The sequence below is a fragment of the Pipra filicauda genome, unplaced genomic scaffold, assembly GCF_003945595.2.
Source record: "Pipra filicauda isolate LSUMZ 115617 unplaced genomic scaffold, ASM394559v2 scaffold190_size1978887_pilon, whole genome shotgun sequence".
NCBI lineage: Eukaryota > Metazoa > Chordata > Aves > Passeriformes > Pipridae > Pipra > Pipra filicauda.
This window is the reverse complement of record NW_024104299.1, coordinates 1,449,190-1,521,278: the sequence shown is the minus strand read 5'-3', so window position 1 is coordinate 1,521,278 and position 72,089 is coordinate 1,449,190. Positions and strand designations below refer to the sequence as shown.

Sequence of the window (72,089 nt, the reverse complement as noted above, 5' to 3'; positions counted from 1 at the left end):
TCAGAGAGATAAGTAATTGCATGCTTCTCACACACACAGCCACCCCACAGAGAGTTCACTCTGCCTCCATGTAAGCTACACCTGTACCCCAGCAAAAAATCCCATTCCAGAGGGATGGGAAAAACCACAGAGGGGTGATGGGCATTTGAAATCCATTCCAAAGGCATGTAGTGGACATATATTAACTTTTTCCCATGGCCACCATCACCCTTTACTGTCATAGTCAGTAGACATCTCCCATGCATTTGTTCATCCCCAGTTTCCAATCAAACTTGAGATATTTATTAAGAATAGTGAGATAATTAGATCAAAGTGAAAATGTCTCATAATACTCTACATTCTAGGTGATCATATGCACATGAATTCAGATGTTAAAGATTCAGTGAATTTGTAAAACAAGATCATACCTCAACTGTGTGTATGTGTGTATTTATCATACCTCAATTTTTTTCTTATTCCTCTGATACTTAGCTGGTTACCTTAACACTTCAGTGAAGCTTTCACTGAAAAACAGGTGACCTAGGTAGCAAAAAGAGAAACCTGTTACACAACTTGGTTGTCAGAAGCATCTGTTGGTTTGCTTTTGCCAAAATCATGCCTCTTGTGTTGGATTTCAGATGATTCACCTACAAACACCATATTAAGCATATTTCAAGCAGTTGAATATCAGTAAAAATTCTTTTGTGAAAAATTCTCTATTCTTCATAAACTATTTTTTCCCCTTAGCTTGGGAGGTTAAAGTGGCTTTCTGGATGTTAAGCACTGTCAGTCCAGTCCTGCTGGACTCTGATGTACTAAAGTGGTTTCATCACCATGGTTACGGACTCCCACCACTTAACTATATCTTCTTGTAATAATTTAATTCACTTTCCTAAAACCTCTTGCCCTTCCTATTGTAAAGAGACATGCAGCAGGATGCACTTCCTGGATATGAGCTATTCCTCAGATTTCTAATTTTCTTAAGAACAAATGTGCATTTACACCAAAGACAGGCACACAAAGATGTTAAAGTAATGATTTTATTTTCTAACATATTTGGCTTGAAAAAACTTTTGGTAGTCCTGATCTGGGCTTGTTACATTCCTCCCCAGTGCCTGCCTGTGTCTAATCATTCAAGACATTTTAGAAAACCCAGGGCTTATGAATGCATTTCACATTTTACTAAGTTAACAAGCTACATGAAACTGCCTATCAGTGGAACTACTGACAATAAACAATAAGCAACAAACAATGTGTGGACATGTACCCAGGGTTTTTTACATGTGCATAGCATAAAATGAATGAAAATGCTAGGGGAAATGTAGGTGTATCTTCATCAACCAGAGAAACAGAATTTCATCTTGAGATAGTTTTAGTTTAGTTTCGGTAGTGAGAAGTCATTTCCATCTGTAAAATTTGCAGAAACCGTTGCTAGGTTCCCCTTTTTCTTTAAAGACCATTTTCATACAGCTTTCTGCAGTTCAACATTTTAATACATTTTTAACTAATTAAATTCATCTTTGCACCCACCCTCTGACAACACATGATTTCATTTTACTATTTTCATTTTTAAATCTGAACTGGCTGGATGGAGTTTATGCACACTATTCCATGGGTTCAAATCCCGTGATGCCTTTGCATGAAACATGTGAGCAAGTTGTCTGAGCTTCTATTACAATCAGGGGAAAATCTAGGCCAAACAGTCAAACATGTCTAGAGAGATTTACTGGATCAAGTGAAGATATCCACTCTAGGAGGAGAGGAAAAGCTCACTAGACTGACTAGCTGACAGGGGAAAAAAAGCCAGTAATGCAGGACAGCAACAGACAGGGTATAAATGAGCCAGTTTGCAAACTAGTTCCAATTTTTTGCTGTTGGTAATAAAGCTATAACAATCGGTTGGTAACAATTAGAGATCGTACTAAAAGCCTGACAAGAGGTAATGATCTTTACTATGTATGCAGAGCTGGATTTGCTCTTCTGTTGGATGGTCAGTCTGAAAAGTTTCTCCAGCCTTACCATTTAGATTTCAGGAAATAAAAAAAATATAATCAAAGTAATAAGAACTATCGATTTTTCACAGTAATTTAAATAAATGAATGCGTAAAATAACACAGAGCATGGAGTATTTGCTAACATCTAAGCCAATAATATAGTCAGAGACAACATCACGACAAATGTTCCTGGTGCGCATTTGTTAACAGAAGACGAGAAATACATAAAGCAGCTGAGCTTCAAGAGATCAGACTGGTAATTAGATATTGCCTCTTATGTTTTGGACCATAGCATTATATTAGTGCTACCAAAATACATTGTGACAATAAATTAATTGATAGGGGTAATTAATGCTGTAGTACCAATGCATCCAAGCTGTGAATTACAGTAGTACCAGATCGATACCTCCTTGGTGTGCTGCCAGACTTAGTTTAAAGCTCCTCAAGAGCTTAAAAACCCTCAAACATCTGTTACCATCACAAGTAACATAGAGCAGCTATTACTGGGAACAATAAGGCTTTGGGGGCACTGCAGTTCACTGCAGACTTCTTTCAAAAAGAGAGTAGATTTTCACTGTGCTGCTAACAGCTTATGTTACTGAAGAAGTACAAAGTAACTTTAAAGATGTTTGTAGAGGAAGCCATTTCCTTGAAGTGTGGTAAAATGTTGCTATGATGATCCTCAGAGGCACCACCTCTGAGGATGTGGCTGGGTCTAGTCCAAGGACAAGGGAACAGAGAAAAAACACAATGCCTTTTGTGCTGTGCTGATATCTGAGAATTCAGACTGATTTTGTTCGCAGCACAGGTCACTGCACTCATTACTACCATCACTTTTGCTTCCAGATAATGCACAATAGTTACTTATCTGAATATGCACTCTATTTATTTATTTTTTTTTTTGTAGAAACAACATTTTATTTCCCTTCTGAACAATTCCCTTTGTGAATTTAAGCCTAACTTTCAGTGACAGGAAAGCTAGACAGGCACAAAATTTGAATTGTAAATGCTTCAACTGTTGTTTAGTATGTCTTACTTTATAAAGCTGAAATGTGTAATTTTGGGGTGGCTCAAGTTGAGCTCAAACAATGCCTCAAGTCATATGCTTCCAAAAATATACTTTCTCCCTAAGTGTTGCTACAACATGCCTGCTCCCCTGCAGTCCAGTCACGAGAATCATTCCAAAGCCAAACCTAACCAAACCAACCAAACAAAACCCCCACCAAACAACTGAACAAAATCCAAACTAAACAAAACCCCCAGGGAAACAAAAGAAATAACCCTTGGGGTAGAACAGCATGCTGTAGAGGGGAAAATGTTCACATCATTTAATACCACTGAGTATTGACACTACTGTTTCTGTATTACTTAGAAAAGTCATGATTTCCTTTCAAGAAATGTTCATTGCTGTCTCTCAGCCTCGACTGTAGTGTGTTTTCAATGACACAGGCAGTTTTCCTCATTAGCATGATATTCTGATTTATGCTGTAGGATTTTAGAGGCAGAAGACCCATCACTCTTGGCAAGGGTATCATGTATGGAAAGAAAGGAGAAAAGCCCTTCATGGCATATTGCTCCAGAAGCAAAGACTCTATAAGTTCAGTCTACTGATACAGCTTACCATGGAAAATACAAAGAATTTCAGCAGCCCCAAGGGGTTAACTGGGAAGAACTGGATGTTTCGAGCAGATGGAGTCACTGTGATTTTGATAGCCTTTAGGCTGAGCAGCTAGCATCATGCAATCTAGGATCCACAAAATAGATTTTCTGTAGATTTCAGTCTGCCTGCATACAATCCCACTGCTCTATATTGCCTCGTACCATGCTAGCATGCATTCTCCAAACACTACAAGCAGCTCCTTCCCTGCCTGATACTGTGGCATTTTCTATGATTCTTTTACTGCCTGACTGGATAATTCTAAAAGTCTCATCACTGTGCTCCTCTAAACAGGGTGTGAAAAAACTGTTTTCCATTTCTAATGGAGCTTTTTAGGCCCGGAGAGACCAGGATGCAGAAAGAGGAAAGCTACTGTAATCTGCTAACAAGACAAGACACAAACCTGACCATGTTGGACATGGAGCAATTGTACAAAAGGGCAAAGTGCACTCAGGAGGATAGAACTAATGCCCTGCACACCTCATCTCTTGTCTTCAACAAGAAGCTTTCTTCTGGATGCATTCAGTCCATGATGGTAAGACTTCTTTTGGATACATCTAGTCTTTTGAAAGATCAAAATATACATTCCAAAGAATGATTCTTTCTGGGCTTTACACATCCCAGGTCTTGCTTGGAGGCTTGTTGGTCACCAAACGTTGTAGCCATCACACAGCAGAGGGAATGGTGGGCTGCAGCACAGGGACAGCAGCGAAGTGTCAGGGCAGAACTTCACCTACATGATTTTCTCCCTTTGAACCTCACCAAAATACAGCCAGAGCCAGCCCACATCTCCAGTGGAACAGGATCTGCCTCTCAGGTTTCCTAGGTTTTTGACATTTCTGACTTAGGGATGGGAACATGTTCAACCTATATTTCAGTTTTGATGTATGTACCACAGAAATAACACCTATTTCCTTTCTTGCAGAGTAAAGGGGGATGAATTAACTAGTTTTTCCACAACTCTGACGCTCTGACACTAAAACTGGTTTCTATGTTTTGTGATTAATTTTTCTTTCCAAATTGAGGGGAAAAAAAACCCTTTTTGGTCTTAAGAAATAAGAGAAGGAATTTTGATTTGTTATTTGTCCATTTATGTCCTACTTTTCTAATCCCTTTGTACATATTGAGAGCAGCAAGGCCACAGGGAAAGTAATTAAATTCTTTGGGGAGAGTAGCAGCTATGTTGTGAGAAGAAAAAATTATGTTTTGTGTATAAATTCTCTTATCACTTCCAAACTTTCCAGAATTGTCTACATGAAGTTTTCCACATACCAGAAGCCTTTCACAGATGTGTGCACCTGGGCTTTGAGGGTGCTGGCATAGAGCTGGCAATTGCAAACTACAACAAGAAAACAGATGGGTAAAAATGTGCAAGTGCAGTTTTTACTCTTGTACAGTCAGATTATTCCATACCTTCCACCACAAGAATAAAATACCATGTTTTCTAACACACAAAAGAAAATGCCAGAACTGTTCAAAAAACTGCTTGCAGCAAATGTTTGGTAACAGGATCCACATTTGTGTCAAACCAGAAAACATCCTTTTTGGGAACTTGGTGGCCTGTTTAGTGACAATGCAAAATACACAAGCAAGAATATGAGACTCAGCTGCTTTAAGAAATATTAGGTTCTTAGTTCCTCTTTTATTCAGGTGTTTTTCTTTCATGCTTCATTGTTATGATGTGGTGGATTTTTTTAATTTATTTGATATTTATGTATAGTATAGTTCTACTTTAAAAACACAGTATCAAACTCACTTTAATTTTGTAATACAAGAGTCATGAAGGATGTGTTGGCAGAGTATACAAGGGCTTGGATAGCCTGTGTATTTCTGCCCCATAAAAATCACTTTAATTTATAGGACAAGGCCAACTTAATTGTTTGCTTGTGTGCAATACACCCACTTTCTTTCCACTACATCAGATCTTTAGATAAAACCACCATGTAAAAATAAACATAACCCATAAGAAAACTCCTTAGAAAAACATCCACCTTTCAGGTACAGGACATCTTTCACAATTATCTCTTTTGACATTTACTTTTCCTTGTAACAGTCTACATATCAGCTCACACCATGGGAAACCAATCTCCAGCCTTCGGTCTGTGAGCAGGTGGTAAAAGAATTCAGCCTGAATAAACCGAATGTCTGAATTTGCTCCAGTTTCAAGTGAGGTATTTTACTGTGGTGATATATAGCAGTCATTATCAATGTTACATTTTTCTCAATTAAAAATGGACTATTTCTATTATTTTTTATGAAATAAAATTAAACATACCTGGACAGTTTATTGTATATTTTATAGATTTGCCATTTAGGTTTTCTAGGATTTTAACTGGAATCTGGTAGATCAGATCTTTGGTTCTAGAAATTTATTTTTTTCTTAAATTTGTATTCCACCATATAGCCTTGAAGTTTTTTACTCAATCCGCAAGACATATTTTAAAGAACTCGGTCTTCTGTTTACAATTTGTTTGTTAAATAATCACAATTTGTTTCCTCTTTGAAACGCTCTGCAATTACACTTTGTTAATGAAACCCTCACAACTTACATTTTCAGAATGTGAAGTTCTGAAGGAGAAAAATGAGAGGCAATCCCACCCCTCTGAGTTTTCTCAGTGATCTGTAACGTGCTTCGTCCCATACGTGGTGAATGGGGAGCTCATGCTACAGTACCAGGGTTTACATTACCAGCCGTCTGCTCTCCTCATGTTCCTGCTGCCTCTCCAATAAAAGTGCTCTCTCACACCATCTGATGTGAGCACGCTCTGGTAACATTTGAATAGCTGATCTCCCTCATCCTTTTAGCTCCCCACACCCTTCTGCTGTTCAGCTACTCTTATCACTTAAATTATAAAATAAACCTTTCCTGGCATGTTGGTCATCTCCACCACACTGCAGCCAAGAAATAGTGTCAAGATGCATTTGTTGAGCTAATTTTAACACTTTGTGTTTCTAGCAGTGTTCAGATTAAATGGGTCCCCCTCACCCCTTCTGTCTGTGTCTAAAATAATGGGCCAAGAGCAATTTAAAAGGGAGCTCATCTTCACTCTACAACACTTGCAAGGATTTTTAATTCTATGTAGGTCTGTATGCACGTTGCTACAACAACAAGGAATGTATTTTCAGCTTCTTTAAATTGACTGTAGGATGACCAACCATAAGTTCTATGAAAGGAAAAGGTCTTTTTGGCATCCTAATGAAGTCCTCTGTTTAGTACATGCTGAAAAAAATTCTTTCTCTGATTTCCTTCACTGTTATTTTGAACGAGATTAAAGAATGGAAAAGACAAAGCTGAAGTTCAGCCTTTCACAAGACTTGCCATTTTGATCAGCTGATAGAAAAACCTGGAGTGGTAGGGGTGTTCTAGCAGCTCCCATACCCAGCTCAGCAAGAGGCCTTGTCTGAGGTCAGTCCATTAATTACACAAGGAAGAACGAAGGTAGCAAATAGTGGTCAGTCACGTGGGTTCTCTGTGAACAGAGACTACAATGACTCTTTGAGAAACATTTGAGAAACAAAAATTAAAAACTTCCTAAGTTTTTTTGGTAAGGTAAAAAAGTTTGTTTGATGAATGTAAAGAGGAAGCATGGTAGCCTTTACATGACCGATAAAGCAACATCCTCACAGTGGAAGGCAGATTACAGAAGAAAACACTTAAGAGGTGGCATTTTAAATATGAAAAATTACATATTCAGAAAAATTAGCATGCAAATATGCATCTCTAATCAGAAATCTGAGTTGAGAATATATAAGTCAATTAAAGAAAGGAATATATACATGATGCAAGGAACAAAGTAGTTCCTATGGAGCAAAAGAACTAAAAACTTAATTCACTATATCCTGAACTCCAGTGGGAAAACACAGCCTTGGAGAGTACAAGGCAAATGACTCAGACCAGCTTGTCAAAAAATCTGCAGGGAATGTGAGACGGTAAAGATGGTGGAAACATATGTGGAACATTTTTTGTTAAAGCAAATGTATTGAGGAGAAACTGTATTCTGGGATGATTCTGAAGCACTCTGCTATGTACTGCTTCCCAGAGCGCATTCAGTCAATGATCTGTTGACTGAAGGATGGGCTCATGGATAATTTCAAACTGATTCTGCAGCATAAGAAATTGATTTATAAATCCCCTGATCAATCCTATGCAGTTTCTTTAAGTTTTCTATTATTTTTCAAATGAAAGGTTGGGTTGAACTTCAGTAGCCGTTTATTGGCAAGGAAAGAAAGAATCAACACAAAAACGTGTCAAAAACTGGACAAAAGCATCGGTCTGACCATAGAAGAGTGCTTAAACCGTACCTAGGAGAGACTTCAGAATGGGAAAATTTGAGCAAGGAAATTCTTTTTTCACTTTGTTCCTTCTGTACAATTTGGGACAGGGCACAGACCCTAGAATTTCAGCTATCTGCAAGTTAAAGTTGTAATAGTAAATGAACCTGTACTTAATCTTACAAAACTCTTCAGTAGTCATGCTTATTTGCCGGCTTGTGATGGAAGGAGAATAAAAAATGCCTCACAACTTTGCCTTGTAGTGCTCTAGCTCAGAGCAAGGGACCTCACAGCTGTCTGCACACAGAGGATCCTTCAACATAACTAGACAGGAAGCACTAGACACCTCTACCAGTAAAGCCAGTAAAAACATGATACCCTTAGGGATTGAATTTCTGAGGTGGCCAGCAGAGATGAATGGGACTGTTGGGCACCTTCCCAGGGTAAGATAATATTTCATTTTGCTTCATGACCAAATTGAGATAAATGTTACTGCATAGCTCTTCAGCCACCAGTTTTTGTCTTTTATACCATGCAGAACTTGACTTGCTCTGACCAAAACCAGGTAATTGAGAAGGTCAATCTGTAGACACGTTAAATATGATGTTATTCTCTTGAACCAGTAACAAGAAATTGGAAGATTGATAACTCAAACAAGTAGGTTAAACATAGCCATGGTCTTGTATATTTTAAACAATTTAAGTTTATGAACCATCAACATTGTTTACCCTACACACTTCTCTGAAAAGGAGTTTATAACGACAGGCTGGAGACTGACTACTTTCCACTTGTAAAGCAACACTGTTCTTGCAATCATTCACAGCTGTTGCTGCAATCCTAGGGACTGAAGTAAGAGGAATAAATATTATTTTTCATAATGACTGGAGTTTTTATAAAACGCAAACAGTTAATTCAACTGAACTTTTAAAGATCAAACCCTGAAGTCAAAGCCCTAACACCATTTCCTGGGCAATATCTTCAATGTGAGCGAAGTGGCCTACAAACAGAATATAAGTTTTTCAGTTCAGAGTTAAAAATTAACAGGATAATTTATTCACTGACTAATGAAAAGTGTGATTAAGGGTATGATCTGAGCTTCTAAAATTAAAAGATGCGTAAATAGATTTAATTAAATAATAGATTCAATTTTTACTATTGTCGTATTTGTCTACTTAGTTCTTTTCTTTGTTAGGTTAACAAGCCCATTGTTTAAATCACTTCATTATAAATCGAGTTTTCTAGGTCTGTGATGCTCTCAGTGTTCTTTCACAGACTCAATTCAGTTGATCTTTTTTTGAAGAGTAATGCTTAAACTGGATACAATGCCCCACTCAAAGCCTGGTTTTAGCCAATGCCTTACTTCCTGTGTCTTATAGGTGACATCCTTATTTATGTGTTTGCTTTTTTTGCAGTTGCAGCTCAACCGTTGTCTCACATTCAGCTACAGTGAATCACATACAGTGCATGCTTTTCTGTGACACATTACTTAGCATCCATCATGTATTTGTGCAGGTGTTTTAGATCTGTATCTTGCACTTCTCTCTATTGAACTGAATCCCATGTTTTAAACTGGTCCTATGAGTGTTTACTTTAACTTGGAATTTGTTTTAGAATCTTTAGAGTCCAAATTGCATCCAACATGGTATATCTGTAATTCTTTCCAGTTTAGTCTTCTTGTAGAATTCACATAGCAACCACACTCTTAATGTCATTTGCTTAGATGGACAGGCCCATTAACTCCTCAGGGATTTGTTTCAGGCTCTCTGCAGAGACAAGGCAACTATGTTTGCCACAGTGCACACTGATCACATTTTCAAAAATAACTTCCTAACCAGCTGACTTTTAGAGCTATAAAGGTTATTCTAAGGTGAGGGGTACAGTAGGGAAAGAGCAGTCAAAATCCAGCTACAGCAGCAACACAGACTAACTAGATTTAAACTGCAAACACAGAACAAAAGGATACAGTGATTTGAGTAATGTAAAAATGATCCTTCTCTCCCTCCTGCCCCCCCCACTATATCCCCATCAAATCCAGGAGATAAAATTGTAGTTTTTGCAAGAAAATTAATATGGAAACAATGAGTATCAAAGACTAACATCTGTTTTACTGCAAAAGATGAGTCACAATCATGGAGGAAAATATGTGTGTAAATATAGGTACTAGGAGAATATAGCAAAGATTAAGGAAGATTAATCACTGTATGAGGAGGTTAGACAAGTTTCAGTCTGTTTCATTTTCTTTCCTTAGTTCCTGAGGAGTAATAACTTGTATGAGATTTAATGTAATCTGTCTAAAAAGTATAATAGCAACATGTTCATTAAAACACACAGTAATGTTTTCCTCCAAGGTAATAAACTGCTATAAAAGTGATCTCAAACGTATTAGACTCAAACGTATTTCGCACTGCATAAATGATAGCAGTGGAATGTGGAAAATGGACGAAGATCTCAGTGTAATAATATATAGCAATTACAGGTGGTCAGAACTTAATTTGAAAGCAACTCCAATGTTTGGCAGACTCATAAGCTAAGGTACATGACATGCCACGTGCTCATTGGAGCCATAGAGGGGTTTAAAGACACAATGCAGTTCTTTATGCCTCGTGGTACCCACAGCCCTCAGTTAGATGCCAAGATTTCTCCTACAGCCCATGGGGGGTCCTCAGCACCCATGAAAGTAATATACACAATCCAGCATGCTGAGAAAGCAGCCACACACAGCTAACAGTCAGCTAAGCCTTGTCCTTCAGAGATGGTTCTTTATGTAATTGCAGGCCAAAAGGAGATATCAGCTTCCACTCGAAATTCTTGGTTGCAAATCCTCTCCTATGGTTTGTTGCCTAAGCCATTTTATTTCCTTCTCATGATCCTCTCTCTCTTGCCATTTCCTCCCCACTCCAAACTACCAACTAGGGAGAGCTCTAAATACGAAATGCAACTAGGAAACAAGAGATCTATCTGAAAATGCTCCTCCTTTCCCTGAACTGGGGAAAGAACTCTACATCCCACCTCACCTCCAGCAGTCATTCTCTCAGTCTCTGCAGAAGTCTTTCCTTTTTAGGACTTATTGCACAGAAAGATAAATTAACCTCTTTCCTCCATTGAGTCACATCATAGAATGGTTTGGGTTGTGAGGGACCTTTAAAGGTCTCCTAGTACCCCCTCCTGCAATAAGCAGGGACATGTTCAGCCAGATCAGGTTGCTCAGGGACCCATCCACCTGGCCTTGAATGTTACCAGGGATGTGGCATCTACAACCTCCTTGGGCAACCTGTTCCACTGCTTCACACCCTCATTGTAAAAGATTCCTTCTTTGTATCTAGTCTAAATCTGCTCTCTTTTAGTTTAAATATTACCCCTTGTCCTATCACAGCAGGCCCTGCTAAAAGTTCGTCCCCATCTTTCTTATGGGCCTCCTTTAAGTAACAAAAGTGCTGCAATAAGGTTTCCCCGGAGCCTTCTCTTCTCAGGTTGAACAACCCCCACTGTCTCAGCCTTTTCTCACAGGAGAGGTGTTCCAGCCCTTTGATGATTTTTGTGGCCCTCCTCTGGACCCATTCCAACAGGTCCATGTCTGTCCTCCTGTGCTGAGGATGCCAGAGATGCATGCAGTAGTCCAAGTGGGACCTCACTAGAGTAGAGGGGCAGAATCCTCTCCCTTGACCTGCTGGCCACACTGCTTTTGATGCAGCCCAGGATACAATTGGCTTTCTAGGCTGCAGGTGCACATTGCTGGCTCATGTCCAGCCTCTCATCCACTAGCAGCCCCAGTCCTTCTTGGCAGGGCTGCTCTCAACCTGTCCATCTCCCAGCCTGTATTGACACCAGGGGTTACCCAAATCAAGGGCAGCACCTTGTACTTGATCTTGTTAAACCACGAGATTCCCATGGGCCCATTTCTCAGACTTGTCAAGGTCACTCTGAATGGCATCCTGTCCTTCAGGTGTGTCACCCAGACCACTCAGTTTGGTGTCATCTGCAAATTTGTTGAGGGTGCACTTAATCCCATTGTCTGTATCATTGATGAAGATATTAAATAATATTTGTCCCTATATGGACCCCTAAAGGACACCACTTGTCACCAGTGTTCATCTGTGCATTAAGCCATTGAGTACTATCCTCTGGATGAGACCATCCTACCAACCCCTCATCTGTTAAGCAGTTGACCCATCAAATCCATGCCTCTCCCATTTAGAGAGAAGGATGTTGTGGGACATTGTGGGAAATACTATTTGTTCAGCCCCCCAAATACCCATGTGTAACTGAGGCATTCTTTGGGGATCCTTTGCCAGATTTTAGCCTACTATAAGCATGGGGGATCTTTGAAGAAGTCACTGTAAAGGAGAGATGACACAAGAAGAAAGCCTAGAGCACATGACACTGTCCAAGTCAGTCTTCATTACAGCAACATTTGTCTTGTTGTGTAAAGAAGGCTACATTTTAAATTTGCTCTATCAACGGCTTGGTCACTGTGCAGGGCCAGGGTGGCAGCTGACATTGGGTGTCCTCTGCACAGCGGGGAGGGTGCTGACACCAGCTGTCAAGAGATGAGTATCAGGGTTCACCATGGTCTGCACTGAGCCCACCATCCTGCCTGCCTTAGGACAGCTGTGGTCCAGCTACCACATTACACTGACAGTATTATGGGCTGGGTAAGATCTCCACATCAATGTAAATGTGGAGTATAAATACAAGAAGTATATGAGTGTGACTATATATATATACATATATATATACCCACATATATATATGCGCATGTCTACCAATAATAGTTTTTCCAAAAGCTTGTGACAGCTCAGGGACAGCTTACACCTCACCTTCAAGTGCCCTGAGCGAGGAGTATCTCTGCAGTACAGGGCTGGGCTCAGTGTGCCACATGCTCTTCTGGTGATCCAATACTGAGGAGACAACAGGAATTTGCTGGTAACTCGAGGACCTTCATCTTTGAGTAACAGAGTCAGAACAATAAGGACTTTGGAACAGATGTACAAAGTTCATCACCCATGAAACTGAAGCATATGTGGATTTTGAGGGCCTAATTCTGACAAGAGATTTTGAAACGGGGGTCTGATCTCCCATCCCCAAACGTGCAGTAACATAAAGCTTATGTCTACGTTCTTATGAAACTTCTGGCATTTTTTAAAAACACATCCTATAGAGAAGACTGTCACCACATTAACAAAAAGTAACCATCCTAAATAATCCACATTGATATTTTACTTCCAAAATGAGAATCCCTTTTAACTCCATCAATTCCAAAGAAAAATAAATAAATCGATTCTAGTCCATCAGGCACACAACCATTCCCCCCTCAGCTCCCGCAGGGAGATTCCCGCACAGCCGAGCTGCCGCTGCCCGGCTCGGCCCCCGGACCCCATTTCCTCGCCACTTCCCAAGGGAGCCGCAGTCCCGGGATGGCTTTGAGATACCGGCGTGCGGTTTCCTCGGACAAAGCGTGCGTGTGTTTGCGTGTCGGGGAAAATCCCGCCAGCCGGTGCCGTCGGGGCACAGCGCTGCCGGCGTGTCCCCGCGCTGTCCCCCGCGGGCGGTGGCCGGGGAGGGGCGTTGGCGGGGGCAGTCCCCGACCATTGATAACCCCCGTGCCGGGCCCGCCACGGGCAGCCCGGGAGCGCGGAGCAGCCGCGCACGCCTGTCCCGCACCATCACCCAGCCCACATCGCACCGTGAGTGCCTCGGGACAGCGCGGAGAACACCGGGGTGCGTGGGGGGAAACCGGGTGCAGGGGAAAAGGACGGGGCTTTAGGGGAGCGGGTTGCCCGTGGGCGGGTCTGGCAGCCGAGCGGCAGCAGCGATGCCGCAGCCGGCGGGTGCGGGCTCCCTGCTGGCGCTGTCCCGTCGAGGCTTCCTGGCCGGGATGATCCTGGGACCTCGCCGCCATCGGCGGGCCGTCAGCGGAGCATGAGGGTGGACGGACACAAGCTAAAAAACCCAGGGCTAAAAGCCCCACCCTGGAGGGACAAGCCCGCTCCGCGCCCCTCTGCTGAGACGAGCCCCGCCCGGCTCGGGCTGGCGAGACCCCGGGGACTGCGCTCCCGCGGGGAGGGCAGAGGGTGGAAGCCGCGGGGGCATCGCCCGGCACGGTCCTTGTGTCCACAGGGCGCGGAGAATGCGGCGGGACGGCGGGGCCCGCGCCTGGACGCCCCGTCTCTGAGGCACCGAGGAGGCTCCCGCGGCGCCGAGGATGAGGATGCCGCTGGCGCTGCTGGCCCTGGCCGTCCTGGGGGCCGCCGCTGGCGGCGGGGCGGGCCGAGAGGAGGCGCGGGAGGGCCGGTTCTCCACGCCGGAGCAGCAGCGGTGCCGCTGGGAGCTGCGCTCGGCCGCGGGGGCCAGCGAGCTGCGGCTGAGCTGCCGGGCGGCGGGCGGCGGGGCGGCGCGGAGCTGCGCCTACCGCGGGGAGCCGCGGCGCTGCCCGGCCTACGGCGCCCGCAGCCACCAGTACTGGAGGCAGATCCTGTCCCGGCTGCGACGGCGGCTCCATCCCTGCGCCCCGGGAGCGCCGCTCAGCGCCCGCCTGTGCGGGCCGGGCCGGGCGCCGCCCGAGGCGCAGCTCCGCCTGCTGCCCGACCCCGGCCCGGCCACGCCGGCCCCCGCCCCGGAGCCCACCGAGGACCCCGCGGAGACCTACTGCACCGAGCGGTGGCACTCGCTGTGCAGCTTCTTCGTCGGCTTCTGGGAGGGCTGAGCCGCCCCGGCCCGCGGGAGGGAGCGCGGCCGCCCGTCCCCCGCACCAGGACGCTCCCGGCATCGCCTGCCCTCACCCACCGCTGCCACTGCCCCCCGACTCTGTCAGCTTTCCTCTTTTATCCCCAATAAAGCGGTAACTATTTTATGACAAGAAGTTCACGTAATTCTTTGTCTCATCAAAGCCCTGTAACAGCTGCAGCACCGTCACGCTGCTGAACAGTGTGTGTGGCACCCACCAGCTAACCTGGTGAGAGCATCTAGGCACAACTCGTGCACTCAAGTACATTAAAGGTTTTCAAAGGACATAAGGACGAAGGGACAGCTATTCCTTCCCCAAAAATCAATTCCTGTAAGCCTACAGTTACAATGAAATCACGCAAGTAGAAAAACAAGCATTTATACCAGAATGAGAAACAACTGAGACTTCACTAGACAGTAAGTCCTAAAAGACCTTTCTTGCTGACAAAGATTTCATAAGCTACACAAGTCAGTCCAGTCCTTTCTCCACAAAACAGTTGGTCAACTGACTGTCTTCAAACAGGAACATGAACAGAATTTGGTGAAAAACCAGCTGTGAAAAGAAAGGTTGAGAAACTCAGAAGCACCTAGGTACACAAACTGGATTTGGGAGATGAATGATATTTCACCTGGCTAATGGCATAATGTTGAAGCAGGCAACTTGTTTTACCAAGGGAGAAAAGGGGTTTGAGATGTTAAATACCTTATCCACACAAAACGTGGTACATTTTGTTAAGGAGAGCTCAAGTTTTCCTTGGTTGTGATTTTTCTTCTTTAGACACATCCCACTCAGATGCTAAAAAAAAGGATTGTGATTTCTACAGTGCATACCTGACTGCACATCAACAACTTCTCTACCCTGCTGTCCAATACAGCAGTGCAGAAAGCAGGGCAACACTCCAGGTAAATGTGGGAAGGACTCAGCCCCTTCACTCACAAAATAAGCTGTTGGGAGTCACTTTTGCAGAAACTGGAACTATACCTGTCTGCAGAGAGGTGTTTGGTTAAACACTTACTTTAGTTTAATTGTTCCACAGAGATGTCTCAAAATTACCTCTGCAGTCACTCAGAGGGCTGCTGCTCATACATTTTTCCTGAACCAGAACACTTGGGCGCATTGACAGACTGAGAACAGAGGAGCAGTATCCCAATACAGCAGAGCATCCATCATGGTCCTCTCACACAAGACCAGTGAATAAATCAAATCTCTGATGGGTGAAGTAAAATAACCACATAAACCATGGGTAAAGCAGACAGGTAAACGTCAAAAATAAAACCCAGTCTCCCTCAAACAAGAGCATTTGAAGGAGCAGTCACATCAGAAGGTACCAAATAGGTTTATTTTTTAACCTGAAGAATTATTTGGGAAAGCAGCTGGGTTAGAAGAGGCAGCTAGCACTATTTTCCCAAGGCTAGCACTCACCAGCTCTCCCACAGAAAAAGACACCTCTGTCAAAGTTCTAACATTACAGATGAGTGTTTAGTCACATCATATGTATTCTTATGGCAGCATTATTTACTTTGCTGAATCACAGAATTTCACCTTTTCCTACATTGTGTTGCAAAAGTTTGAACCTCACAGCTGAACTGTTGGTGAGCTTATTAGGGCAAAGTGTTATTCAGCCTCACAGTAAGCACTGTGGCTTATAAACATGATGCAACAGAGCTAAACCAGAATTTTAACAATTTTAAATTGAACCTAACCCAGAGAAGTACTAAACCAAAACTGTTGCTTATGTAGCTTTGTAAGTGTGTGTCCCTTTGCGATTTCTCCTTTAGCCATTCTTTTGTACTGTTAGTCCCCATGTTTAATTAAAAAGCAATATTTGGCCTGAACCCCCTGTCCCGGCCCTCATTCATGTATCAAGTGCCATAGATAGACTGAGTAGTCACAGTGCAGGTGAGGGGTGGTAGGAGGGCAGCCACAAGAATGGCCCACTCTGCAAACCAGCTCTCCTCATCTGCCTGTGGTCCTACACAGTCCCAGACACCTGCCCATGACCGGGAACACTTGCAGAGTCTTTCTATAAGGTTTTAAGGATGTCTGTGACAAGGCCACCAAGAAGTAATAAGGATCTGCCCAGTGGATCTCACGAGGCTATGGATTGTTGCACACAGCTCTCAATGCCAAAGGATTTTCATTTAAAGAAGTAGCTGGATGATCCCCAGCAGCACTATGCAAGAACTTGATCATCAATGTATGTGACTTACATGATTATTTTTTTAATGACAGCTCACTTTCACTTCATGTGTATGTCACACAAGCAGCCATAGAGCAGGTTGCTGGCCATAGCATTGCACAGTATCTTGCAATAAAACAAAGCTTTGTTTTACTTCCATGGCACTGTTAGAGCTTGCATTTCTCACCATCAGATGCAAAGGTGGAACACCATGGCAACCAAGCTGATTATCCACATAGCTCTGCATTTAAAAACCCAACTAGGAACTCTGAACAAATTCATTGTTTACCCAAGAGGGAGAAGAAAGAAGAGGGTCTCTAGCTCTCTGTTTAACCACATTATTCCCCTGATTCTCCAAAAGAGCTCAAAGTCTTCCTTTTAGCACCACCAACTAATGAAATACAACAACCCAAAAGACTGTATTAATTGCATTTACTGTGGTTAATAACACCAATGCCTAGAGCTGAATAGCAACAAATATTCAGTTTTTCTACTGAAAAACTGAACTGCAGACCCTAAAGGCTGGAAAACTATAGTGAGATCCTCAGGTTTGTTTTTTAAGGTGGAAGACCATCGCTTTTTGCTTCCTATCTCAACATTTTTATCCTCCCCCATGGTTAGGTAACAGTTGACACCACCAGCTAAGCCAGCCAAAACTAGGAACGCTTTGCAGCCAAGATCTTCACTTCCAACAAAAACTGTTTCTTTCCAGTCCTATGGCAGCTCCACAACATGTATTTGTCACACTCCACACACAGCCACTCCCACTCCCCACCATCCTGCTTTCATTCAGGCTCCCAAATGTGTCTACACATCCGCTCTGCAGCCAACCTTACCTCTGCTCTCCTATTGCAGCTGTGGTGGCCCCTCATCATCTCTCTGGTTCCTCTCCTGTCACCTCGTCTGTCCCTCCTCAGCTCCTCCTGACCACCCGATGTCCTTAGCAAGAAGAGCCAGTGTAGCCAACCTGCCAGGGCAAACCCTGCCTGCTTGCCCCACAGGCCTGATAAGCTCTTTCCTCCCAGAGGAAGGTGGTCCTGGGCATAATTAATGAGAAGGCACAACACCTACATGCAGCTGCTGCTTGAGTTGTCATCACAAGGGTGCTGCCAGTTTGACATATCGGGACACTAGGTCTGTTTTTCAAGGATAAATGAGCTACCTTAAAACAAAAACAATTGATTGACATTTTAGCTTCTGGATATTGAATTCTGGGAGCTCTAACTCTGGAAATTTTAAGAGGTAAAAAAATATAGAATCAGGTATATTGCCATATTGCACATGCAACATTGTTTTCTTTCCTTTGGCTACTGAACTTATTTCAGTGTCTGCAGGTTCCAACAGAAGCTCAAAAGCCATCAGTACCATTGCTTGATTTTCTTTTGGAGAGAAATCAGTGATGATGAATCTGGGTATGCATTTAGTGCAGCTGGCTCTAATTACTCTCCTTATACATAGAAAACTCTTGATCTTATTAAATAGCAAACTACTGATCTCTCTTTCATCACTTTCTGATTTTGAAGGAACAATTACAAGATATTACTTATTTGCAAGGTTAGAGCAGGCAATAATATGTCTTGCTGTGTGTAACAATCCCTTCCTATAAAATGACATCAGAAAATTAATAAATGAAATAAATCTTTGTTGATTTTTCATCTCAGCCATGCCTTCACAATTCCTCTGAATTCACAGGTTCAACAAGTGAAAGCTGGTCAGGCAGTCATAATTCCACCCTTATCTCTACCAGCTGTACTTGCCTGTGTTTGTATATTTACTGTTTCCACATCTGATCATAAGAATAAGGCAGAGGCCCAAAAAGCCAAGCAACTTTTCAAAAGGGAGCTGTTTGGATAACGGAACCTGAAGTCTTTGGGCATTTCTCTTTCATTGCCTCTGACATATTTCAGGCTCTCCCTTGTGCTGTGAGCCCTGTCTGAGACTCACTGTAAAGCTGAGCAGCACATGAGGTGAGTGAATGGCAGGCTTTGTCAATTTGCCAAACACCAAATCCCTTCCTTTGTAATAATCTGGATTTTTAAGAATTCCAAGCTCAGTTCATGAACACAGTTACATGAAAGAGGCTTTTAACTGTACAGTATTACAGAGTTTAGATTAACTCTCCCAGCCTTCACACTCCTTCTTATGTAGAAGGGATCTGTTAAGTACAAGCATGTATAAAATATCTACAGCTTTAGAAATAATTCAGCGTTTTAGGGCTTAACCTCATTTGGTATGTGCTGTGCTTTCCGAAGTGTGTACAGGCATTGCTGGGCTCTCGGAAAGCAGATATTTTGTCCAATTTATTTCAAGCCCTGAGATGGTTAATGATGCATATTTCTTCAAGGGGGGAGAGGGTATGAGAGGGGCAAGAGGCACAGCCCGAGCCCAGCCCACATTCCCGATGGCTGAATAGCAGCATGGCCTGAGCACAGGGCTCTGATTTTAACTGTCCACTCCAGCCTTCCCACAAGCAGCTTCCATCTCCCCCAGGCTCCCACGCAGCCCCAGCCAACATGGACAAACACTGAGGGCTGGCCCCTGGGGTCTCAGCACACCAGGGAAACACACAGCTGCTTCACTGACAGAAAATAAAAAATTACATGTATAAAAATATATATAAATTCTATCTATTTCTGTGTATATTTCAGAGCTCTGTCCTTGCTGCTGGCCCGTGTACCCTGGACAGGTACATGCATTTAACAACAGCTCAGTGCTGGTGTGTGCCCCGGGCACAGGGCCCTGCTGCCTGCTGGGGCACTGCCCGAGTCACTGCACCATCACCACGACAGCACCTGTGCCCTGCAATTCACTCACCCATTTTACATCCACTGTAGACCCGCTGGATCAGCTGGAGAAGTTTTGTGTTAATCTGTAGAGGAAACCTAGGAATAATCGCTCCACGTAAAACAAGACTTCTTAGGATTTAGTTGTAATAAATTTTAGACTCTAACATGATGTTATTTTCTATTTAGACTGCCATAAAATGAGAAAATGTTTGATGAAAGTGTCATGGTAAAGCACAGAATTAACTAATTTCTTATTACGTGTTCACAAAGTACTGAAGTTAAAGTATCTATTTAACAAAGGACACCATAGGACAAAATCTGGTCCAATTAAAGAGATCCAAATCCTGAAACGTAAAATTGTATATAATATCTACTTCAGCACACATTCTTAATTGAATAAAAAACATCTTAAAGCATTTTATTATGCAAATAATAAGAACCCCTTTTAATCTGAGTACTGGATTCAGCAGATTTTCTCACATGAATAAATGGAAGTCCTAGATCCCAAAATGTCTATAAGGTTTGAATTCTTGGTTGAAAAGGAGCATAAATTCCTACAGTAAAAAAATCCTTCAGTAATTTCTTTTTTTGTCAGACTGCACTAGAAAATACATGAGATGTATCATCCTCAGACTTAGTTTAGTGAAAAGCAGGAGAAGAAAGTCTAGTGGCTAACTTTTTAAAGCTATGTTCCTTTTCAATTAAAAAAAGTACTGTGCACCTCTCAAAGTCACCATGCTTAGCAACAGCACGATTTGCCCTAACAGGAATAAATATAGCCTCAACTCCATGTGTTTGCTGCTTCTTTTTTAATTTTAAGAGCAAAACCTTTCAAAATTATGAATAAATTTATCACTAGTATTCTTTTGATGGGAAAAGAGTAACAAGACAGCCACACAAGGGAGTGTTATTTCACATTAGTCGAGACAAGATGTTGAGGATTTAGAGCTGATCTTTTGTTTCTGCTCAAAGACAAATGGTATAAAATTTATATGCATGCTTCTGTCCTGACAGCAAAGGGCTTCAGCACGACTCTCCCTGAGAGTTAATGGCTCTTGGGGATGCTGCTCTCTAAAGTCCCTTGGCATGAAATGGTCTCTTGCAATTCATCTCCTGTTAATAGCAGCTCCAAGACTACAGTCTCTCTCTCTCTTTTTTTTTTTTTAAGTTCTTTTATCCCTGACTGAGCTGCCTGTGTTCCCATTGGATCCTAGAGGATGTAGTGTGAAGGTTTTCTCCCCTCAGCTCTATTCTCTTGCAGCCCTCAGCAGACGTCGGGGGCAAGCTGGAGGCCCTATGGAAAGTGGGGCCTGATGTCATCCCACCCAGCACGGGGCCAATGAACGTCCTCCAGCGCCCGGCCCCGCCACACACGTACACATCACCAGCATCTTAATCGCTTCTGGGGGCTTTTTAAAGCTTTGTTAGCCCATGGCAAATAGCAGCTGTAACGTGACCCTTTTTTTCAGTGGATGTCTCTGAGCCAGGAACATTATGGTGCCATAGTCATGTAGGAAAACAGCACCAGGAAACAAAAAGTAGTTTGGTTTAAGAAGTTATTATAGATCTAAGGGAGATAAAGCTCCTATTTTCATTTCTGGGAGATGAGATAGCCCTGGGGTGGGGGTCAGCCACGTGCAGGGGGCACCTATGGGGACAACACATGGCTGGGCCACCAAGAGACTCCAGCTGGCCCTTTCTGCCAGCATCAGCATGGTGGAGAGAGCCCAAATCACCTGGCAACGGCTGCCTTCTTCCTTTTAATGTGCCCCTGTGGTAAACATGGCTTAGTAAAGAAATAACATCACAAAACTAGGAGTATGCACCTAATGCTAGCACAATACAATGTCACAGTTTGCTCTACTTTTCATATGGGTCCTCATCTACCCTGGTTGTGCAGATGTTTCATTGCCTTCTTCGTGCTTTTTGCTGCCCAAGGAGATCAGACTCTGATGCTCACGTATATTTCTGCCCACAATTTGGAGTGGTGGGACTCTCAGGGATGCTAATTCCTTTCAAGTTACTAAAACTAAGGTGCCACTGTGAAATAGACTTCTTGTTGGAAATTTGGAGCTAACTCCTGAATGAGGTTAATGAAAATATTTCCATCACACATCAGTTGCAGTAAAAGTAATATGCTCTAGAGAGGAAGCACCCGCAAACTTTAAATCAGAGTGGAAGTGAGCATAAAAATTGGAGTAGGTAACTCAGAAGAGAAGACTGGAGAAGTCATAATTACCTGAAGAAGAATAGCTCATTTATTTTTTTTATTATTACAACCTAAGTAAGGAGTAAGTATATATAAGTACTCTTTGTAAATTTGAGACAGTGATTTGTTGGATACCCTCTCTTTTCTAGGCACCTTGGAAATCCTGTTCAGTGCATGCTTGTGCAGCTCACTTGGTTACCTCACACCAGGGCTTTCAGTGACAGGATTATAATGGTGCATCTAAGCTGCATTTTACGTCCTCTACTATCACTCCTACCCATGATGGTCACTCTTGGTGGCCCACGTTCTTGTACAGCATCTTCCAGCACTGGCCATACTCTCACCTCACTAGCTCTGTCACCCCACAGGGGCTCCACCAGCCCCCTCTCCCTCCCCTGCTGTCAGCTTTGCCCTGTGCTGCCCAGGGATCAGTGACTCCAGCCCAGACCCTTCCCTGTCTCCTGGGAAGGGGACAGTGTCCGGTGCCACTACTCCAGCAGACCACTGGGAGCTGCTGAGGGGTGTGTGGCCATGGTCACTCAGCACACACAGCAAACTGAAGCCATTTCCAGTCTAGTGACAAGCACAGGCTATATTTTAGCAACACTGGATGATCATAATTGGAAAAAAAAATAAATCATGTGGTCTAAGTCCTTTGTGGGGAGGGGGTGAAGGGACAGGAACAGGCATTTAATGCTAACAGAGTTTTCATCTAAGTTTCTATTGATTAAATTAAGATTTCCAAGACCTTCAATAGTTGCTTGAGGCTCTAGAAAGGTAGCTTGTGTCAGATCTTGTCTCTTTAACTCCTAGGGACAACTTTTGTGGCCTCTCATAGAAGTGCATTATCATTGAACTTTGTGTGTGTCTACGTGAACTCACCCCTAGTGAAGAGCGTCCTGCCCCAAGTGAAAAGGCTTGTTACAACTGCTGCTGCTCTTGATTCACATTAAGATTGTAACAGGAAGAAGTCAGAGCAAGAAATATGATTTCTGCTAGGTCTGTTAAATCAACACAGCTGTGTCACTGCCAAGAGTGACTGGAAAATGGTAGGATGTAAAGGGAGAAAGCCCCTGCTGCATCCAAATCTATTAAAATGAGCCACAGACACAGTACTAATGTGGTAAGTCAGGGCAATATGCAAATGGCTGCATGTTCCAGAAACCCTAATCCTATCAAGAATGCAGAAGATGTTAATTTGACCATCTTTCACAGCTCATAAATCTATCTGAGGCAAAGCCAGGCTGCCAGATGTCATCCACTAGCCCTTCTTTGAGGCTGGCAGTCTCAGCATAGACACCCAATCATGCCTCAGTAAAGACCAATAAAGAGCATTGTTTGTGTGGCCTGAGAGCAGCTTCTCACATTTTGCTACAATAGAGGAAAACAGTGGGAAATGCGAATGACTGATTGGCAGAACTGGTGGTCTTGGTTGTCCTGCTTTCCATATACAGAGCTATAGATTTCACATGCATTTTACATTACTAGCATGCAGATTAGTGTACCTTGCTTTTAACAATTAGTGCTGTATTAGTGGTGTCCTCAACTTAGATTTTAAATCCTAAAATATAAATACAAGCTGGACACAGTTCCTTTACTCTCAGGCTGATATTCCTTATTTACTTCAAACTACTTAAAATGGCAAATAGCTTTTATATGATGTGATCTTGCTCTTATGATTGAACATCAAAAATATATAAAAGATATAAAAAATATATAAAAGACTTCTAGAAATATAAACTCATTTTATCCTTCTCAAGTACAAGGTTTAAAATTACCAGTTGCAATTTAGGTTCTTTAACATCAGCCAGATTTAATCCAATTTTTACAATGAAGGTGGTAAAACAGTGGTACAGGTTGCCCAGAGAGGTGGTAGATGCCCCATCCCTGGAAACATTCAGGTTGCATAGGCCTTTAGGCAACCTGGTCTAGTTAAAGATGTCCCTGCTCATGGCAGGGGTTTAGACTAGATGACCTTTAAAGGTCCCTTCCAACCCAAACCATTCTGGGATTCGATGATAATTTGCTTTTACAGGATGTATACTGAAAGCACCACAGCAGATATTTTGGTGTGAAGTTACCTGGGAACAAGGTGAATGAACTTCACTTTTATGTGAACTGAGAGTTGGGCTGAAAAAATAAATTAGGCAAAATTATAGATTGCTGTAGAGAAACAGGGATTTCCAGCAATGAAAATGACACGACTGTGCTGTCGACAGATACAGAGATCCCCATGGAAACTGCTGTTCATTTAGAATTTGTATATTCCTGTCACATGCCACCCTCATCACCCAAAACATTTTAGATCATGAAGCTCCAGCCAGACAGAACAGACTTCTAGTGCTTCTTTGTTTCAGGTAGAGGATCTGTAGAGGGGCAGGCTCTGAACCAAGAAGCTGAGGTCCTTAATGCCAGCAAGTCCCTGCTGTCTGCAATAAGGGAGAAGGTGCTGATGTGAGTCTGAGCCTCCCAGGTGATGCCAACTGCAGTGGTTTGACCCCTCAGCATCGCTCGGGGAACAGAGACAGATTATCTGGATGCCTGAACTACCCACAAGTCCCTCTTGATGTGAACAAGCAAAAGCTTAGTTCAGGAAGTAAATTTTAGAGACAAAATGTGTTCATAGCCTTGTCCCTATAGTATTACCTGCCAAACCCCATTCTGATTTCAGTATAAGGTAGAAACAGTGATAATAAAGTGAGGCTTTTTTTAGGTAGCCATGGTTAAATAAATAATTCTGATGGGTCAAAAGAGACAAAATGGTACAAAAAAAGAAGAAACCTGAATAAAGTCAGTTTTAAAACTAAAGGACATCATGAATTTGCTTGGGAAATCCTGGGTACATTTGACCTTCAGAATTAGATTGACAGGGGAGAATGAATTGTGTCTTGAGATGTCAACTATTCTGCTTAATAACCTTAAAACACCTGTATTGCAAAATTAGGGTATGTGTAATTATAGTTCTGATTAATTTTTCTGAAATTAACAAAATTATGAGACAAATTTGTGTTTACAGATACAAGACAATTCATTACGCTAAAACTAGTAGGTCAGCAAGTCCAAACCCACTATTTTAACAGTATTTCAAGTAGGTTGAAGATGCTGAACCACAAACTCCACAAAATCTGTACCATAAAATCAGTCCAGTGAAGAGATATATTAAGCATTATTTTGTAAAGTTTTTTCTTTTTTTAAAGGAAAATATGTTATTTATTGATATTGCCATAAAACATCTGTAATATATAACAATGTACCCTATTACACAATTTATAATATTTAAGCTATTAATTGTACAACATCACATCATTACTCTTCCTTCTTTTCAAAAAAATAAACAAACCAAAACTTGATATATGAAATATTTAACTCACACATTTTGTTAAACTCCTCTACTGAAAAGCGGCATTTCTGGGGATGGGGAGGGAAGTCTCAGAGAGCAGGCACACCTAAATCTGTAACTACTATTTTATGGACCATGCTGTATGAGTCCTTGGCTTTTAAAAGTTGCCACATCTATTTCATATCCCCTGCAAACAATTGTCCTGCTTTCAGTATTTCTGCTGGACTCCCTACAGCAGCCACACGGTACTTATATAAATAAAACTATCAGAAGCTTTTAATCATGTCCCTGAATAAATCTATTTACAGTAAGTATGAAATATTCCTTTTGACTGAAATATTCCATTTAATTGGTCCAGGTCTGAATTACTATTATTTATTTCTGTATTTTATAAACATCTGTTCTTTTTTTATTAGTGTTTCCAAATTTATAATTAAGTGCACTTTTAATGGCAGGTAATACTTCAGAAGTGCCTTGGAATACGGTCTAATACACAATTACATAAAAAAAGCAGGTTTCCATATTATTTTTGTCCAATGCTATCCATAATGAGCTATTGCCATGAGAATTCCCCCCGGGACTAGCACTACTATTGAGGATTGCTTAAAATGAACGAGCACCAGCTCATCATTCTGCCACTCCACTTCATTTTGAGTCTGATTATACAAATGCTAAGAGATTTTTAAAGATATTTTAAATGCTTACATGGCATATATAAATAGGACATTGGATTGAAGGCTCAGTGTAAAAGTTTTTTACTTCAGAAATTCAGCAATCTGACATAGTTAAGAGCAGCACTTTTCTCTATTTTTGTCTCCTCATCAAGACACTGCCTTTCATTCTAATTTAGTGTAGATTCTGGTATACCACTGACCAGATTTTCTCTGTTAATGTAGTTGCCACCACTCTGAGATGCTCAGTCAGTTCCACACACACACACTCACACACCCCCACCCCACTCCCTTATTTTTTAACCTCATTTTTTCATTCAAGGTCTGTTCTGCACCTTTAGAAATCCATCTTACTAGTAATATGCTAAACTGTTCTCTATTTGTAGAGCTTTACTTCCAATAGGAGAACATTTTCTTCTCTTAAAACCTACGGTTTTGCAGTTTCTAGCACATTTTAACATTCCTAATCTTTCAAAATAAGCTTTACCATTAGTTCATTTAGTTTGAAGTCAGATTTATTTCACTGTCTGATTATTGGTATTAGAATCTTTGCATTAAATAACACCTTCTACACTACGTACTTCAGAGGCCTTATGTTATTACTGGGACTATGTTATCTGTGAAACTGCCCTTATCTATAGAGTTTTTTGATTATTCATATAGTTTTTTTATTATTTATAAATTGTTAGGTTTTGGTAACCAACTGCTAAGTAGGTTCTTTCCCTAAATCCTGAATTAGACATTGTTTTATGAAAACAACTACTCTAATGAATATTTACTATTCAAAGTAAAGCTCTTTAATTCAAAATCTAATTTGTTCATTGCATGTTTTCAATGCTTCAGTAAAATACTTTCAAATAGGGAATCACTATCAGGCACTGGTCATCATATACAGGTTTGTTTATTTATTTATTTATTTAAAGATGACACTTTTGGACTGTTTAGTAGCTCATTCTAACATTAATTAAAACAATACTTAATGTAACTGCTGTCAGCTTCTACTTTGACTACTTCAATAATTAAAAGCTATTAGACACAATATCCTCCTCAGCTGGGTCATAAATATTATATACACTAGTTGATTTACTGTTACTCATTTTTCCAACAAACTCTGTTTTTTCATTTTTTTCTTGTTATTTCAGTTCTACTTACATATCAGTCCTATTTACTTGCTTAATTTATTTACCCACTTCTTTATTAGGCTAGTAAGAAATTCTCCTTCTATGCACATCTACTGATCTATGATGCCCACTGTCTCACAAAATTGAATAAATGTCCTGTTGCGAAATAACCTTCCAAACACATTGTTAGAAAATGTTGCCTTTTAAAGAGCAGCTAAACAACACAAAGCCTTACAGCTCTAGCCCAGACTACTACCAAGTCTATTTCTCAGGCTATTTCTACGAGCTTCACCGTTCCATATTAATCCTTTCCCACATGTACCATCCTGGATCTGTGCACAGTATTATCAGCTGACATGAAGCTGCTTTTCCAACTATAAAAGGCCTCAATCAAATGTTCTTAGGCACTAGTGCATCTTCTTTCGCTCCTTAAACAATTTACATTTATTTTAAATGTTAACGTTGGTAAATACTACTCCCATGATGTTATGAAAACTCTTAATGCTTCTAACTTAAAAAACTTTGCAAGCAAGTGTTCCCCTGGCTGTGTGACTGCACACATAAGGAACCACCCCAATTCCCTTCACTGCCACCCATTAACATCCCAGTTGAAACATAAGTTTAGCAGTTTTATCAACATTACAGATGGAGAGATGGATCTGAACTCCATGTGTTTGCGTCAAACCAACGTTTTGAAGAGCTATTGTACAGGGCATTTGCCTTCAGTTTTTAAATCCTATTTCTTTTCTTGCACACATTATTTCGTAGGTCTAACATTAATGTTTTGAATTGGCTGCAACTTTCTCCTTCTAAACACGTGTGTTCTTTTCAGGAGAAGCTGTTTCGAAATCCCTGTAGTGTCTACACAACGCCTGTTTGCTGTTTTAACTCAAACATAAGTTGGGAAGTTTATGTACCGTGATTGTCTTGGCCATACCTAATAATTACAATAGTTATTCCTACCATAACTTTTTAGTGCTTGTAGAATTTGCCTTTCTTTTTTTGCAGGTTATTAGTTCTTTTTCTATCTCTCTGCTCCTGTGTCTTCTCTCAGCTACCAACCTTGCACCTTTTTAGGGAAGAACTTGTTAGCTTCAAACCAGTCATCTACATGCTTTTTCTTTCAGTTTGGCATTCTGTTCTGGTTCCCTGCAGCTTCTTCTGATCTAGTGAGCCACAGGGAGGGGAAAGAAACCCCTGATATTCTCAGAAATACCATTGCTTATGCTTGCTGAAGAGGGGCAAAAAGAAGGACACATCTCCCCCTGCGCTCTCAACTTTGGCATTTCCCTCGCTGACACCATCTCCACCTCCTACTGCAACTTCCATGGGTGCAGGAAAAGCACAGCTCCTAGAACCACCGAGCAGCAGACCTCAGTCTCACTGCCAGGTCACTGAAGGCAAGAAAGCAGACTTTGCTGCAACTGCTGCTTTACATGAATACCAACCGAGCCTTTATACCATTTTTTTTTTTTTTTTAAACTGGAAGGCAGAAGGCAACTCATCTCTGGGGTTCTGTTGTTTACAGCAATAGAGCAAATCTGTTTTATTATGTTAAGTTCAGGATGGGTAGAAGGGGAAATGGCTCCTAGGCTGCAGCACCCTCACTGACAATGATGGTCTGCTCGAAAAGTCACTTTTAAACTTTTTCTCAGCTCCTTGATAAATGAAGTGAGGGAGTGAGCAAGTGCGTGTGTGTACTCATAGATACACACATGGTTAGCGAGCAAGTTCAGGGCAACTCCTTTATAAACAGTCATTTGCACTCAAAATTAGCGCCAACATACCTCTTAAACATGCACTGTATGGATAATTTTAACTTTTTCAATTATATATAATAGAAGAGTCTGGCAAAATCATTTTTTGATTTCTAAGAACTAAGGTCTAAGATATGAGCAAATTTTTTAAGAAAAAGACCTAATATTTTCAATTTGCTTAGTTGCACCACTTGTTTTTATAGTGATTACTTAATTTAAAAAAACCCCACACTAATGCATAATGGAAAGTTAATTTATTGCAACCTAGATAGGTGAAATTTTTAGGAGCAATTTTATTAGAAGTTGTGATCTCAAGATACTTTAAAGATTTTCATTACCCTTGATCTTACCAAACATTTGCTTTCCTGCCCCCTAGTGCTCATGTCTGTTTCAGTCTTCTATACAAGCCTGGTTTTGGAAACCTATCCCATAAATGGTCCTACCAAAATAAAATTATTTACTTATTGCAATACTACCAATGATCTAAGTAGTTACTTTTGTTGCTCCTGTGCCATACTGCTACCCATGCAGTTATCTGAGAGGTAAGACTTTTCAGGTTACTTTTCATTTTACAAACTCAATGTAAGCGAGTTTTCTTTTTCAGTTTTGGACCATATAATGGAGTTTTAAGTGCACAAGTTGAACCTTACCTTTGGATTTATTATTAAAACATTTTCACTGCTAGCTAAAGCTGTTAGTTAGCCATGTATCAAACTACAAGTTTCCCGTATTTACAGATTTTCATCCACATTAAAAGCTTTTCTATTTAATGCAATTAATTTCACCTCTAGTGATGTAGTTTGTTATAGTACTGTGCATGCTTACATTTAAAACAATTGGTTAACACACTACATCTGTAATTACTCCCATGTTACCAGAAAACCAGTGAATTAAATTTATTTAGTGTTATGGATATGGAATGTCATACAGTACATGTAAAGACACTTCAAGATGAGTAAAGCAGAACTAATCGCACAAGGGATTAAAGGTTCACCTCAACAGTCAGTATTATCAAATCATTACAGCTTCCATCTTCAGAGTGCAAGGTATGTCATGCAAAAAAAACCAGCTCAAAAATCCCCAGACAAAACCAACATTGTGGTACCACTTAAAATGCTATCATACCACAACATTTTACAAGACATTAGGTGATCGTTCATACAGAATGAAGCATTTTAGCAATAACAAAAAAGTTTTTAACATAACTAACAAATTTTGCAGGAACACCAATTCCAGCATTACTATACCTAAGGAACAGGCAACATGCTGGGAGAAAGTACCTAAAAATCAAAGCCTTTTGTATTCATAGCCAATATTACTTTCTGCAAGAATTCTGCAATCTTATTATTCAGTTTCCTCACATAACTGGGTAAGGTTCAATACATTTTTACATAGAGCATAATCACATCACCACCACATCAGCAAGAGGATTTCATTATCTTGACCAGTTACTACATTTAAAACCATGGTATGATAACATGCCCTGCAAACAAATTGTCTTCTGGGACAGTGTTCTGTATGTAGAAATATTAAACAACTAAAATATACTCCTACCCACTTTAACCCCAAGTAAACTATAATTTGTATTTACACATTTTTGAAATACGTAGGTAAAAACTGCAGATGGAAGAGAAGCAGAATACAGAGGAGAGCTGCGATAGTGCCGACAGAACTGACGGGTGCATTCAGTAACCCTGAATGAGACTTGGACAGGGGGTAGTACCTTTTGCACTCTTCCTCTGTCACAGAGGTCCTGCCAGGGCTACCAAAGGCAGCTGCTGCTGTGGAAGAGCTGCTCATCCCACTCACCCACTCTCGCCCTGCTGGCCGAGCTGGGAGCAGAACCACACCCCCAAACCAGCCCTGCTCAGCTGAAAGCAGATAAACACACCCCTACACACCTGCCCCAACTACAGCCTGAACGTTAACATGGAAGAGACACGGGAGATGACAGGATGGCTTTTAACATTTCTGCCTTGCAATACTCATATTCTCAGGGCACCAACAGGTAGATTAATCTACCAAATAAGCATACAAAATAGGCCAAGTCGTTTGTCCTCATATTAGGAATAAAATATTTAACTTCCTGGCTTAAATGTAAGCAAGAGAAACTCAAGAAAGAACTCCTTGAGGTTAATTTTCCATCTACATTCAAAGGAAATAATTTACTAAAACTGTAACTTGCACGGTCTCCTAGCCTTGAAGTGAGGATACGGGCTAACTATGCCTACAGTTAAATAAAAAACTTCAAAAGACATTTTACAGGAATAAAATATGCAACTCTAGGAAGTAGGTGGAAAACCACTTTAGTATTCATCTGGAACATTCTATTTTCATAGCCCATCACTCTCAGGAATGTATATTTCATAAATAAAACTACAGAACAAAAATTTGTGTATTCAATCTAAAGTTGGATATTTCTAAACCTCTTCAGATAAAATTTGCTTTTTCCCCTCACAATTAAGTGATAAAACCTGAAAAAAATTGGCTTCTCAAATCTATCTTGCATGAGAAAAAACAGCTGAACAAACCAACATCTGGAAAGAACATTTTGTACAAGATTGCAGTTCTAAAACATGTATATTACAAAGCAATGTAAATAAATACCAGGCTAGTACAAAAGCTCTTATTTACAGTTTTACAAATGAAAACGTTTTCAGTGTAAATGCAGTGTTTTAAAGAACACAATATTAGTAAAATGAGTTCCTGTATAGAGCATTACAATTTCTGCTAAATTTGAATGCAGTACTGTATAAAACCATTGTTTCAAGATAATTTTGTTTATAATTTAGTACAGCCAAACCCCAGTTTATATGCCTGGAATGGTATCTGTTAAAGTGCTGAAAAAGAGGACATTTCTGAAATTTTAGAAAAACATACTGTACATTATTAAAGCTTTATCAAGTCAAAACTAGTATATTTTGTTCACATTTGCTACCACAACACCTGTGAATGGAAGTTTTTCAAGAAAAACTTGTAATTAACAGGACAGCAGCCATTGGTATCTTCTCATCCAAAGTCTGACGGTTTCCCACAAATAACTTGTCTTAAGCTTCAGTGGTGGCTTCAGGTTTCATGATCTGGTAAGTAATCAAGTATTCTGGATAAGCCTGAAAGAGTGACACACACATCCTTTATTACGATTTCATTCTCTGGATAAGTTAAGAACGTTTGTTAGAGAGGAAAAAAAACTATTAATGCCAAAATAAAAATGGTAAAATGTCAAAGGTAGAATTGCTGGAGCATTCAGGAAACACGTATCCTTTCACCTGCAACCAGAGCTGGAGTTTGTTTAAAGACAAAAGCCAAGTCCTAGCACCTCAAACATAAGAAAATGCATTACATGCCTTTGGGAGAAAAAAAAATCTGAAAAACCAACCCAAATGCTGTTTACCTGCTCTCCTCTGTAAATGACGTATTCTGCCAGTGCCAATCCATTTACACTGGGTCGCCCAGTAACTGAGTGATGTCCGGGGGGAGAATGAGCCATTTTCATAGCACTGAACTGCAGGAAAGACTTGCCCAGTGTTACGCGACAAAAGAGCAACTGCCTGTGTTAAGAGGGAAAAAGGACCATGAACACTCAGTGCTTATGAATGATTATTCATCTTTGTAATTTGCAACTTTTACGTGAGGAGAACAGTGGAACTTTGAAACCACTTCAGTCAGTCTTTGTAGTTCACAAAATCCTGAAGTTCAGTTTTAAAGAACAAAAGTTATGCTTCCTTTGGAAAGCTCTTTAGCCCAAGGAAAGTGTTGGTAATAACACTGAAAAATGTTTATTCTACTTATTGGAAACAGCAAGCTTAACGAGGTACTCTGAGACTGTCACTACATTTTCTTTAAATTTTCTAAATTTATTTAGTTATTTTGTTTGTTTTTAAAACAAAAGTTTTCTAACCCCTCCCCCATCACTCATACTGACAACATAATTCAAGAGCGTTCTAAAGCCAGATTTTTATCGAACAGCCAAAACAACATCAAGGCCAAGTGCAAACTCTGCTGCATTGATAGTCTAGAACACAATATACAAAAGCAAAATCCCATTCTTTTGAAGGACTTACCTGTGGCAAACATAACAAGATCTATCTTTGTGAATTGGACATCCAGTGCCACCTCCAATTCCATACACATATTGATTGCTTTTGGAAGAATTTTCAGCAAAATAAATCCCAGCTCCAAACATGCCCCCTATATAGGCATGTCTCTCATCAAAGCCTTTGTGAATGATTGCATTCACAAATGGGGAGCCTAAGAGAAAGGAGGTAAAATATTGAAAATACAGTATACAGATTTTTATATGTGTCCCAATTCAATCATCCATTCCCATTATGTTGGGAACTACATGGCCTTCATTATGAGTACATACCGTGAACTTGTTTAATTTGTTCATCAAGACAAATGATGTATTTGTGCACAGAAAAGCTTTCAATTGGCTTTCATTTGCTAATAAGCTACCTTTTCTGGAATTTTGAACAAAACTAACTTATTAAATTATAAAACCAAGAAAACAAAAAAAATCCCATCCCAAAACAACCCATAGCAGAAAAAAGTTTGACCTTTTATAATTTTGGTCATACAGCCAATAAAACAGACTTGAGGAGGTACACTACTTAATCTTCATTCATAACTGCTAAAATGTTTTCATCTAGATCTGTGAAGTCTCCTTCAGGGAGAGACAAGGAGATGCAAACTTCAGAAGAAAGATACAATGCCTTGTATCATCACATTGTGACATATACAAACATTTGTTTATAAAAACTCAAATAAAATGTAGAACCTATTTCCATTGAGGAATTTACTTTGTTTGAGACAGTAGAAACCCTCCAATTAATTGTTGATTAAGGTGAATTTCAAAATCTCACCATGAAACAGCATCCTTTCATTAGCATGGTTATGATTCTCTTCAGAGACCTCTTTCCTCCTGTGAGTATATCTTTCCCATAGTTTTTTGTTGCACACTTTCTGAATCTGAAACAGTCAAAATGTAAAAGTTTCACCTTGAGACTGAAAAGTTCTGTTCATTTTACTGGAGAGATGTATAACCTACAGCCACTATACTACAGTACACTTACACTGCCACTTAAACAAGAATACTTTCCTTGGAATTCAATGAAACACAGATTCTCTAACTTATCCTGCACAAGTTGATTGTCATAGCATGACAAGTAAAACATAACTATATACTTAATTAAGAATCAATTCATTTTAAAGAGCTCTTGAGTAATACTTCATAATTTAAATTTAGCAGGCTTAGTCACAATTCTATTTGATGCCAAATCACTAGTAAAATGATCAACTAGTAAATTAAGAAACGCCTTCCATGAAGACTTCTGGAACACTTTTAATAGAAAATAAATTATGTATGCCTTGCACAGGTATGTTGGACATTGCAAAGCCTTATATATGTGGATATAGCACAGCAATTCTACTGGGCAAACTGTAACATCAGAATAAAACTTAGTAGTACTTACTTGCAAATAAAAATCTTTATAATATTAATGAAAATTACCATTTCTTCAGGGGGAAAATATATAAATACAAACCAAATGTTTTACACTTGTTTGATGTTAAATCAAGCCAAAATAAGTACCCTTAGTTCCATATTTCAAGAGTTTTGTTTTCACTTCTTGCTGTTTTTTCCCCCCTGCCATTCTCCCTCAAGAGAAACCTTCTTTTGTTTCCTATAGGACATCCTGTCTTTTTCTTCAAACATTCTGCAGTTTTCTGTGAGGTCTTTTATGTCAACTTCTCATAAAATTTCTTCCTGACTATTAACCCATAAATAGCTTGTCCATATAAACTTGCGCTGAATTTCCCTGGAAGATGATCTTTAACCTATGCATGTCTCAGAAGGACACACACCTCTTGTCACATAATGGAACTCCAACAAATGTAGAACATTTTATGGACTTTCAGCCAAAACTCTAAAGGTGTAACCATTGCAACAGGTACCTTTAAGATGTTGTATCTATTGAAGACTCCACCAGCATGTCCTCCATCTCTGTGCTCCCGGACAGTGCTCTGCATCTAAGATTGAGAATTTGAGGAGGATCACATTGGCTCAGAACACATTCAACACACATTTCCTTTACACAAGTCAAATAATCAAAAGAACTAATTTTTAATTATGTATTAAAACAATTAAAAAATCATAAAAGAAACTTTTAGGCAATGACTGTATGTTAAATAATGCCAGATTTTGTGGATGCACATGAACAGGTTTTATGATTTAAAAAAAACCCATATTTGGAGTAGTCCATGGTCTAGTTTTCAAATTATAGAAGATTGTCACTAATCTATCTAGAATTCTGTTTCCTTGGAATTTTATCTTGTGTGATTATGACACTTCGAAAGGATTTAAAACTGTGTATAACAGGCAATCAACTGGTAGCATAGAATTTATATGATATATGAAAGAGCTTTTCTATATAGTAGAGGTTTTAAAAATACTAAAAGCAGTAATAATATAAGTAAGAAAAAATTATAGACATCATGAGCACAGATCATAAGTGGTGCAAAGTTGAAAATTTGAAGTATGCTTATGCAAGTTTTTCTTAGCCTTAGTGATATTTATTGCATTGTTAAATTGTCTAGCAATACCTCTTCAACAGCAATAATAAAAATACTGAGAGACTACAAAGAATGCCATACCTCTTCTTCTACTGACTGAAATTCCTTATCTTCGGTGGAAAGGTCAATGAGAATAGTTCCACTACCAGAAGTATTTAGAGTCAGGTATGGGTTAAGTCCTGTGAATGTAATAAAACACAACAACAGTTTCAGAAACTGCTTTAAGACTGCTGATCTTTAGTGATAACCAGTAAGACTTTTCTTTTTCAAGGGACTATTTTCTCAAAACTCATTTTACCAGACGAAGAGCTTAGCTGCTAAGGAAGGCAGAGATTACAAATTACTTTAATTGCCGCCTTCTGGCCACAGACATTTTTGTGCATGTCTAAGTGTGATCCCTCAAATTATTTCATTACTTTCAAACTTTTTCAGCATCTCTGTAACCTCTACCCATACATTTACCACGCGTACACCATAAATGCCATGAGAAGCACAGCAGCTAGATCTGGATGCAGATAACTGCAATCATTTTTATTGATCTGTGGAATATTTTTCTCATGGATCATGAAGAAAGAACTGACAGAAGAACTAAGACAGTCTGTGAAGCCAAAAGGCTTGAGCCTGATATTGAAAGCTTAAAAGATATTGAATGTTTAAAGGAAACTTCTTTATCATTCTAAATACGCAAAAACAATTTGGAATTTTACACAGAATCCAATGTCAATTTGCATACAGACTGCAATCACAACTGGCAAGTAATGGGAATATCATTACTGGATATAGAATATGAAGACAGCGTGTATCAAGTGTCTATTCTGGCCATGGCCTTCCCAGACAACCAGCAGGTGACCAGAGTTAGACACTGTCTCTGTCATGATCTCTTTAGAAAGGAATAATGTGGGGAAACTGGAAATTAGAGATTTATCCACAGTCAGGAACCCATGTTAACACTGTGCAACTGGAACACTGTTCAGAAACAACAAACTGGCAAGAATCAAAATAAAGCTTTTCCACAAAAGCCCTACTAACCTCAAAACAATGGCTATACTGTGTTCAGGAAGAGATGCCAAAATACCAATGAAAGCAACTTGAGCGCAAGAGTCCAAGGGCAAGATACAGAGAATTCACAACAATCCACCCCACCCCAAAAACATACCCTAGAAAAAGATCAAGAGCTGCTGAAATATTATTTAAGTATTTAAGTCTGTGGTTATTGTTACAAATAAAAATAGCAGGCCTTTTATGGCAAGGTAGGGAGAGTCCAGAAAGAATGACGGTGGGAGTGGCGATGGATTTTGATGTTTGACGTTCTGTCTATATACAGACATACTGAAATGTACAAATACACACATGTTGGAAGGCAAAGTATATGGTTAGTGGCTGTGTAAACTTTGAATTCAAAGAGGACATGAGGCCTAAATGATACCTTAACACTAACTTCTATACAAATTATTCAATAAATCTGTCTAAAAAGATCTGAAAATTTGAAGAAACTTATGAAGATTCACTTAAATACTTCATTATTAGGAAAATAATTATCTTAAGGGTTTGTTAATAATCTTGTAAGAACAAAAAGTCATTTAGAGCTTGGATAGTGACTCATTGCTATGAGTGCAAAATTTAGAATGAAAATTCACAGATGGTGAATCAAGAGGGGAAAAATCCTGCTAATTCTAATGAATTTATTTCATTTCTATGAGACACAGCAAAACAACAGTAAGTGATGTTTTGGTGAGACAAAGAGGAAAAAAAAGATTTGGAGGGGGTTTTTGCCTTTTATGCAGCCATAATTAAATGAAGAACACTGAATTACAATGAATTCAGGATTCCCAGGATTGTGCTGGTATCAACAACGCTGCACAAATAAAGAGGCTTTAGCAAGAACTTCAATATAAGCTAAAGTTGTTAAACAAAGCAATTATGTTAATTCTGATTCACTGAAAGCACACGAACCCTATTTTTAAAGAAAAGTATAAATAAGAATTTCAGCTGAATTTCTGAGTGAGAAAAGATAGTATTCTATGGCAGGACCCAATGGAACAGTACATAACAGGCCTGAACTCAACACAGAGGATATGCTCTGCTCTTCAGAGTGAAGAAGAGAAATACTTCCTACCTCAAAGAGCTTATGACCATTTTGCACTAGAACAACACTTTATCTAAGTAAACACAAGACAGTGACCACAGAGAAAAAAATATATCAGAGAACCAAAAGGCAAGATTCACAGTAATTCACAACATAAATAAGAGTGCTCATGTTTCAAGTCAAAAGACATTCTTACTGTTTGAAGTGCCATTTTCTAGGACAAGTTTTATTATCAATTCTTTTTAATGAGATACAATTCGGAATAACATAAATCATTTATAAAAACTGATTATACAAAGGCAGTATTACATGATAATTGAAAATGAGTATATACCTTGTTGTCCGGAAATAAGTCTTTCAACTCCCTTGATGATTTTATGCCTATGGCCATATGCATTAATTCCAATTTCCTTCAATTCTTTGTGTCCCATTTCAACCAATACGTCCAATGTTATCTATAATGAAAGCAACACCATTTTTTTGGTACTAGAACAACTGCCAATGACAGCGAAAATATACCTCGCAACAGCTGAGAGAAAGAGCAATCATGAAAAGAACATGAACATAGAGACTTTAGTGTATTACTCTCATATTTCACTTTTACTCAACTGTTTTCTCCAATCCTTTTGTCTTTAAATAAATATAATACAAACTACTACTATGTAACGGGTATTGCTTGCAAGGATCATGTTTCTGATTGAGAAGTACTTTTCTAGATGTATTCAAGCCGACACAAACAAAAACTGAAATTACTAATCAACAGTGACTACTCACTCACACTACCATTTATACCGCTGAAAGGAAACACTGCTATGCTTTTAAAGTGATATGAACATTACTGCCCCCAGCTTTATTCCCTTGCTTTCTGGGGTTGAGTATCTGGAAATGAATGGAGCCACTTACCTGTTCTCTCTCAAATATGTCAATCAGATGTTCAAGGCCAAGGTTCCGCACAAACTGATTAATGCTAAAATCTACACCTGCAACTGTGCAAGAAGAAAAACTCACAATGAACATTCATACCTGTAGTGTAATACAAAGTATACACATCTAACCCTGCCTGTGGCAACAATAAGAGAGACACAAATTCCTGGTCTTTCTCAGATGGAGATTAAATATGTCACCAACCAGTAGCGACTATTACTTAGTCTACGCTAGTTCTTTAAGATTTCTACCTCACTAGGAGTAGTCTTTGTGCTTCCACAAAACAAGCCACTAATTAGCTACCAGAAATGCAAATTCAAACAGAAAATATATTGAGAACTAAAATGTCATAGAAGTAATCTTTTAAGATACCTCATCAAGAATAGCTTCTTAGAAACCAGATAATGTTTGTAGTAAAATACTACTTGGTATGGAGCCCAATTTCATTTGACTTCACTTTTAAAACACAACTCAGCATTTTGTTTCTGTACAGCAAAGGTTTAGAGCTTAAAGGTTCTGTAAGGGGAAAGTAGTAAAATCTTATACTACAAGACTTTTAGACTTCTCTTCTTCATTAATGGCATCATAAGGAACAGAAAAATACTGCATACGCCATAACAACTGTATGCACGTATGGGAAACTTCACACTTTTGTAGCCTTTTTACCACACATTAAGAAATGTTACTCACTCCTGAGAAAGCCTCACCTTCTTTTTTCTCCAGAACAGTAGCTCCCTCTGCACAGTTTGTACCAACAACAGAAGGAAGCTCAGAAAAGCTACCAGACAAGTTGTCAAGACTACTTGCAGCAGACAGACTGGATGGACTGGATGGAACAGAAGACAGGGAATCAGCTGCAGAACCTGTAGTCTGAGACACACTTATGACCTGAGGTTTGTAGCAAGTCGGTAAGGCAGAAGGAGGCATTGCCGCTGTCAATAACGCACTGACATCATCTGCCTGAAGAGCGAAAAACCAACTCATTAAAACAGAGGAACACTTTTGCACAATGTTTTCTCCTAGAATGCACTATCATTATTTCAGATTTCTTAAGTATACTACAAAATAAATAAATGCATATTGGGAAAATAGGCATTTTACAGCGCAGTTTAGAAATGGCCTGTTGTGCCAATAGCATACATGAAGCTGTAAAATAATAAAAGCTGTAAAATAAAAGCTGTAATAAGGTAAGAGGTAAAAACTTTAGGAACAGTTAAAAAGAATTAATTTTCCAGGAAAAATGAATAGAACCTTCTACTGGCAATAGAATTTATGAAGCAAAACAATTACTCTGAGTGTAGCTTCGGACTGCATTATAATACTTAGAAAAAACATGCCCAAAAACTTAACAGCCAGACAGTTTCTTAAATTTATGTTGCTACCAAGTTTGCTTACATTTCATTGTCACAATTTTTGTACTAGTCAAACTACAAACACTGAATTAAAAGCATCAAATTATAACCATAAATTCCTTTTTGTTGTTTTGGGTTTATTCCCCCAAATCTACATTAAGATGTCTGAAGCAAAAATATCTTTAAAGCAGGTTTATAAAGGCTCTACTGACTTTCCTTACCAGACACAGACAAACACTAGGGAAACCAGAATATTTTAAATTCTGCAGAGGTTGCTGTATTACTCTTCTGTTCAAGGACAGTTTTTAGATGAGCTGTCACAAATAGCAGATAAGTACAGATTTCCCAATATGAGCCCCATCACTTACAGTGACCAGGTCCAACGGCGTTTGTCCTTCTTGGTTTTTCAGAGTGGGATCAGCCCCATGTGCCAGTAACAAGGCACAAAGCTGAGTCCTTCCTTTCTGAGCTGCTTCGTGGAGAGGTGTGAAAGCCCATTTGTCCGTAGCATTCACACATGCATTATACTTTATAAGTAAAGCTGCTACATCAACATGCTGGAAAAATAAAAACACCTGTTAAATTCCAAGGTACCACAGTGCATTAAAGTAACTCAGAACTATTACTGACACTTCTCTGTAATCAGAGCTTTTCTGATTTTTTGTAGAATACATTTAATTATGATTTTTAAAAGTATTAAAACAAGGCATTTCCTTCCTCACTTATAACATACCAGTAAAAAGTTTTGTTCCCTTGTGAAAAAAAGGACAGAGTAAAACAGAATCCCAAATCAAGGGGAATCTGAAGGAAAAAAAACCTGATTTTAAACTTCCAGTTTGGAAAATACTCCAACTGTTTTGGTTAAAGACTTGATTAAAGCACAAAGATTCAAGTCCAAAAAAACAACTGCTGTCTCGACAGCAGCCATATAAGAGAAAGTGAGATCTTGCTGATAAAATTCAAGTGGCAAAGATAAGGAAAGGCATTTTATGGAACACCTTTTAAACTGCTGGTTTTCTAGGTATTCATGCTCAGGAAACTCAATTCGGTAAACTGCATTCACGATTTTACAAATTTCTAAGTCTTCACCTATGAGCTATGATTGAATTATTCATTTTGTGTTTTACAATTAAGGTTACATTATAACTCAACAGCAAAAGCATTCTACAAAGTATTGGCTCACAATGCTGTCAGTGAAATGTATCACTTTTTTTTAATAAATAAAATCTAAGAAAGTTTGAGATATTTACCCCATAGGATGCTGCATTATGCAGAGGAATCAAACCTCCTTTATCCTGTGCATTCACATCTGCTCCATGCTGTAACAGGTACTCTGCAACCTCCAAATTGTTGTAACCAGCTGGAAGGTTGCAGAAGAACAGAATAAACAGAATTTAAAAAACACCCCAAATAGGCCATTGAGAAGTACTAACTCACTTAAATTACTTGAAAGTTAGTGAATATGTCAATCCCAGTGAAGACAGTATATTACTTACTAGTGAGGACACCTTAACCCTAATTGAGAGTATTTGGTTTTAAAACCTGTCAATAAACAATAAAGGATCCTTTTCGGCTAGAGAAAACAGGAAATGAAAGTAAGTAAACGGTTGGAAGAGCAATGTAAGATTAATATGCCTGAAATACTAATTTTTTTAAAGAGAAAATACTGAATCCTCTAGCTTTGAGGCTACATTTTAAACTTGCTCAGACATAGAAAGTTTAGCCACAGTAATCAGTAACCGATCAAACCAGTTAATTAGAACACCGACCTGCTAAATGTAGTGGTGTTGAATGTCGTCCTTGTGTGTCCCGGCAGTTGACATTGTCAGGTGAACACAGCTTTTTTACTCGGGCCAAACAACCTTTCTTTGCAGCATCTAGTAGAGCTGCATCTCCTCTAAGTAGGTCTTGAATATCAGTATCACCATCTTTAACAAGGTCAAGAGGAGTATTTCCATCTCTGTTTTTCTTCGTAGGGTCAGCTCCATGCTGTGCACATCAAAACCAGGTGGGAAATACGTCAGTAGAATAAACACATGCTGCATTTTAAGCATCTTCCAGCTTACTGAGCAAATAGTTGACCACATGCTGGAATCCTTCAAAGAACCTTCTATTTACTGTGTGATAAAGGACAATATAGGTGCTAATAGTATCCCTTTTACTAAAAACACTGAGCTATAATCATTTAGAAACCACAAAGCACAAATAATTTCTCAAAGAAGTTCATTTACATTTCAGAGCGAAGAAGAAAGAAAAGAAAGCATCCTTTCTCCAGCATGTTATACCTGTAACAGGAGTTTGCAAATCTCATATTTTCCTTTTGCTGCAGCTTCATGCAAGGGAGTGAATTTCCACAAGTCAGCTACATTGACAACTGCACCATGTTTAACCAGCAGTTCTGCAACTTCATAGTGACCATATGAGCAAGCATTATGTAATGGGACAAGTCCTCTGGAAACAATTAAAAGAAAAGAAAATTTCTCTTTAAAAATAGGGTATTTTTTCACCAAGTGATATAAACTTAAAACACAGTGCACCTTCAACAATGAAACTGTAACAAAAACTTAATTCCCCCCCCAGTAGTCTAATACAGTAAGAGTACCTATTGCCAAAGCAGTAAAAATGCAATCAGCAGTGGCACTGAAGAGCAGCAAAAAGACAGGGCCAGAGAAATCCTTGACACTCTAGTCTTAAGTACTGCAAAATGCTTTTGGATATTATGAACATCATTATTCTAACAGAAGTTTCCATGAAAATAAAAAAATAAAATGTCTGAAGAAAGATGGGATGCTTATCAGCTAGCAATATTCAAAAGCTGACAGATATTACTAACTACAATTGCCAAGAAAAATACACATTTGAGCACTTACCCCTTATCTTTTGCATGCACATCAGCTCCATGCTGAAGAAGATACTCCACAACAGATACTCTGTTATATCCAGCTGCAAAATGAAGTGGTGTAGACTGACGGCCCTCAATATCTCTGCAGTTCACACTCTGAACAGTACATAGCTTCTGTGAATTTCCCAAAACAAAACAAATGTCACTAATTATGTAGTGTTGGCACTTTTAATTTAGTCACAGAATGTTGTTATACACATCTAATTTTGATTAACTGTTTTTATTAAACAGAAAATTTAAAATTTATTTTTACGTAGTCTTTATTTTTCATAGATTGTGTCCTAAGAAAAAAATCCACCTGCTCCCAAATCCACACCTGTGACTTGTTTATATAAGGCAAACATCTGGAGGTGGTGAATATTATAGTCTGTCATCTGTAATAATTGTGCAATATAAAGGTCTTAGGACAGGGATCACGACTCTCAAGCAGTCAGTGAAGGGCTGTTTGATTGCCTGCTTCGAGAAATTATAGACTGAGATATAATTCTGTGCTAGTTTTGGCTGGGGTGGAGTAAATTTTGTTCACAGTGGCTGCTTTGGGGCTGTTTTGGATTTGTGCTGAACACAGGGTTGATAATAAAGAGATGTTGTTATTGCTGAGCAGGCCTTGCACAGAGCCAAGGCCTTTTTGTGCTGCCACACTGGTGAGGAGGCTGGGGGTGCATGGGAGGTTGGGCGGAGACACAGCTGGGACAAGTGACCCAAACTGACCAAAGGGATATTCCAGACCATACGGCATCACACTCAGTAGCAGAATAAGGAGGAAGGGGGGACATTTGGAGTGATAGTGTTTGTGTTCCCAGTATGGGGCTCTACTCTCCTGGAGATGGCTGAAGACCCGCCTCCCCAGGGGAAGCAGAGAATTAATTCCTTTGCTTGTGTGTGCAGCTTTTGCTTTCCCTATTAAACTGTCTTTATCTCAACCCACAAGTTTTCCAGCTTTTCCAATTGCCTTTCCAATTATCTCCCTGATCCCACAGGTGGGGGAGTAAGCGAGCAGCTGTGTGGGGCTTGGCTGCTGGCTGGGGTTAAAGCGTGACAAATTCCCTCCTATTTTTAAGGACAGGTTTAAGCTTACTTTTACAGTATCCACATCTCCAGCCTTTGCAGCCTCCAGCAACTGTCGATCTGCATCAGAATTACCTAATGGGATCCCTTCTGCAAAATAAATGAGGTTGCATGACAGGTAAGTGTAGACAGTTGAAGGGATTTGTTAAGATAGGAAATCATTTGAGTTTTTTTAGGGAAATCCTTGAAATAAAGTTAACCAATTATAGACAGGTTTTGTCTTTGTTCACTAGCTACAACTATAGCTTGACAGAGCTAATACTGTTTGCAAAGTTGTCTTTAGCAACATGCTTCCTATCTGTTTTGAAGTACTGTGGAACCATTCTTATTTCAGTTTCAGAATTAGACTATATCAAGTTTACCTATATGTATAATGTCCAAACCTTACTCTTGAAAATCCTTGTACACTGTTGCCTCTGCTCACAGATGCAAAGGAGACAATTTTGCTTTAGAAATTAATTTTCAAAATTCCCCACACACTATGTCAGGATTTTTCTAAAATTATTTCAGGTGGCCATGCCATGAACATTCCGAGCATCTCTGACAATCTAGAGAGCAAATGATATTGTTAACTAGGGAATGCAACTCCACAACCCAGTACTGCCTCTTGAAGAACACACTTTTTTTTTTACTTGTCTTAACTCTTATTTCTTGACAGCACTTGAAATGGCAAGTAAAACAAAGCACTACAGCAGATCTTGAATTAATCAGCATACCCTGTAGCAGCTGCTGCACGCTTTCAGTCCCCATCTGTAAGGCTGTAAAGCCCTGCAGAGACACGATGGAAGGATCACATCCAGAACTCAGCAGCAACCTGCATGTCTGAAGATGACCACAATGTGCTGCTCTATGAAGAGAGGTCTGGCCAAGATTATCTAATGCATTAACCTAAATATAACGCAGATAAGAGATACCACCATCAAAATTTAGCATTAAAGATGTTTTCATTGCTGACTGGGAGCACTTCACAAGTATTCATCTTACTTTAATTAAAAGAACATATTTAGCATATATCCAAAGGTCATTGTAATTTTTATTGCACAAAGTTCATGTAAAATCTACCTGTCACATAGTTCAGTCTAGCTTCTCGCTGTTCATATATATTCCCTACTTTTTTTCCTTACACATTTCATTATTACTGCTGGACAATGAAGCACTGAATAAGACATTCAAAAAATTTTCCATTCACACAGAGAACTATAACTGCATTTCAAACATTCATTTAAAACAATGATCCATTTGTAAGGCTGTACTGATGGATTGATGGCCTATATCTGAATTGTATAAATCTAGAACCTTCCAAAATTTATTATTTTAGAAAAGCCTGTCTACTTGGCTGTCCATTCTCATAGCATGAAAACCCATATAGTAAACAAATGTCAACAAAAACCCCTGTGATACTCATACCTTAGCTTCATGTTTCACAACTACTTCAACAACATCATTATGAGCCTTTTCTGATGCCACATGCAGCGGAGTCAAGAAGCTTTAAAAAAAAAAAGGAATAATTCAAAATGTATTTTGCAAAATCTTCTAAACTTAGGAGTATTCATTTGAAACCACTCACTCTTTTGTTTTTTCATTGATGTTGGCTCCTTTCCTCAGCAGAAGTTCACATACTTGTTTCCTCTTAGGATATGGAGATGCAGCAGCACAGTGCTGTGAACATTAAAAAATTCAGGATTAACAACTAGCTAGCAATATAAAGGCTTTATTGCTTGCTGATCAGCTGGCAGTTAAGAGCTAGTGGTGTACAAAGTCAACAGAAAAAAAGCCCCAAAACATGCAGAAGCTTATTAATTTGGAAGATTCCAAATGGGCTTTTGGATTTACTCTGGTATGTTCCAGAGCTCCCTCTCCAATAATTGCTGGAAACCATCAAGCTTTACAAACAAAGCTAACACACATAGCTTGCTGTTGCTTAAAATGAGATTGTTCTACAAAAAAGTAATTCAGACAACCTAAAAACGTAATTTAGGTTAAAGTTAAGTTCAAAAACAAAATATTAATCAGTGTTATTTGTTTAACTAGGCACTGGATATTCCAGGTTGGTCTGAATGACACTCTTTGGCACCGAGATTTTTATTTCTAAACTATACTACAATATAAGCAAAATCATTAATAAATCCTGAAATATTACCAGTGCTGTCTCATGTGTCTGAGGATGCTTGAAGTTCACTGTTTCCAAAGACAGATGTTTCTTTATACGAGCTACATCTGACTCTCTTGCAGCCTGTAGTAGGGAGTGACCTTTGAATTCATCTTTAAAAACAAATAAATACATAGCAGAAGGTTATGAGGTTGGCTTGAGATGGATCAAGAGAATTGTTTCTTTCAGTTAGACAAAACTATTCATTTTATTCAGCACACCACGGTACAGACATTTTCAGCTCTGACTCAAGCCTTTACATCACTTGACAGAACTTGTTAGTTAAGTCAAAACACCGTATGAATTTTGCTTTGTTTCTAAACCAAAGCCAGAGATACCCAAACTGGCTGAACAAGATCTATTTCACTCACCACTTTATAGGTTCTACTGTTCACATATGTACCAATTCAAGCATATATAAATCTCTACTTCTGACCTATCGTTGGAAAACCATTTTTAAATGCTAACATGAAGTCTAATGTAGTATTTACCAACAATTTCTGTACATATTCCAGAAAGTTATTGTTTGACCACTCAAGGACAGAATTTGAGGTCACTCTTTGCAACTCCTTTAGTTTGCTGGACAAAAATCAATGCCTCTCATCAACTTCTTTGAACTTTCAGTGTTTGTGGCATACTGAAATATATTCAGCATTCTAAACAGTTATGATTTTTCTTTTCTTCAAACAAAACACTGTGGAATAAAAATGAGTATTTCAACAGGTATGGAAAATGACAGCATATTGGCAAGGTTGTGAGGGAAAGTGTGTATTCTGGGAAGAAAAGCTACAAAACCCATCACAACCACATGACTGTAAAACTGACAGTAAAATTATTTTAAATGCCTACATTCAGAAAATCTAGCAATCTCAAATTATAAACAGTGAAATGTACTGCTCAGTGTTGCACAATGGCTTGGAAAGTGTAAGCATTTTCCAAATCTGATTTCTGGCAGGTCACTGTCTAGGGAAGCTAAATACACATCACAAGCTATAACTATAGAACTGATCTCACTTTATACTCACATGCTAATCGTTCTTTTAATTGGGGTGTTGGAGCCAAATCAATGGTGCTTTTGTTGTGACAGTTCAACAGTGTTGGGTCAGCACCATAACTTAACAAAAGAGAACATACTTCCACCCTGTTCTTAGAAGCTGCTTCATGCAGAGGGGTGAATTGCCACAGATCCATTGCATTCACACATGCTCCATGCTTGAAAGGGGTAAAAAAAGATGCAACATCAAAACCAGATCGTTAGAAAAGACAAGGTTATTAGTTTTAATACAGTAGACTGTTAAAATAAAAGTCAATGCTTATATGCAAACTGTTTCCAAGACACTCATTTTCAATCTATCACATTTAAGTACAAGGTTCTGCAAGTAATGGTCTTGGATGATTAATGTACGTGGAATTCTTCTCCAGTAACATTTTGATTGCACCTCGAGTTCAGTCTGTAATCAAGTCTAATAGGACATGCTTTTTCCCATTGCTTCTATTAAAGCTGTATGGCTTTGCAAAAAGTAATTCAAGATTCTCTGGAGGAGAAATCCAACACGGAATACAACTCTAGCTTAACAGTTAAGACACACAGTAGTGTATAGCCAAAAGTTCATTTATGGATTTTTTTGGGTCTAGTACCACCATTGCAAAAATTCACTTTACAATTGGCCTCTGAAGTAACAAAATCATGACTATTTATACTTACTACAATACATGCTTATTTTAAGAATTTTTTTTACTTAATTTTTTGCTAAAAAAATAGAAAGACACATGGAATTAGTGGGGGGCTTAGTCATCCAGGATGGAAAAAGGGCTATTCCCTGAGCATCCAAATGTCTGAAGTTATCTAACAGAACACCCTCAGCTGTTATAATGATCAGGATTTGCTGTGGCAGCTGAGAAGAGACATAGTTCAAAAATCCCTTGGTGGAAAACGCAGATTATTTTGCAGGCCACATCTTCAAGCCACTAGTTTCATGTGCTTCATACTTATCTTCAAGATTAACATAATCCAGATAAACCACTTTAGTTACAGGAGTTCACTTATGTTAGGAAAATTGACATGTTTCTATTTCTTTTTGGGGTGAAGGCTACAATTCAGGGCCAGAACTGATGTTATAAAATTAATTTCCTCAAGAGACTGAACACTCTTTAATTTTAAAACATTTACTATTTTTACTAGGTTTTTTTAAACATCTCTTATTACTCTGCCTTCTGAAATATTCCTCTACCATCAAATTCAAAATATCACTCAGTTTTTAGGGTTTTCTTTTGGTGGAATTGTTTGGGTAAGGGTAGAAAGGTTGAGATAAGCAGTACTTATCTCAACTGTACTTCCTGGTACAAAAACATTCAACTCTGGAGCAGAGAGAGTTAAAAACAGAAAGCACATTTATAAAGAAAAAGCTTCCTTGCAAGCAGAAGATTCTGTAGCTCCAGCTTAATAATCACTAACATGTAAAGCAAAAGCTATCTATTGGGAAGTTTTGTAAATCTAAGTACCAAAAAAATATGTAACTTGTATTAGTCTATTATAAACCGTTCTTATTTAATAATATTCGACTTCATCTCTTCAGAGACCAACCTTTACTAGAAGCTCTGTTACTTCATAATGACCATAGGAACAGGCATTGTGAAGTGGTACCAGATCTCTATACAGAAGAAAAATGAGAAGGATGATTATTCTAGTACACATATTTCAATTCCAAATGCATCTATAACATTGCGAACAGTACTATGCTGCACTTTGAACATTTTACAAAAATAAGATGAGAGATGATCAGATGAAGCTGAGGGGAAATAGGAAGCTGGAGAAGAAACCAGAAAATCCCATCAGCATTTATCAGAACAAACACCTAAAATTATCAGAAGATGAGAAATGAATTGCATTGTCTCACTGCAGATGAGCTGGTTTCACTCCGACTTGAAACCCTAAGCAGGAAGAACTATCTGCAGGGAATGTTCAGGAATGACCGTAATTATATCTTTTTTTTAATATCTCCTTGCTTGAAAACTAATCAAGTTGCATTTTTGTCATAACGGAAAGGTTAAAGATGACAGAACAGCCTCAAGTTGGAAATTTTTCCTGGTTAAAACAGCATTATTGTTCTTTACTTCATCTCCTTTCTTAACAAATTCTGTTAATTCTGAACAAAAGAAAAAAGGAATGTACCCTTTATCCTTGGCATGTACGTCAGCCCCGTGCTGCAGTAAGAGCTGTACTATTTTTACACGGTTATACCCAGCTGCTAAATGTAATGGAGTAGACTGAAATGAAAGAAGGTAGAAGTAATCAGTAACACAAAATCAAGGGTTGATTTTATTCTTTTTTTTCAAAACTTGTTAATAGTACTAAACACTGAAGTCTTTAAAGATTTACAAGGTAAAAAAACCCCCAAAAACAGAGTGCTTGAATCAGATATTTGATAACTATGTTCATTGTTTACTGACTACTCTAGTCAACATAAACACAAATCCTGAATTTACTCCATCACTAATACATTTGGGCAACTAAGGTCCTCTGAAAGGATTTTTGAGTCCTACAGTCCATTTTTGTTTTTTAGCCTACCCTAACTAGAAACACTTTGCTGGCACAAACTATGTCCCTTGTGAAAGGGGAAGTAAGGGGGCCATTAGAATCAATAAATTATGAAGATATCTCCCTGCCAATCAATAAAGTAAGTTTAGAAATTATCAACAGAAATTGTTATCCAAATCTGGGAATGCAGTAAGTTAGTGGGATGTGGGGGAAACTTAATCTTCTCTTCCAAACTCTCACCCTCTACAGAGCAGACAGATAACTGCTCTGTAATCATTTCTAGCGAATGCATCCAAGCATTCTCAGCAGCAGCACTAAGGGCACAGTTACAATTTAGTGAGGAGAAATCTTATCCTGTACATTTAGATACCCATCTGCTGAACTAGGTTGGTACAGTTCCTAGAGGATGAGTCTCATAATTAGAAGACAAGAAAACAGAGACGCATCAATGTTTTGGAGATCCCAATATCTCACCACAAAGCCTCAAAAAGGGAAAGTAATTAGATCAAAACTTAGGTGAATGAATACACATACCTAATAACAACAACAAGGATGCCAAAAACTGATACTCAATAATCTGAACCTTCCACAGGCTAGGGGCTGAACCCAGAAGATTCAAAATTTTTCAGAATGGAGATTTTGAACATTTGTATGTTATTTCTTTACCAATACTTACAGTGATGAACAGCTCACTTGCCTAGGGTGCATGGCAAATAAGGAGCCTGTATCTCTCTGACAGCAATAAGAACCTATGGAATGGCCCTGTTTCTTTATCACTGCAGATATGAAAGTCAAGTCAAAGTTTCAACTGAAAAGGTGTTTGCTTATTGTTCCTAGATAGAAATACCTACACAGTTAAGATTAAAAAACAAACAAACAAAAAATCACCTGGCCGCTAGAGAGGTGGAATCTTATTTTCCCACATAGAGTGAAGAAAATAGACAGATTTCATGTTTAACATTTTTAAAATCTGGTCAAACAATGACTGTGAAACGTGTAAGAGAGAACTAATTTTAAATCAGGTTTTAAACAAAAATACCTTTCTGCCATCACTTGCATGACAGTTAACATTTAAAGGTGTAAGAAGAGACATCATCTTTTCCTCATTCCCACTCCTGAAAAACAAGATATGAAATGGGCAGAAATATTTTTATCTTATTTGTTAGTAGCTTATTCTGGTTTTATATTTTACATTGCTATAATGTTCAGCAGATTTTAAGCAATACATTCACCTCTGTATTGTCAGCATTAAAGGGAAAACAAAAATGCATTTACACAACTATTTTGGTAGTTTTATTCACAGAAAACAGCCAAAGCTTAGCATCTAGATGGAATGACAGCTCAAAAGACAACATATACATTAATTGCACACAATTTTGAAAATATAATTCCAGATATCTTCCAAACCTACATACCTGGCACTTTCTAAGAGTTCATCTTTCTTGTATTCACCTAGAAGACAAAAGGGCTTTCTTCAGCAATCAAACAAATATCTATATATGTGAAATTCACTACTTATCCTCCTCTTCTAAAATTTTAGAGAACACAAGTACTAGCAGTACGTAAAAGCACACCTTTCAGTACTTAAAGGATGCTCACAGAAAATAGGAAGAGTGATTTTTTACTGTAGTGGGTTGACCCTGGCTGGACAGCATGTGCCCACCAAGCTGCTCCATCACTCTTCTTCCCAGCCGGACCGGGGAGTTTGGGTCAGCTGGCCTACTTGTGCCCCTACCAGGATCTTGCCCTTGACTGGGCATGGGGAGGGTGGTGTGTCAGCACTGCCCAGCAGTAGCCAAAACACTGATGTGTTATCAATGCCTTTCTAGCTACCAATGCAAAGCACAACACTGTGAGGGCTGCTATGGGGAACTGTACTTCTTCTCAGCCAGACCCAATACATTTACACAGGCAGACAATGACAGACAAGGGGAAATGTTTTTAAACTAAAATAGGAGAGATTTAGACTAGATGTTAGAAGGAAATTCTTTACTCAGAGGGTAGTAAGATACAGGAACAGGTTGCCCAGAGAAGCTGGGGATGCCTTGTCTCTGGAAGTGTTTAAGGCCATGCTGGATGGGGCTCTGGGCAACCTGGTCTAGTGGATGTCCCTGCCCATGGCAGGGGGGTTGGAACTAGATGATCTTTAAGGTCCCTTTCAACCCAAACCATCTGAGAGTTCATTACTGAACTAGCACAACAAACTATCCAGAACACATGCCATGACTGAGATGATGAAGGCCATAAGGGAATTTCTATTTAGAATTATAAACCAGGGAGAAGTTAGAGTAGCATCAAAAAGACAAACCCCAAACTACTGTATTATATTAGTTCAACTGTTATTAGTCATAAAGTAATTTAAAGATTATCACTTACCAGTCAGCACTGCCTTTGCAGACGGGTCTGCTAAATCCAAAGCTGTTCTTCCATCTGTGTTCCGGATGGTTGGTTCAGCACCGTGCTGCAACAATACTACAAAAATGCCAAAGTTTTCCATGAGAAAACAATTCTACAAGACAAGGCTTATGAGATATATCATTACTGTAAGCTGCAAGCAACAAAAAAAAAAAAAATCCAGTTCCTGATCCTAACTTCCTCTCTCAGATTTTTAATGTCAGATTTCCCTAATGTCATCTGCGAACAGTTTATCCAGTGAAACATGTCTACACACATTTTATGAGAAAAAAGCAGAGCAGAAAGGGAACGACGACAGACTGGCAAGAGGCAATCTCAGCTGAAAGCTTATGACACACTACAAAAAACCAGTGGTAAATTCCATCATCTCCAGAGCATGCTGATCCAAATCCATAAGCGACTGTGCCCTAAACTGTATGCAGCAGTGACAGGCCGTGCATCTTGCACTCATACTCAGGCCAAACAGGCAATGTTATATATACAACTCTCTCTGGCTGTGCTCCTTAAAGCAAAGAAGAGCCAACCACATAATCAAAAAATGTTTCTTGACCACATATCTTAACTTTCTACCTCTTCCTTAAGAAGTTCTTCACAGAAACTGTGTAGGCAAAACAAGTGGTCAATATAACTGAAGTTTAGCTCCATCTTAACCAATTTAACACAGCTGCTACATATAGACAGAATGAATCCATTATTAAAATCAGTTTTTTTCTTTCCACTGCACTGTGAGCAGCAGCAGAAGGCAGCATAAGAGTCTAAGCTGAAATAGAACAAAATTTAGCTCCATCACATCACTCTGTAGCTCTTTCTCCATGATGTCAATGTGAACCTTCATAGATCAGCAAATATCAAAAACAGTGATACGTAATAAGTGACATATGAACTTATGTTTACAAAAGATTTTTAGTTTTAACCCTTATACTAGCCATAGCTTCACAGAATAAAAATGGTCTTTAAAAGGTTCTGGATTTTTCACAGTGAAAACAAATGAGTCAGTCACAGGAAGAGTGGGAGAAAATTACCAATGCAGACATCTGTCTTGCCCTTAATGGCAGCTTCATGAAGAGGAGTGTAATTCCAATTATCCCGAGCGTTAGGATCTGCACCATGCCGCAAGAGAAGATTGACGACTTCAGCATGACCAAAAGAGCAAGCATTGTGAAGAGGAATAAGGCCTCCATCATCTCGGGCATGGACATTGGCACCACTCTGAAGCAAATATTCAACTACATCCTTCCGACCAAAACCTTGAAGAGGAAAAGGGAGAAAAGGTGTCAGGATGGGGTAAGAAAATTCTATGTCCACATGTACAGATTGAAACAACAAACTTAAATGACAGAAACCACTCTAAATAACAACCACAACTGGCACTGTTTACTAAAGGAGCATTGGCACACTAAGGCTGTTTTTGAAACCCCTAAAAATTAGATTAAAATCAGTAGAAAAATAATAGTCAAGATTACTGGAACAATGAATAGGGCTCCCACAAGTCAACAGTTTCCTGAAAATGTAACAAAAAGAACAGAACAGTGACAACAAAACCTATTTTTTAGTCACTTCATATGGCTATTCAACTGAACAATATTTTATGTGATACTCTGCCAAATCACAGCCAGTCTGTGTATGGACCAATGGATGAGCCCTGGGAACAGTAAGGATGAGACTGGCTTCAAGCCAATGCATGTAGTGTCCAAGGTGGAAGTGTTTAAAGCCAGGCTGGATGGGGACCTTAGCAGCCTGGTCTAGTGACTGACATCCCTGTCCAGGGCAGAGAGGTTGAAACTACATGATCTTCAAGGTCCTTTCCAACCCAAAAAATTCTATGATTCTATTTACAATTCATATTCTAAGCTTTTAAAAAAATATCCATATAACAGGAAAAGTATTTCACAGAATAAAGTTTCTTGTTTTTTAAAAGAAGCAAGTAGGCAGCACTACTCTCAGGTTAAGACTAGAAGCATGGCTATTTGCTTTCTAAGGAATAATTAACTTGAAGTGTACACAGATTCCATCTTTGAAATAATCACTTAAGAAAGCCCTTAGGGACATAAGAAGTTTAACTGACACCATTCTAAATTGAAGAAATTTATTACGAGAGTATGCACAACCATAACTTAAACATATTCATACTCTCTATTTTCAGTGATGTCTAAAATTATTATAAATATTTGATCTTGACTGAAGAACAAAAATGCTCTTATACATTCTCAGGCACTTTTTTACAAGCCTGTTATTCAAGTTAGTGGACAGCAAAAAATATACCCACTGGTACATCTGGGCTTAGAAATATATCATAAATAAGGTAATTGCTCTTATAAAACATTTCTATAGCTACTATTTTTCAGTTTCAGCTGAATCCTGCATGCTTTTTTTAATGGCAAATAAACTAGGACAACAAGCTGTATCTTGTTTGCTCCAGTATCTCAACAGGAGGCCAGAAAGCCTTAGGATTTCTGCTTGTAGCCATTATGCCCATCTGGTTATGTTTCAAAGACCACTGCCTACAGAAATCCCTCAAAGGTTCCATGAGTGTCTCTGTGGGTCTCAGGGATTATTATGGCAGTAAGAACCATATTTTGGTATGTACCACTCTTCTGTCAAGTACCTGCTGGGAAACAACCCATGTGTGCAGGACTTGATCTTCCTTGCTTTAAGTATCTGACTTAGAAACTGTTTGCCTAAAAAGATCAAGACCTGGATGGGGATGAAGTTTGGGCTTTTCCCTCAGACAGAATAACCACACAGTTGCCAACACCACTGATACTCAGGTTGTAGCAAATTTAAACTTTGCTACAAATCATCCATGGAATGTCAGCAGATAGGTGTTAAGTCCCTGCAACCATAACCTAAAAATGATGTATTTTCCTGATAACAACACAGTGTTTCAGTGACAAAGCCACCAAAGCATACGAGAAGTGACATTTCAGTTACAACTGAACTTTTAGTTTTAGCTTAGTTGTGACTCAACCTTTTCATAGCATGTTCTTCACTAAAACTGACTTCAGTAAATCCCTCTCTTGGAGCAAGAGGCACTTTCACCATCTGAAGCTCACAGAAAAACCCAACTGCTATTATTAAACAATTTCTGGATCCTACTTGATAAGAGAAGATCTTGTAGACATATCTGTCAAAGAGAAAGAGGCCAGAAAAAGTATTCAGAAAAGCCTTAGTTAAATTCTAACTTTTCTCCTCTTCCCTCAAAAGTCTGGTAAGGAACCACATTCACCACGAATTTGTCATTATTATAAAAATCAGTTTATGTGAAACATTTTAATCCCAGAACGAACTTCAAGGTGGTTTCAAGTAAAAGTCACAAGGCTATACCGGTGATGTGCTTCAATTTTTCAAAATACAATACTAATAACACAAATCTTAGCTTAATAGCACTTTGCCTATGACAGAATCACAGACTGTACAGCAAAATCACTTTTGAGTCTCAACATGACACCTACCCACCTTGCCTGTCCTAAGAGAGAATGGGAGCTCAGCTCACTTGGGATAAGAACTGGATCAGACATGTGGTCCATGCAAAACCCATTTATCTGCACTGGCACAGTAAGCCATATTCACTGCACATGCATGCATATTTCTGCTGCTGCTGCAAAAAAATCAATACCTGTACATATACCCACGCACCCATATTGTCTATATACTAAATTATACACAGTGTATTTCTCATTCTTAAATACATTTAGCTTTCCTACCTAGGTATTATAAATACTAGGTATTATAAATATATAAAAATACTAGGTATTATAAATAACAGTATTTATAAATACCTATTAGGTATTATAAACACTGTTATTTTTTTAATGTGTCCTGATTTTTTTCTTACCACTTCAAGCCTTTAAAACTTCTGCTTCTACTTTGAATGCATACTCAAAATTTACTAAATTCTTCGAGAATCTACACAAATGAGACTTTTGCAAGCACCAGAGTTCTGCAAACACATCATCAAAGCTGTTATTTGATGACAGACGGCTTGGTATTTTCTTCTTTGAGTACCAAAAAAACGTTTTCCAGGACTGCTGCAATATGTTAGAAAAGCCTCTGATCAAATTCTCCATCCCAAATTTACACATCTGGTAGCTAAGCCACTCATTCTTATATACAAGGCATTCCTATCCCTCAGAGTGTTTTTGAAGGTAAAAGGCCAACCTTAGCAGGAATCAACTCCATAACTGAAAACCAGCTGTAGTGAACCTCATAACAGGCATAGAGAATTCACTCAGATCCCTCTATTTAGTACAGAGGTTCAATCAGATACAGCTCCTGAGCAGCCTGCAGCTTCTCTCTGTGCAAAGCCTGCATCCATTCAGAAAATGCCTCCAGTACAGCAACACCCCCCAACTACCTGTATCTAATTTAGTGTTGAGATGGGCTCACTTGCATCACACCAATTTTTGTAACTTCTCTCCAGCACCGAGTGCACCGCAGGGATTCCTTACTTCCTTGTGGAAGTATCCGTACAAGAGGGCACCATATATGGAAGGAGAACTATTTTCTCATCACATTCTAAAGGATGCATGCGTACAGAGGAAATGACCAAACTGCACAATGGCCTCTCCTCGTGTTGTTTTCACCAAGACTGGAAAGCAGGGAGTGCCTTCGCTGACACAGGGCAGGCAGCCACTACCTCCTGCATTAGTTCCTCTTTGCCATTAGTCAGCTGCTGCAAAAACTATTTCAAACCACACCATTGTGATTTTTAAGGGCTGGGGATTTTCTTTGGCTCTTGAGCTTTTATACAAAGACCACCGAAGTGGGATCATAGCTTGCAACTGTGCAAGGTAACTGTCTTATCATCATGAACATTTGGATTTTTTTGTTGCAAAGGAGGGCTGGCTACTCAGGACCTCCAGCTGACACTCTTCTACCATCTGTGACAACCGAACACCTCACTGCACTTGCTCCCTGACCAGCTACAAATTTTTAGCTGACAATTCTCGATTATAAACCATAATAGAAATGTGTAACTGTATATAATTAAAAATTTATTTATTTACAGTCACTATGTGCCACAATTGACATTCAGCTAATACTGAGGAGATGAAAAGGTAGCAGAAAGAAGTGAGCTTCAATGCTTCTCCCCTACCCTGAGCATTCATATTTTTGATGAATTTCAGATTGCAGGAATGGCATTTTGGTACTTGCCAAGTCCCTGAAGCCTTGTGATACTTTGAAGTTTGACACATACTGTGGTGAAAAAGACTGGCTCGAGCAAGTATATGCAGGTTATAGTGGGAAAGGATGGAGCCCATTTTATTGTGAAGGGAGTGGGCTCCTGACTGAATCTTCAGTACAACTTAACACACACACAGTTGTGTACTACAAAATCTGAAGAGCAACCTTCCCCAAAGCCCAATATGCATTATCTCTGATAATGACACATGCCCAGGGAGAGCTTGTAGTGTTTTTTTTTAATATACTTTATTTTAAAATTCACCTTTACAAAATGACACATGGAAAAAGAGGACTTAGTTTTATTTTTTTTTTTAAATTGCTCGGTAAAATCTGTGAAAAGTCTTAAAAAAATAGAACCCAAGTCCAGACCCCAGAATGCCACTCTAGAAAAGGAAAAAAAGGCAATACAAAACCTATCAGTGTATTTCAACCCCATCTCTTCCATATAAGAAGTCTCAAAACTGAAAGAAACTAGTCAGAAAAGTTTTGTAATGTATTTTCTAAGAACACCAAGCCAATTAGTATAAACAAAGCAGGAATACAACAGATTTTTGCTTTCACTTCCTCCAATGGAATTCCTTTAGAGGCAGAAGACAAAGGAAGTTAGTATTACTCCGATTGTGAGTAATGGGGTAAAGGCAAAGCAAAACAAAACCAGTAACTCCCAAGTTCGAGAGTTACTTAAGTCCACCTTTCACATGGAGTCCATTGCAGGTGGGCTGACAACAGTGGAGTTCGACCTGAGGCAGTAAAGAGTGTTAAATCCAGAAATGATGCAAATATTTTATACCACATGTTAACCAGAAACTTTCAGCATCTCGTACAGTCTGGTGAGAGGAGGAATTAATTTCTCTCTATCAGGTCTGGAGAACACTTAAGCATGGCAATGGTGTTACTCATTTACACACCAACATTAGAAGTCGAACAACTACGCGAACTTATTGCTGTGCATTTTTTCAAACAAAAATCTTTCTGTAGATCAGGAGTTCTTTAAAGTCAAGACGGATCACTCCTGTTCAGAGAGATAAACTAGGTCACTATACTGAATGAGAAACATCTTAGGTACCCAAACGAAGCTCAAACCAACCAAAACCAACCAACCAAAACCCCTCGATTCTCCAAAAGGCTCTAAAACATACACATTTGTTTAGAAGTTCAGAGTCAATTAGTGAACAGGCAGGACTGCTGCATATAAAAGAATAGCTGCAAAATTGTTTTCCTCTGACAGGATATTTTAAGTTGTCTCCTGGGCTCTCTTATTGATCAAGTTTCTTAAATTTATGAAATGCTGCTGCCCTAAGAAGGCTTTCAAAAACTTAGACCTCTTAGGTCTGAGTCAAGACTACTTAACACAAAAAAAGGACATCTTAAGTAGAAACTTTTTCTAAGACAATTCAGTAAAGAAATGAACATCTTTGTTACTATCCATGCTGCTCAGCCAAAAAGAAGCTGCTGTCTTCTGCAGCCTGCCAGCCTTCGGGTCCTACATCTAAGGCTGTAATCAAATCAAAACCACCAACACAAAAACAAGTTACAGTCAGGTCTTTGTCTGAAAAGGTGGGATACAATCTTCTGGCCTGCTGCCAGAGAAAGCAGTTGTTCTGTGACGTCAGTTGTTTGCGTACTAAAGTCTTGAATTAACAAAGTCCACTTGTTAAAGATAAGAATGCAAAAAGCTTAGAAATGGTGTTATCTGACAGGCACCTTCATGGGTGCTATTCCAAAAACGCGCAGGCCTGCTGAAATCCGCCAGAACTGTACCTGGGACAAGTGTCCCTGTCGGAGCTCACGTGTCACAACATGAACAGAACAAACCCCGCTCCAGATGTTCTTAAGGCCAGCCGAGGTTTGTTTTTTTTAAAAAAAGAGGAAAAAGGGAAAAGGAAATAGACCGAGAGCAGACGCCGCTGCACCGCTCGCAGCCCCCACCGCGTGGGTGACCCCGAGCGGGCCCCGGGGCCGGGCAGAGCCGGGGGGAGGCGATGCTCGGGGCGATGGAGCGCCCGGACCCTCGAGCTCCGCCCGCCCGAGCGGCCCAGGCTGCCGGCGCTGCCCCGCGGCCCGGCCCGGCTCCCCCCGCCCGGTACCTGCGGCGAAGTGCAGCGGGCTGGACTTCCTGCCCGCCGTGTCGCGGCTGTTCACGTTCTCGGGCCGCACCAGCCGCTTAACCCGCTCCACGTCCCCGTTCCTGCAGGCCTCGAACAGCTCCCGGGCCGGCTCGGCCGCGGCCGCCGCGCCGCATCCCGGTGCCTCAGCCAGGGCGGCAGCGCCGCCCGCGCAGCGCCGCCCCGCCATGCCGGGCCGGGCTGGGCCGCCCCCGCAGCCCCCGCACGGCCCCGCACACGCTCCGGGCGGGCGCTGCGCCCGGCGGAGGGATCCGGGCACCGCCGGGTAAGTGCGCAGGCGCGCCCGGCGGGAGCCTCCGCCCACCGTGAGGCCCGTCCCGAGGCCGCTCCCCGGGGATCCGAGCGGCGTTTCCGTGCGTTGGTGCTTGGGGGCCGTGAGGAAGCAGCGTGAAACAGACAACTCACACAGCCTGTCTTTAACCTGCTGCCCTCTCCTTCGTCAGGGATGATGATGATGAGCAAAAAAAGTACAGTACTAGCGATTCGTCCCACATTCGTTCCAAAATGTGCCCGTGCTGCTTACAGTAATTGAATGTAGAGTAGGAGGTGATGACTGTTCAGACTGCATTTTGGTGCTAATAACTTCATGATCCTTGCACAGTTACTTACATAGCAAAGTACTGTGGCTCAAAAGGAAGTTAAGTGATTGCATATTAACCATGGAATGGAAATTATACAATATAAATGATGTAGTTTCCTTTATTCATCTTGAAAAACAGGTATCAGAAAATACTATTAGTTGACTGCCAATTCAAGGTTTTGGAAGACAGTGGAAAGCACCTCCTTCCCTCTAGTAACCCTTGCCAGCTTAATGGAAAAGCCTGACCCTAGATGGGACTGACTAGAAGAGGATTCAGCTGATAATTTTGAAATGTATTTTTCCACTCACGCCATATTAAAATGCTTACTTTTGTAAAAGATAGTTGAATAGGGCCAGTAGCTTCCAGTTCCAAAGGCAGAGATAAGTACCTCCAAACCCAACTGAACTTGCAGACTATTGTTATACTAGGAAAATCAGTGACCTAAGAACATGGAAAGAGATCCAGCACATTTGTACAGTTTAGTCATTTACACTCTGTCAAACATCCTTGTCTCTGAAACAGGGCAGTTACATCCAAATTGCCTCTCCCTGGTTAGTACTACTGCCTAAACTGTGCCCAGGAATTTTTTGGTGGGGGAGACTACTACCCGTCCCAGATCCACACTATGCTATAGTAGGAGATCAAGGTCCAATGCCTGTGTCTGTGTCCTCGCACTGTTTAGTTTGCTGATTTACACATAGCCGCAGTAGCAGTGTGACAGAAGAATGCAGCCAGCACAGGGACAGAAACCATCTGCTTTGACAAACACATGATGCCTTGGTCATGTGTGTTTTCTGTAATCCCACTGGCTTTTCTCTGTGTCTCCGTTTAAATTACAAGCTGTGCTCAGCAGGCAGGAAAAAGTCAGGCTATAGCCGGAGTCCCTCGATCAGCGTTGTCACACATACATAATTCATCCACTGCTTTACATGGGGCCATAATGTTTCAGCATAAACTGTCATCAAATGTGGCTCATAGGCCTGCAGCTGTCCCAGACCTTCCCAACTTCTCCAAAGTATGCGTGAGGAAAGCTTCCCTTTCTACATGTAGGCTCTACAGACTGAAAACAAGACCTGCAATGCTGCCATTTGTATCCTTTATTAGCACCATCAGTTTAGCTGGAAAAAATATACAAGCTTTAGCATTCATAAACTATTGTCCAGGCCTACAGAAGAAGTAGTAAATGCTTTCATTTACTACTTCATTGGTTGCTTTCATTTCAAAACGGATGAAGTATCTAGACTGTGTATCTTAAAGTCTGTGGAAGTGTAAATACCTGTATAAATACAAACACAACCTGCTCCTCAGGTCTTTGAAGTAAGTTTAAAACCGGAACAATTATTTCACTACTTCACCATAAACTCTATCATTGCTTCTTTCCTTGGCTAAAGGAATTATCAAGTGCTAATGAAAAAAAAAGAGTTTGAAAAAGAGTAGGATTATAAAGAGCGTGGTCTAAAATAAACAAACTCCCCATTCTTTCCACATCACTATACCCAAAAGATACTATTATTCTAAATTATCTATGACCTGACTTCCTTTTCCAGTATGTCTTCCTAATAGCTTGAATTTGAAACTGTGGCAGGTATCTGTGAATAGAAACAATTTTAAAAAAATATTATACTGTAAGAGCAGGATTCAATTAGCCTTGAATTCATTGAGTCAAACACTCAGCATATTTTAGGACTGGTGTACTAATAGCTTTCACAGTGATTTTTGAGATTCACATCACATAAAAAATCCCTACTTTTTATTTTATTTATATATTTCTTTATGTTATGAGAAAATAATCTGTAAAATCCAATGTTTTTCTTCCATCTTCTGTACAATAGTATGGTCAGAAAACCATAGCTGAAATACATGCCAAATCCCACCCAATATGTGTGGTAGAGATTTTTCAAGAGGCACCTGTTATCAAGACTACCCGAGAGGCTCAGCCATTAACAGCTTGGAAACATTTGACTGTTATTCCTTTTAGTGTAATTTGTATTATACCAATGGCCTCTACCTTTGCAGTTCATTTATCCTAGTGGAGTAATCTGGCCTAATAGAAAGAAAGTATTTTGGAAGTGTGCTCAGTTTGTTTAGAAACATGCTTGGTTGGTCGCTAGAGGGCAGGAAAGGAAAGGAGAAAAAAAGGGAGGAAAAAAAGCAGAAGAAGAGGAAAAAAATAAGAGGAAAAAATAAAAATAAATAGAAAAAGAATTAGAAAAATAAAGAGAGGGACTGCTGGGTATGGACAGACTGAGGCAGCCTTTAAAAAAAAATTTTCCTTTCTGCTTAGGAGACTGCTGACGGCGAGAGACATTGTCCGTGCCAATCTACAAGGCAGTCCATCAGATTTAGGATTTTCAGCTGTCAGCCACTCATGTCATGAGGATTTCTCAGCTCTTTCTAATTGGTCTCTGCAGTGCTTTGCCTTGCTCTTGGAAGGAAAGTAAAATGCTAGAATTAAATAGAACATTTTAAGAGCTCAGAAATTTAGCTTATTTCAAAAGGAGAATGATTTTAAATTTATTCCATTTGAAGTATTTCCAGATGAGACTTGGGAAAAAAAAAACCCCAAACCAGAGATAACTAACATTGAATATCAGGAAATAATAAAACATTCCTATAAAGATAAGAGTTAATTTTGGAGAGAAGTAAAAGGAATCTATTGTTTGTTACTAAATTTTTACAACTATAAATAGAAACGTTCTCAGTCCAAGATACTTTTTCTAAATTAAAAGAGATGCTGATCAATTTAAGAAATATGAACTCAGAACAAAATCAAAGCAGGCTGTAAGTCACTGAATATGTGTAGCAGTGGATCTTTAAAGAAACTTTCTCCCTTCCCTTTCTTATTCTATACATCAAGTACTTTGGCTATGCATCTTAAACAAGACCTGCCAGTCATCTGTGGTGTATTATATGTGCCAGCTTTGTTTTACCAGCAGATGGGGGTAAAGTGGAATAAATATAAAATGTTGTTCTGGAATAATAAAGGGATTAAAAAAATGAAAGGAGACATGGATATGGTGAAATGTTGAGAGACTGAGCATTGCAGAGAGGAGCAAACACAGAGCCACGTGGTCCCTCTAGGAGATGGGGATACACTGTGAGTTGTTGACGAGGTTTAATGGTGGGTGATTTACTTATCAAAATACTGTACCTGTGTATGCAGCAACCAAGATAATTCATCAGCTTGGTGACCACCTGTGGTGACAGCAGTAAGAGGAGATTCTTTTTAGTGGTAGGGAGAAGCTTGTGATGCTGGCATTAGAAGCACGGATAAGTGTATGAGAGTTCATGGAAACTAGGTTATGCAGAAAAAAAAGGCCTTTAGTCCAGAACCCTTGTGATTTATTTAAAATGATTCCAGTTTTGCTGTCAAAGTCTGCTAGAGAGAAACATGTCTAGAGGGCTTAAAGGGAGCTTTTGTTTGTTTTTCTGTAGTGCCTGGAACATTCCAGGCTGACAGAGAGCTTTTTTAAAAGCATAGATTCCGCACATGCAAAGCAGAATTACATGGGGTGCCAGCATGGGAACATGGCAGAGACCTGGGAAATTTTTATTTGTTATTGGTAAGAAAGCCACAAGCAGCAGAGGAGCAGTAAGGCCAAAGATCAGCATTGTCTAGAGATGCCAGCAGAACAGATTCATTTGTATCTCAAAGAGGTACAATAATATGAAAATGCTAAAAGCAATTAAACACAAATTAGAGTGTCTGTCCAACCATGACATATTCAGCTTTTCTGAAGCCAGTCAAAAGAAAAAAAATTGTGGGCTACTCAGGTTATAATCTGCATAGAACTGACTGAGGTACTAACAGGGAAATAGCAATTCTCTGGAAAAATAATCTTAGAGGGATAACATTTCAGAGGAGCAACAACTAGCAAGAGACTCTCCATGCATTTAAATTGCAGTTCGAGTGACAATTATTTTAACAGATTTCAATATTTGTTTCCTATTCCAATTAAAAGCAAAAAAAAGAAAAAAGGCTGTGTGGAGGTTCCGACATCTTCACAGTTTATCACGGGCATCTAACAGAAGCATCCAAGTCCTCCAAGTAATTAACAAAGCAGACAGGTTTCTCAGTGATGCACTCTTAATTGCCCTCTGAAGCACTGTAACTCTTTCCATTGATGGCATAAGAAGCCTGTACTTTTAATTTCAATACTAAGTTAGTTGTTGCCTACACTATGCAAACACCATACAGAGCAGACAGTGTGAAGGAAAGCAAAGAAGCAACTAAATGCAATGTTTTTTTAGAAAGTGTTAGTCTACTACTCCAAATACTTGCACATAGATTGGCAAATTGTGATGCCACTCTCAAGCTGTTATTTCAGGACAGATCTTTGAGAGGCAATTTCTCAACAATTCAAATGATGGCTTCTTGGAACAGCTAGTTTCACAGTCCAGGGGAAAAAAACCCAAACCCTAGGCTATTCTTGACTTGAGCCTAAGAAACACAGTTACTTTGTTTAAGAACTTGTTTTAGTTTCATCAAGAAGTAATAATTATCAAATCCACTAAATTTCAGTATTTCTAATGGAAGGCTCCTGATGAAAAGTAGCCCATGGCACTGAGAATAGAAACTGAGATGAGAGGAAGGAATTTCATTACAGTGGAATTAAAATCAGATATGAAAACAATAAAATCCTAAGACTTACTGTGAAGAATATATTTATGCATGGTTTTAACTGAGGGACAGAAAGTAGGAAACAAGTTCAAGTGGTTGTCGGAGTCACACTCCAACACACATTGTCACAAATTGTCAGTAAAACCCAATAAAAATAAATAATACTTTTTTTTTCAAAGGCAGATTATGAGACATGAACACAGTTATGTATATATTCTACTAAGCATAAGTTATCATGGAGCTAAACCAACACATGGCAACTAGAAACTTCTTTGGGATGTTTTTTCCAACACCTTATGGTTCACTGTAACCCGTAATACTGTCTCAAGAAGTGGAGAATACATTTTGTGAGGGACATTCTTGGAGAAAAAATGTTTTGTGCTCCATTAAGATAATTCTTATGTTTCTGCAAGCAAGGTTTAAAATCTCCATTCAAAGATATTTCTGCTTGTAAAAGAAAAATCTCATAATACTTAGACATTTACCAAGTAAAAATATTCATTTGCATTCCCATCTGAATGTGGAGTAGGCAGCCACACTGCATATAAGGGACTAAACCTCACTTAAGGGGCATCAGTTTAAGGTATTTGTGCTATGAGTAAATTGAAGATAGAATCTCTTTATCAGACCTCTGAGACAGAAACAAAGCAACACAAAAGCTGCTCATACCTTAAATTTAATGAAGCATTGGGCCTAACAAAACTTAAAAAACCCAGAGTGATCAAAAAGTTCTAAAATAATGGTATGTTTGAACTGTCTTAAGAACAAACTAAATTGCAAAACTGAGTTAAAAGTCATCAATTTAGCTTCATTTTGAGACTCTGCCACATAGGTCTCTATTTTTTATTTATTACCTGACTAAATGTGTTAAGCAATTTTTAAAATTATTTATTAATTGATAGAATGGTATATTGGTAACCTTTGTTTATTGTTAATATTATACACTTAAAGGATGGGAAATATTAGCAAGTAAAGTATTGTTGGTTTCCATCACAGTGACATAAATGCATTGCAATGTAACATTCATTTATGTATGTATAAAGCCTTTTCCTGGATTTTGTATTTTCTAGCAAAAGAGGGAAAATTTTAGGCACTTTATTCAGACGGTTTATTCTAGGATTATTTCTGTGATCCGCTTCTTTCTGTAATTATTACAAACATCTGAGATGTTTCTTCTATATAGTTTATAGAAAGACTTGTATTGATCCATAGAAAACAATTTTCTCATTCATTCCAGAAAAGTACTGGTTTTCTTCTTGCATCAAACATACCTTGATTGTTGAAATGTTGCCTTGTGGTCACTCTCTCAAGATCATGGGTCCACAGAAATGTAATCTTACTGCCTAAAAATAGCAAATCGTAGTGCTTGTATTTCACCTGGGCCTGTGATGAATTTCCATGACATGTGCTCACTGTGTACTGGGACAGCACAGCCAATGCCCAATACCTGATAAATTCCTCTTTAGATGGCAATATTTTTGAGGGCTTAGGGTAATCCTGTGTCATGGGGATTTTAGCTATCTGGGACATACATTTAAAAGTTATCCTTTTTGTATTTTAGGGTGACTGAATCAATTTCTTTATAATTCAAAAATGGGTCCTTTTTACTTTACACAAATGCTAACTATTGCTGCTAAGATGAAGTTACGCAAGATGTCATTTCAACATCAAGGTTACTTGGGGTTAAAACTAAATATATCTCAGGTTCTGTCCTTCTGGAATCCCTCCAGGAGAGTGAATGGTAATCCTTCTCTCTTTCTTTTTCAATTCTTTGCCTCATTTGGCCAGGCCCCTTGGTCTTCAAGAGAAGAAGTACTTAGCTGAAGGAGTCTCCTACCCCACTTCACCTGTAAATGCCCAGTGGGAACCTAACTTACTTTCCAGATCCACCTCATGACTTGAACAATTTCAAGGCTGGAAACAGAACAGCTGAATGGAAGATTAGATTGGTGTGGAGGAGTGGGCACGATTAAGACCTTAAAACCTTAAAGACATCTGAAATGCTATCACTGCATACAATATACAGGCACACAAATAAAGGTCTCACAGGCATCTAACAGTGAAATAGCTTTCTCACAGCAGGTTACTAACTGGTTTTCTTCAGAAGTAATTTAACTAATGATCCTTTCTCTGTTGCCTGGACAGCTCATGCAGCAGAGCTACTTCTGCTTTCTTGATACTGTCCATGCATGGAAACTCTTCAGTGTGGACTAGAATAACCCTTGCAGTGTAGATGATGTAGCACCCAGCTGTTCTTGTGGCCTACTTAGCTTGTAAATGAAACTCCTGTGCAATAGATAAACACTGGACACAAGTTGACCTAATTTGTATTTGTTCCAAGATAAATTACATTCCTTGGAAAAAATACATGGAATGCATGCCAGTTACTAGGGATCTTTAATTGTAGGCAAACAAATTATTTTTATCATTGAAGTTAGTTTGACACAACCAGCCAGGTATTCAGAAGGGTGCAGAGCACTGAAGAACTGATGACAGTGTATAAACAAATGGCTCAGGGATTTTCTTCTCTATACAGGCACTTTGTGACAGTATCTAAAAAAGTCTATTAGGAATATCAGTTTCACATTTTATAGCTAGATTGAGTGATTCAAAAGCAGCCTCTGCTGTAGCAAAGATCTGAGAGGCTGAAGTGCAGACTTATCAGAACAACTGATACACGCCTGTCCTCATTTTATCCAAGATAGAACAATCACAGTAAGTAAACATCAGGAGGTATTACTAATCCTCAAATTTAGTAAAAAAAAATTTAGCAAAACAAACTTGGAATCAAATAAAATAATATTTTTTCTGAGCTATTCTCATTTGGCATCTACTCAGGTAACACAGAGAGGGCAGCTCTGGAAAGTTGGATTCACCTTACAGAGAGTATGATGTAGAAACTGCCCCCTGCATTTAACAGCACAGTAACACCAGCTTCTGGGGGAGAACTGGTTTGCTTTTAGCAGAGACCTCACGGAGTCCTGTAGGTGTAGGCCACCTTGGCTAAAAACTGAATCAGTTATTTTTTCCCCAGGTGGCCCAGTTTTGGTTAGCAAAGTATTGTAATATTTGGAGTAGTCATATTGACTTGCATAGAGGGACCTGCATATGGGAAGTTCAGTAGCATACCTAAATGCTTTGCTAAATGAGCTGCCAGTCCCTTTAGGACTGGAGAAGAATCTGAAGGCTTTGCTTCTGTCCTGGCAGAAGAGAGAGAAATAAATAAATCTTACAATAGATTCCCTTAGCTAACATTCCTCAGTACTGTTTTATTTATCTCTGGACAGATTTATAACGTACTTTGATGCTGAGCTCATAACATTCTTAAAAGGAATATTTAATGTCTCTGAAGAGAAGAAACCTTTTGTGTAAGGAATCAGAGACATTATGCTTCACAATAGTGAGAAATGAAACAAGTATTCATGCTACTTGCATTGCTCAAAAAAGGTGTGGGAAACCATAGTGGTTAAACTGAAACTGTACTAAGGGCTACCCCGAGACCACTCCCTAAAGTAACAACCTTGTCTGTTGGAAGCACAGGCTAAGACATTGTGTGAGCTGGTCCCTCACAATGCTGAGACTCCAGCACCTGGAGCCACTGAGGCTGCAGGCAACTTGTGAGGCAGCAGGATGGATGGAAGATGGACAGGGAGCACAACACTACTGTACATACAGCTGTCTTGTCTTTTTTATGGAGGTAATTACCCAGTTGGGATGGTAGAAGAGTTCACTGTAGGAATGGAAGGAGTTAATTTAAGAGTGAAGGATGAGTTAAGTAGAAGCAGATGTGCTGCAAAGTGATATTTGAACCACCCAAATAGTTCTATCAGCAAAATGGAGTAGTCATGACCTTATTATTATTACTCTAATCAGAAATGTGTGAACTCCAAGCTATGCTCCCACACAGGTCAAGCTCATAGTGTTACTTTAGATAGAGATCTGTATGTATGGACAGAAGTCAGCTTGGCACAACACTGAAACTCATCCTTTAGGAAAGAAGCCTAAGGGACTGGATTTTACCTTTAGTTACTGATCTACTTCAGAAATACACTTTGTCTTCACGAGGAAACAAGGAGTCCAAGATTGTCTGTTTGTATTTTGAAATTCCCTGGTTACCCATTTTTTTAATTTCTAAGTTACACTTTGTCCAAATACTTTAGTCAGAGGATTTAGTGAGTTATTTTTTTTTAGGCAAACTGCCAGTGTCCTCTTTTAAACCACTGCTTCTGCTTTAGCTGATGCCAGCACAAATGTGAAGGCTTAGGTGACTTCATACTCTCTGGACAGGGCTTCCAAACTTAAAAGTATGTCAAAGCTTTATATAGCCCCTCTGTATCTATATTGGGAGGAGCTGTGTGAAGCAGATAGGTACGTAGTCATTGCGAGTACTGGCAAATTCTGCTGCTTTTTTTACTTTTGATGCCAAGCACTGATAAATCTTGGAACACAGCTGCTGCCATTTGGAAACCCTGCCTTCTATCTGTTGTTCAGGGAAAAAGAAGTTGAGTGAAGAGAAACCACCATAAACATCATGTGCATTATGTGTCAAAAAGTTTCAAACCAGAAATTTTAAAATCAGTGAAAGACTTTGGTTTTTCAGGCCAAAATGGTGCTTTTGTTATGCTAAGTACTGCCTTAGAAATATGGCTAACAAATTACCTTGTAATTCTACAAAACCAGGCTATTTTGTACCTTGCAAAACACTGAGGCACTTAAAGTTACTAAATGAAACCATTAGCATAAATATTAACCAAAAATCCAAAACAATAAAAACCTGCATATAAAAGAAGTTTAAAAATTGTTGAGATTTTGGAAGGGAGGTAGATATTTTCACTAGTGAGTGACAATGATCTGCACTTTGAGGCTTCTTAATAGGAAAACTTATATTGCTTCTCTTGTAGGAAAAAGTATGTTTGGGAAAAAAAAACAACAAACCAAACCCAAACAATAAGAAGAGAAAGACATTCCATGATTTCTTAGTATCTTGACTAGTGTTCATTTCACATTCTGCCTTTCAATTCAGGGGTCTCTAAACAGCTTATTAACTAGCAATTTTACTGTCAGCTATTGGAAGGCTTTGAATGATCAAGTGATTAACAAGGGGAAATATGACAGAGGTAAGAGAATTGAGTTTTCTGTCTGAAGCTTAGCTTGGGCCAGTTGTATTGTGCTGTGTGCAAACAACAACTCGACATGGGCATTGACATTCTAGGCTAAATTCAGAAGGAATTCAAAGCAAGGCCACAGTGACCTGCAGGGATTTATTTTATCCTTTGCTATGTGCCTTTTACTACCTTATATCACTCTCCCAAGTTTATTTATATGAAATTAACATCCTCCTATTTTTAAGTTACTTCTGAATATGGCGTAGAGCCCTCCCTTTAAAAGATACATTAATAGTTGTGCATTTGTGCTGCCAAATCGGCACGTGTTTGCAGCAGATCCATTGACATGCTAACCTTGCTTTTGCACCTGGTGTGTTAGCATATGGTAGGACTAATAGCACTGTTACAGTGAGGCACTGCTCTGGAGCTCACCTTTTAAGATGCCTCTCAGCTGCAACTGAGACCATGTCTGGTCTTAGTCATTTTTCAGGACAAAGGAGTTCATCTGAAGTCCTGCTGTGTCTGCAGCAAACCTCTGACATGACCCAAAATGAATTAGGACTCACTGAATCAATTCTTGACTGTCTTTGTTAGCTACACATGAGAGGAGGCAAGGGTGGATCTGATCCCTTCCCATGGTGTCTTCTGGGCAAGAAGGGCAGATTGAGCCTCCTGGTGTATTCCCTCCCGTTACCTGCCTTACCTCAGTTGAGTGATGAGTTTTCCAATGTGGAGAGTTTGTTGTGCAGACACGTGAGCTCAGCCTTGAGGCTGGCACACAGCAGCTAGACACTCTTGTGACTAGCACAGCTCCTCTAACTGCAGGGACAAAAAAAAAAAGGAGAGAGGAAGAGGAATGGGATGTCAGGAAAAAATGTGCCTCTTAAAATGTCACACACCATTTTAGCTGTCACCTTTTCCTAACATCTGTGTTGCATCACCTGAGGCACACGGCAAAGGAAACAGAGCAAAGGAAGGGTACTGGCTAGCATCACCTCTGAATTAGAGACCTTGTGCTTAGCACTGCTCAAGGACACTGAAAGTCTGGTTTTTTTAGTTTTGATTTTTTTTTTAAATAAAGACCAAGATTGAATTTCTATTAAAGTAATGATGTTTAGATAAAATCAGATGTGCCTACAAAACACTTAGCTGCAGGGAAAATATAGAACTTATGAAGACTTCAAATTTCCCTTTATATTTAGACAATGTGTTTAAATAAAAAGATTTTTGCTTAGTTTTTTCTTGGCACATGTTACATTTAAATTACGACCTATGCGACGGGGGAAAAGGATCAACATGAACTGGAAGTGTTCCCTTATGCTTCCCAAGGAAAGTGTAGGACCCACAAAAAAGTGCCATGTCAGTAGCCATTTCAGGGCTCTGCACAGAGACAGAGGAAAGCCTCTGAGATATGGAGCCTCTAGCTCGACTTGTTTCCTAGCCTGACATCCATTTTTTTCCAGTATGATTTCCTCCCGCTCTCTGCCTCCTACTCCATGTTAGAACCAATTTAATAGGTAATTCCAGACATTCCTACTCAGAAGTATCCCTCAGCAGGAAATCAGTGCCCTATTTTTCAGATTTTAAAAAAGCAAGCAAACTAAGTGTTTTTTCAGAATGTATGCTCATATCTCTCCTATCCACTCTATATGCATGGATAAACTTTTGCATCAGCCATCCTATCATCTGCCTTCTGGGCTAGGCTACCAAAGGCAAATTTAAAGTGGATGAGTAATCAATTATCTGCAAGAATGAAGTCTCAATGGCTAATTGAACTCCTCTCCTCATAAGACTTAAAAAGGAAGAAAACTGGTTTTAGATATGATGCTATGAATCAGCAATGGAGTTTTAGTAGTAATTAAAACATTGTATGACATAACAGTGGCTCAAAGAATTCTATGGTAGTTTGTCTACAGGTTGTTGAAGCGTATATAGTATGGTATATCCGTAAGTCATGTTTCCCTCCTGCTGGAAAGTCTTGTTCTAATTCCTTGTTTCAGATCTTTGGCCATCTGATACTTTTGATAAAGCATGGAAACATCACCATTCAGCTGTTAAAACTTATACCAGTATGAATCTGCAGGGAAAGTAGATTTGCTCAGTTGATCTGCTGAACCACTCTTTTTTCCATAAACAACACAGACAGATGAAATAAATGTTAGGCAACACTTCTTGAAACTATCATAGTTTTTTATGGTGGTTTTTTTCAGCATTGTAACAGATTGAAGTTGGTTTTCGCCATTCAGTCTGATTAAATTATACTGGTACTGAAGTACAGAAATCCACATATTCAAAGGAACCCTGTGCTCCACTAAATTTTTGCAAACTATTGTGGCTGTGGGGATGATGCACAGTGAAAGTATAATTGTCTCCAAACTCGGAACACATCCCACTGAATGGCTTTCTAAGCATCCCCTTGCCCCATCAAGAAAAGACTGGTAGTAGGAGTTTCAAGTGGGAGTTTCCACCCTTGTTATTAGCTGCACTGTAAGGGTTACACACTGTGTGGTAACATTGTTCAGGGAAAGATTTTCAGGAGTATAATTACTCTTTCAAGTTCATATGGATAAAGAAAGGAAATGATCCTTAGAACAGAGGACCTCAAAGACCCATGAAAGCGAGAGAATGTATCTCTATAGACTTAGCTGAGAACGTATCATTAGAAATGTCAGCCAGAGAATCATGGCAGGAACCTTCTATATTTATGTGGTAAGATGTTATTCATCACTTCACAAACAGTTTGATGTGCTTACACTAGAATAGCCCTTGTGTTTTC

General features: G+C 39.3%; 3 protein-coding genes across 3 annotated transcripts in view; 2 read left to right on the top strand and 1 right to left on the bottom strand.

The window, feature by feature from the left end:
* The window catches only part of LOC113986212 (D(1)-like dopamine receptor), a 2,274-nt gene extending 1,583 nt beyond the window's left edge, over positions 1-691 (top strand). The window contains exon 1 of the mRNA XM_027717755.2: positions 1-691. This exon is cut by the window's left edge and continues 1,583 nt beyond it. Coding sequence (XP_027573556.2) covers positions 1-12 — 12 coding nt within the window. The 3' untranslated portion in view covers positions 13-691.
* Positions 692-13,313: 12,622 nt separating this feature from the next.
* Positions 13,314-14,694, top strand: FGFBP3 (fibroblast growth factor binding protein 3). The gene is made up of 2 exons (XM_039380234.1): positions 13,314-13,357; positions 14,020-14,694. Exon 2 carries the CDS (start codon positions 14,105-14,107, stop codon positions 14,603-14,605), a length of 501 nt encoding a protein of 166 aa, XP_039236168.1. The 5' UTR covers positions 13,314-13,357; positions 14,020-14,104; the 3' UTR covers positions 14,606-14,694.
* Positions 14,695-28,928: 14,234 nt separating this feature from the next.
* Positions 28,929-59,256, bottom strand: TNKS2 (tankyrase 2). The gene is made up of 27 exons (XM_027717808.2): positions 58,968-59,256; positions 52,719-52,943; positions 51,658-51,753; positions 50,697-50,733; positions 50,321-50,396; positions 48,916-49,010; positions 48,328-48,394; positions 46,769-46,955; positions 45,735-45,856; positions 45,162-45,253; positions 45,002-45,080; positions 44,311-44,482; positions 43,605-43,684; positions 42,495-42,640; positions 41,910-42,075; positions 41,394-41,613; positions 40,875-40,984; positions 39,993-40,181; positions 38,980-39,232; positions 38,252-38,334; positions 37,683-37,803; positions 35,344-35,441; positions 34,645-34,719; positions 33,555-33,660; positions 32,754-32,940; positions 32,084-32,240; positions 28,929-31,799 (listed from the first exon to the last, which is right to left on the bottom strand). The coding sequence occupies exons 1-27, from the start codon at positions 59,173-59,175 to the stop codon at positions 31,737-31,739; spliced, it is 3,510 nt and encodes a 1,169-aa protein (XP_027573609.1). The 5' UTR covers positions 59,176-59,256; the 3' UTR covers positions 28,929-31,736.
* Positions 59,257-72,089: the final 12,833 nt, after the last annotated feature.

Excerpts from the sequence above, each read along its gene's own strand:
- FGFBP3 (XM_039380234.1), top strand. The coding sequence starts at position 14,105 with ATGAGGATGCCGCTGGCGCTGCTGGCCCTGGCCGTCCTGGGGGCCGCC.
- TNKS2 (XM_027717808.2), bottom strand. The coding sequence starts at position 59,175 with ATGGCGGGGCGGCGCTGCGCGGGCGGCGCTGCCGCCCTGGCTGAGGCA. Across the intron at positions 51,754-52,718 it reads CAAGACAGATGTCTGCATTG|TATTGTTGCAGCACGGTGCT; the intron begins GTAATTTTCTCC and ends GCATTTTTGTAG. Across the intron at positions 35,442-37,682 it reads ACTTATTTCCGGACAACAAG|GACTTAACCCATACCTGACT; the intron begins GTATATACTCAT and ends TTACATTCACAG.